Source organism: Paramacrobiotus metropolitanus, unplaced genomic scaffold, assembly GCF_019649055.1.
Source record: "Paramacrobiotus metropolitanus isolate TYO unplaced genomic scaffold, Prichtersi_v1.0 Parri_scaffold0000182, whole genome shotgun sequence".
NCBI classification, from domain to species: domain Eukaryota; kingdom Metazoa; phylum Tardigrada; class Eutardigrada; order Parachela; family Macrobiotidae; genus Paramacrobiotus; species Paramacrobiotus metropolitanus.
In genome coordinates, this window is record NW_026570402.1 from 129232 (window position 1) to 180365 (window position 51134).

At 46.2% G+C, this 51134-nt stretch overlaps 6 protein-coding genes across 6 annotated transcripts; 1 reads left to right on the top strand and 5 right to left on the bottom strand.

Annotated features, from left to right (window-relative positions):
• Positions 1-228: 228 nt before the first annotated feature.
• On the bottom strand, positions 229-1278 carry LOC129600543 (BTB/POZ domain-containing protein 2-like). The gene is made up of 4 exons (XM_055499099.1): positions 1258-1278; positions 989-1115; positions 670-805; positions 229-429 (listed from the first exon to the last, which is right to left on the bottom strand). Exons 2-4 carry the CDS (start codon positions 1087-1089, stop codon positions 229-231), a joined length of 438 nt encoding a protein of 145 aa, XP_055355074.1. The 5' UTR covers positions 1090-1115; positions 1258-1278.
• An 8887-nt stretch (positions 1279-10165) lies between these two features.
• Positions 10166-12617, bottom strand: LOC129600544 (BTB/POZ domain-containing protein 2-like). Its single transcript, XM_055499100.1, has 7 exons — positions 12445-12617; positions 12234-12356; positions 12004-12072; positions 11901-11926; positions 11632-11758; positions 11312-11447; positions 10166-11071 (listed from the first exon to the last, which is right to left on the bottom strand). The coding sequence occupies exons 1-7, from the start codon at positions 12615-12617 to the stop codon at positions 10532-10534; spliced, it is 1194 nt and encodes a 397-aa protein (XP_055355075.1). The 3' UTR covers positions 10166-10531.
• A 1826-nt stretch (positions 12618-14443) lies between these two features.
• LOC129600546 (BTB/POZ domain-containing protein 6-like) lies at positions 14444-16436 on the bottom strand. The gene is made up of 6 exons (XM_055499101.1): positions 16209-16436; positions 15781-16063; positions 15511-15695; positions 15127-15262; positions 14740-14907; positions 14444-14680 (listed from the first exon to the last, which is right to left on the bottom strand). The coding sequence occupies exons 1-6, from the start codon at positions 16391-16393 to the stop codon at positions 14444-14446; spliced, it is 1194 nt and encodes a 397-aa protein (XP_055355076.1). The 5' UTR covers positions 16394-16436.
• Positions 16437-30648: 14212 nt separating this feature from the next.
• Positions 30649-36240, bottom strand: LOC129600531 (BTB/POZ domain-containing protein 1-like). Its single transcript, XM_055499088.1, has 11 exons — positions 35784-36240; positions 35459-35685; positions 35126-35310; positions 34482-34608; positions 33661-33997; positions 33228-33515; positions 32714-33039; positions 32327-32609; positions 32080-32264; positions 31764-31899; positions 30649-31301 (listed from the first exon to the last, which is right to left on the bottom strand). The coding sequence occupies exons 7-11, from the start codon at positions 32893-32895 to the stop codon at positions 30825-30827; spliced, it is 1263 nt and encodes a 420-aa protein (XP_055355063.1). The 5' UTR covers positions 32896-33039; positions 33228-33515; positions 33661-33997; positions 34482-34608; positions 35126-35310; positions 35459-35685; positions 35784-36240; the 3' UTR covers positions 30649-30824.
• Positions 33412-35965, bottom strand: LOC129600547 (uncharacterized). The gene is made up of 6 exons (XM_055499102.1): positions 35784-35965; positions 35376-35685; positions 35126-35310; positions 34482-34608; positions 33632-33997; positions 33412-33543 (listed from the first exon to the last, which is right to left on the bottom strand). Exons 1-6 carry the CDS (start codon positions 35963-35965, stop codon positions 33412-33414), a joined length of 1302 nt encoding a protein of 433 aa, XP_055355077.1.
• Positions 36241-45726: 9486 nt separating the features above from the next.
• On the top strand, positions 45727-47487 carry LOC129600548 (BTB/POZ domain-containing protein 6-like; the record flags this gene model as incomplete). Its single annotated transcript, XM_055499103.1, has 6 exons — positions 45727-45893; positions 45978-46100; positions 46236-46398; positions 46459-46643; positions 46838-46973; positions 47082-47487. Coding segments are annotated over exons 1-6 (1180 nt in total), but the record flags the coding sequence as incomplete, so codon positions are not given.
• Between the last annotated feature and the right edge of the window lie 3647 nt (positions 47488-51134).

Genomic DNA, 51134 nt, shown 5'->3' on the forward strand with positions numbered 1-51134 from the left:
CACGTTTCTACTCGCTCATGTTCCACGAAAACCTGACGGAACTTAACTTTCTGTTCTTTGCGGCCCACTTTGACGATGTGGTAGCCCCCTTCCAGCCTGACATATCGCGCCTCCTTGTAACGATCCTTACTACCGGGAATCGAGAGTCGAACGTGCTGATTGGCAGTCAAGATATCCGACGCTCTAATTAGATTCCTTGTCGGCATGAGGTAGACCTGACTGCTGTTTTTAGAGCGGATAAAGACTGAGGATCCACGTTTTCCGATCACAGCAGCCGGACGCCAGTTTGGCTGCCGTTTGAAAAGATCTCTTCCTTGTGCCGGAAGTCCTGCTGCCGATGCGAATCACCGGGAGCCGGCGGGGACGTGTGGGGAAGCGATGTTTATGGTGCCGCATCTCCACTAACGCCGATGCCTCCAACAATCCATTCTACAAACAAGCCACTATTACTTAAACATTTGCTTGTGGTACACAACCGAAACGCAGTAATTTTATACACTTTATCGACACTCGCCAGTGTCGACACACAACTACAGATACACACGATTTAGTTATTTTACGCATAAGTCAGCTTCCCACCGGTTCGGCAAATTTCTTAATTCTCGAGCCTGGCCTGGATTGCCGGTAAATATATGCAATCTAACATCTGTAAAACATATGCAACCTTACATCTGCAGGTAAGTCGGCCACTTGCATGACAGTCATGACTGGAAATCGGATCAGGTAGAACATTTCTCCCAGGACCTCACGCCGGTTAGCGGGTGTGGGCTCCAAATTGCCCCGAGTACAAGCAGCTACCGCCCATCTGCGAAAATAAAACGATAACTGCACGGATCCCGGTTATTAATTACATCCAGGCCCGCTTTGAAGGGGGGCGATGGGGGCGGCCACCCCTCTCGTTTTCAATTTTTGGCCCCCTACCAAAAACCCCCAGCGCGGGCCTGAACGCATCTGCAATCTATCTTTAGCTAGACCTTAGTCACCTTACCGATCCACAGCCACACAAATGAGGTTTTCGTTGGCAAACAACGTATCGCGTTCCAGAATAGTGCGCAGCGTGCTGGGCTGTAGTTCACTGAATTCTTCCATTTTGAAGAGTTCCTTGCAGTGCACGTCTACGTAATGCAGACAGTTTTCTACCACACTATCAAATCCAACGGCCCAGGTCAGTGCCTGCAGAAAAATCGAATAAATGTCAAGCAGCGAGACTACTGTCAATTGCGGCGCATGCACAAGGGCAGTCTTAAGCAGACATACATGTTCCAGATGCAGTAGGTATCGGGCTGTGTTGCCGTGGTCCGCGATGAGATTCTGCATGATGTAATTAAGGCAGAAGTCAGTCAGTAGTGGCAAATCGTACTTGTCGGCGCACTGCATTGTCGCATAGACATCATCCAATGTCACCTGCTTCGCTGGTGTAGATGTACCTGTCGCAGTACATATCTTCGACTTTTACCCACAAAAACGTAGTTTCAGACGAACCAGCTTTCAGACGAACCAGCGAACCAGTGGCGCTGGTTCGCTGACACTTTAATTCTGGACTGGTTCTAATAATTTAAACTCCGGCAGATTGCGAAGTCATACTTACTTCAGCATATTTTGGAATGCTTGAGGAGGGATATCCGGAATATCTATGGGACCGTTGCGGTTCTCGGGCAGACTCCCGTTAAACATAATGTAAAACACATCGCTGGCGCTGCTGAGCACGAACCTGTTCAAAAGTACGGATCAGCAAAGGACTGCATTCATACGGTTCGCAGTAATACGCGGATTAAGTGGGTAATGACTATTGAGCTCACTTGTGTGCGTTCAGGATTTTCACTGGTCCGACATCCCGTCCTATGGAGAACTGGACGTCGCTCAGATCTCCGCTCTCCAACATGCGTTCCAACCGCTTGATGACCCCGTCAATCTGGCCCCGTCGTGGGGTGCTGGCTTTTGCTTTTGTCGAGCGTGGCGCCGTTTTCGACATGCCTGCAGTGAAACGGAGCGAAGTCCTTCTGCTCTCTATAACGTATAACACAGGCAGCTATCGATATCGGATACAGATGCCTTCGTGCAAGCTCGTAATAGATTCAAAATTTAACAACGTTTTGCCAATCACTGCAAGATCACCAGGCAAGAGAATCCCACAAACAACTCAACGCCGAAATCACCAAAGAAGTGAAGAAGATCAAAGTCCATAGCCAAGAACTGCTGACGAAGATCTGCTGCAGGATTGCACTGACGGAATTCTTGATGTGCACAGTGCACGCCGAAAACAGATCATTGGATCATTCGTCAAACTGCTGACCGCACGAGGTCAGCATTTATCAGAAAGTGCACCGAGGCGGCCGTCCGTGACTGCGGCTCCGTTAAAATTCCATAGACCAATGTCCATTCACGATTAGACTGCCAGCCAGGCGGGTGCGTCTGAATCCAGTTGATGAAAATCATGAAATCATGAAGGTGAAATATTCGGTATCACCTACCGTAGAGTACGTGTTTGGAAACGAATCACCGATCACGAAGAAAATGCATTGGTGTTTGTCATTCCCTTTTCTACTGTAGACACTGAAGATTGTGTAGTCAATTGCAACGTATTCACATAACATATTTACAACACAGGGAGATATTGTTACAAATTACAATACTATTATTGATTATTACTACGTACGACTCGGTACTGGTCCGACACTCCCGACCCGGAAATGGAGCGTGAAGTGTTACACGATTTGAATCTTGTCTTGAAGATACATGTATCGAATATCCTATTTCAGTTAAGACTAAAAATAAAATGTTTAATGCAATTCAGCCGGTAATGATCCCCAGCTTGTACATGGGCCGTTCCCTGCATTAATCTGGTTATCCGGCGGCATTATGTAAGGCCAGTGAGTGGCGGCTACTGTCTGTGACTTTTATCATGTGCATATATTGTGTAAAGCCGCAATTTGAATTAGCCTTTAATTCGCGATGTGGTTCCGGAGTTCGATGGTGTGAGAGGCGACTTCCGCGTGCGGTTTTGGAGTTTGAAGTGTGCCGGCATGGCCGGAGGTGCGCAATTGCAGCTGAGGATCTTACCTGTGGGAACAGGTCGCTCACTCCTGCACCTCCGCCGGTACCCGGCTTCTTCGCCCCACAAACAAGCTACTCGGATGTACCGCTCCACGCAGTTGCTCTTCCACCTCCCGGCGCGCTGGACTTCCTCCTTTGGGAGTTGTTGCTCCGCGGCTTCCGTAGCGGCTCCGATGCTGGAAGCTGTGCGTGCTCAGTCGCGCGCAATCCGGGTGATCTTTCAGCAGTAATTTCAAAAACCGGTCTACGGCTCCGCGGGTGAGATAATCCCCATTCCGGTACCGGAAGAATGGGGGGAGTATTCGGCTTTTTTTAATGCTCGAGAATTCTATTCGCTTAACAGCAGTAGTTATCTTAAATGCAGGGTGCACAGCGTTGCCGTTACTTTAACCGATACGGCATAATATGACCGTTTCTGTCATTTCGCGGCTGTTTCCAAACGCTAATTAATTTTACCATACGAGACGAAGACAATCAACACTTCGAACAGAAATTCCTTTATGAAGAATAAAGTGAACCAGGTACAACAAAAACAACGATTCCAAGCAAGAAACAAAAATGAATAAAACCGCTCTGGTCTTCCGCTTCTTGTCAACCGAGCCGGTAAAGAATAACGCGTTATGCTGCAATCCATGAGACGAATCTCACTATCAGTTACGAAATAATCATACAAAGCAATACAGTACGAATACTAAAAACACTATACATTTCGCTCGACGCTGGTGTCGGCGGGGAGTCATCACAGTTGCGCGATTTCCTTAACTTTCCAGTGTAGCCAGACTTTCCACGGCACCGTCAGATCCTCAAAATCAACCGCTACTTCCTGGCTGTCGATCTCCACCACGTGCTTTCCTCCGCGCCGCATACAGTACGTAGCCCCGCCCCGCAAGCAGTGCACCCGCTGGCCGCGCTGAAGAATATCGGTCGCACGGACGATCGTCCTCATCGATTTGAACGCATGCCCTTTTCCGCACCACTGGATAATAATATTTTGACAATCGAGTTCCATAATAAACTCGGCCGGATACCAGTCACCATCGTCGCGTGTTGCGCGAACACAGCTTCGCGGTTCTTATACGCATCCAGGTCGAAGTTGTGCTGGATGTAGCGGCGCGGCTCCGTCGAGAACGGGAGGGCCGGCTTTTCCGGAGCGTGCTTATAGAGGAACAGGTCACGCAGCTCCGTCGAAAGCAGTAAAGCACTCTACAAGCAAGTGCTTGTAATGTATGCTTAGCAACATTATAACTGTTGACTAGAAATATTATCAGACCTGCAACAGTTCATTCAGTAATAAGTCTGCCAGCCAGAAAGCTAAATAAAGCCAATAATATACAATACAGGTCTGTACTCCAGGTCAATTGCTTTAACACTACATCGTGATCGAAGGAACGGGACTATCATTATCAGCCACGGCTGAATTACCTGAACAGGGCCAACAGCGAGTTCAATGTCGTTGGAGTAAAGGGAAGCGGACAAGGAAGAGCGCGGCTCCCAACATTTCGCGACGGTTGGCGGTGGACTGTTCCAGGCTGCGCTTCTCACAAGCCTCCATCGACCAACTACGAGACAAGGTGGATATGGTATTCAGAATTTCAGCGCAAACTGTACAGCATAGTTATTGATATAAGTTCAGATTTAACAGTTTAACACCGCACACAATCTGGGGTTCGACCCCGTTCAAGGCTGCATACACATCATAAGGAAAAAGTCAAGTTTCAATAACTATGATTTAAAAAATTTAATTTTTATTAAACGGTATAATAATTTGTCAATTTAAAAGATTAAATAATTCATTACAAATTCGCTTACTTTTCTACAGCCACGTAAACGACATTCTCATCAACAGACAAAGAGTTACGCTGGAGAATCATCAGCAGGCTGTCATGACCAATGCTGTTGAACTGCTCCGAGCGCAATATAGCGTCGGCAAATTCATCGACAATGTCCATACACTTGTCCACAATGTTGTCCAAGTCCGGGCACCAACGGTTGACCTGCAGCGAAAAGCATGTGTCGAACTTTATTCATTGTACAGTCACTACAGTGTACTGTGTTGCACATCATCCGTGGAGAACCAACATTTTCCAGCATAGTTAGGCAGTTTTCCTTAGTAACGCAGCCGATGATGCACTCGCAGCAGGCATCCACCAATAAAGGCAAACCGAACTTGTCAGCACAGTGCAGCGTTGGAAAGATGTTTGTCTCGTTGATGCCTTCCACCGAATCAGTGTAAACATAACTGAGCAGGTTGGCGAACGCGTCGGAAGGAATGTCAGGAAAGTGAATAACCAACGGACACGATTCAGCCACGCTGTTACAAATCATGCTGTAGAACACCTTGCTGCTGTTACACAAAATACTCCTGCAAAAACTGCGGTTATTTCACGTCGAAGTTCGAACCTATCGTAATTTAATTTAAAACTGATACCAATTTCGTAATTTAAAACTGATACAAATTCCTGCATCGTATTAAAATTAGGTCTCTCAGGTGATAATAAACCGGTTACTTGTGTGCAGAGAACACTTTATCTTGGCCAAATTGGCGTCCCACGACGAACTGCACATCAGTGAACTCTCCGCTGGCCAACATGTGTTTCATGCGATCTGCGAGCTCTCCAACACCGCCACGGTGTTTCGTGCTGCCAGTGATGGTTTTGATGCCGCTGGTATCCGATGTCGGATTAAGACACATGATGGAATCTGTTGCCACAGAAATTTTACCAGTTTAAACTGCGATTTCAGACGCACTTCTGGATTTCTAAGCGAACGAAATTTTCAGAATATCAGCAAAATTTTATCGAAGTGGCTATTTTACCCACAGTGTTTAGTAAAATAGCTTTTGGCTATTTTGTCTTTAGTATGTGGGGCAAAATAGCCTTTTACTATTTTGCCCCACACTGCGCTTAAATAGCCATAAGCTATTTTGCCCCAGTATAGTCCGCAGCAGACCTGGGCAGTTATGGAAAATCGACCCACAGTCAGAGTTAAGAGTTACAGGGAGCGTGCGAGTTGCGCTAAGAGTTAAGTTATTTATGCAGGGAAACCGAATTTCGAGTTACACCGCGAGTTACGCTTAGGGTTGTTAACGGTGCGGTTTTTTACCAGTGCACCGGTGCAATTTGGAAAAATTGCGGTGCAGTTTTGAGAAAAAAATTGGTGCAGGCGGTGCGGTTTTTGAGAAAAACCACACCGGCGCACACCGGTGCGTTTGGGTAACCGCGTTGACGTACACCGGTTAACCACCGGTTAACCGAAGATATCGTAAAATTGTAATTTTAAGAAAAAATTTTATGAGACGACGGTGCACACCGGATTCGCGCCTAATAAGCGCACGGGCCATGACGGGCGTAAGTCTGTAACGTACAAAAATAGACCAGATGCGCATAGGCGCTTCGGGGACTTACTTACAACGTTTTTCACCCTTTACATACAGACATCGAACGCAAAACCGCGCCCGTTTACGCGTCTTGCATGTATGTATGTACGGGCTAAACTCGACCGCATGCGCACAACAGTCAGCACATACAGACTGACAGTTAATATGCGTGCTGTGCTGACATTATGCTTCTAACGATAAACTGTAGCACTACATTTCTAAAAGTTAAACAATGACATATAACCTGTTTAAAAGTACCAAAACAAGGCGCGCTAAGGTACTGCTATGCAGTATTATTTTAAGCTAAAATAAACAAAAAATACAACAAGATATACTAAAAATACTTCGGGTAGCTAGATCACAGCGGAACCCGCCACACGGTCAAGAAAAACATACAATTCTCTGTCAAAATATACGGACGAAAAACCAAAAATGGGGTTGTCCAGGAGTATAAATCGTAGTCGGTTTTCCACATCCGATCAGGAATTCAAGCACAGAATGCACTGCAATCAACACCCACAGCTGGTAGCCAGCGCGCAGGGTTCCTGCGATACGACGGCAGTAATACATGACAAGTATACCACAAATCGTTAGAGACAGCCACAAGGATTCATGGACCTTTGGCAAGTCGGAATCAATTTGTAATACGCTAGTCAGCTGCGGTGGGATTCAAATTATTTTGAATTGAACGATAATCAGGTAGCAAGCGATCAGTATAAACAGGAGTGCATCTGGCCAAACACTATACTGCACTGTCTTATCTGGATTCCCAGAACACAGGCTTCCTGCACTATAGATGCATATCAGTTTTATATTTCTGATTTCAACAACTAACTAGAAGACAAGAACTTAAAAAGAGACGGAAAACCCTGTCGTTTTACTGTTTAACCGTCGCTGTCAGCCCAAAGTATGGAGAAACGATCACGTGGTTTTGAATTTTGCTATTGGCGGTGGGCAGCCTCGATCTAACTCAGAATGCTGACCCACCAATAAAAATCGCGGAAACACGAAGTTTGTAAGTACCTGGGCGTCGCTTAGACCCGTTACAAGGTACGCCCCTGTTCGTAACGGTTTTCGTCGACGCCTACCGACAGACATCGAGCAAAAAGCGACTTACATCGAAGCCCAGCCAATTGGGACTTGGTACGCCTGTTTCTCGTTTCGATGTAAGTCGCAGATGCTCTATGTAAGTCCGCGTTTTGACTCTGCGCATCTTCTGGAATATTCACTCACAAGTTATACAGTACTGTACTTGAAGCTGGCTTGAATAATTATCGGCTTGATACTGTAGCTGCTGCAACAACCGGGCTACCATAAGAAAGAAAATGTGAAGCACTGTAGCGCAAGCGTTTGACAGTTTCCACGCTCTACAATTTTTTTCGTCATTGAAATTTTTTGGAAATCCCTTTTGGATGTTTTACGTCTTTGTAACAGTTTCGCTACGACTGGATACATCCTGCTGGGGATGCTTAGGAAGTTTAACTTAAGCCCAAAAATTCCGGTGGGATAAAGAGGAAAGCGCAGAGCGCGTAACATTTCGCTGTTGCAGTACTGATGCGCGCTACACCGGTGTACACCGGTGCGGTGCGGTGTAAAAAATTGCGGTGCGATTTTCGATTTTCACGACACCGTCCGGTGCGGTTTTTCGCTTTACACCGATTAAGTAGGTGCGATTTCTGTAAAAAACCGCACCGAAGCCACACCGGTGTACACCGCACCGCACCGTTAACAACCCTAGTACAGATAGATGTCCCCTAGATCTGATGGCGCCAGCAAACCACACAGAAAAAGGGCACTATAGAAGCGATCTCAACCATATTTACTGGAGGGAGAGTTGTATTTACTCAATATTCGCCTTACGTCAGCGGGACCGTCAGCCAGTTGGATGTCAGTCATTAACGGGAATCTGATCAGGAAGAAACATTCTCCCAGGACTTGGCGCCGGTTAGCGGGCGACGGCACCAGATTGCTCCGAGTGCAGGCAGCCGTAGCCCATCTGAACAGTTGGCATAATCGACATTAGCGTACTTTCGAGGCGACTGTCTGTACTTCCACTCGTAAACCAAAGATTCTGTCGCGACTGAAAACATACCATAATATGATAATAGCTAACCGGGTGAGAAATATAAGCATGCATCTTAAATTATAAGCATGCACACATAAAGCGACGCATTCACGGATGTTTCAGCAATCTGTCAGTTTCAACAGGCACGTCTTTACTCTTCCCAAAGCTGTAAATAATTACTTATGTAGTTTCCTTTATAACTTTCTGTTTTGCTGATTTACAGAAAGAGTAAAAAACCGTGCCGCTGAGTAAATCTACTGGCAAGGTGTCACGACGTCACGCACTTTCTAACTGACCATAGTGACCAAAACAACCAAGAGCTTCGAATAATACGGCTGGTGTTGCTACGCCACAAAAGAAAAGGTGTAGAGCGAAGGCAATTTTTTGCTACCGTTCCTCAACGCTTTTGGATCCATAGGATATCGGGGTCGGGACAAATCCATTATTTCGTATTGGGAAGTACGCGCCCGGCACACAAAACTACTGAATACCGCTTGGCCGACTTACCGATCCCCCGCCAAGTAAATGCTGTTCAGACAGCCCGCAGCCGAGAGGCTATCCCGCTGTAGCAGCATGTGCAGTGTGGTGGGATGCAGTTTATTGAACCGTTCCGACTCGAGAACCTCCTCACAGTGAACGTCCACATAGTGCCAGCAGTTCTCCACCACACTTGGGTTATCCACAGCCCATTTTAGAGCCTATAAAAAAGTACTGTTCGCACAACAGCTAAAGAACCCTAGACAACACTGCTACGGAAAATGGCATGGAGATCGGTAAGGATGCGTGTACAACAGTGTTTTGCCAGCAGCGGCAAGTCGTACTTCGGCGCACTTGAGCGTCGGAAAGACATTCTCCGCTGTCGTCACCGTTTCATGGGTATAAATATGTATATCTCTATCAAGCACAAGCCGACGAATATACATATTACTACCAATCAATGGCGATGAAAAACTGATGGTCGACCTTAAAAAACTGTAGGATCAGTTTACAAGTTGAAGCGCACCCACATTACAAACTCTGTACCTACTTTAGCATATTTTCGAAAGTTTTGGGAAGAATACCGGGAATTTCGATGGTATCGTTGCATTTGCCAGGAGAACTTCCGCAGAATGTGGTAAAGACGTCGCTGTGTTTTTTCTTAATCTGTACGTATACGCGTTTTTAGTACAGGCCACCGGCATCATAATCGCATAAAGGCTCCAGTTCCCACGTCATTTTTGATAACAACCATCATTATACGCACCGATCGCTATCGAAGCATATGATTGTATAATACTCGTATATCTGCATCTGTACATTATTAATATGCCGGCAATCTTAAGCGGCAAACTATTGTGAAACAATCAGTACTTTACTACTTCTATATAAATGAAAGTGTTTTCGGCTTAAACGGATTTTGAATGGTCGACCTATTGGGCTTTTAGCCCGGTCGTGGGGGTCACCGAATTGAACTTAATTATCCCCTGGTTAGCAGGAAAACGTGTTTTACTAAGAAAAACCTTTAATAATACTAATACAACAGCTACATAAAATATTCAAGAACGTTTGTAGTGAAACAGGCTCTCCAAGTTTCGATTCAAGCGGAGGCGCGGAAATCGGCAAAACACTTCCTGGCCAGTTGTTATGATGCCGTAATAGTGTATGACTTACGTTTAACAAATTTTGGTGGATGAAATCATGAGATAGAGTGAGTAAAATTTCGTTTTCTTTGGAAGATGTCAGGAAACTCCGTTAAAGCATAGCAAAAAAGTAAAACAGTGCATTATAGGAAGCGCTCTGAACTGAAGAATACCCAACTTGAAAAACGGTTAATTGAAATACGCAGATAATTTTCGAATAGGAACTTTTGAAGACATCTGTTACAATCGAGCGACGAGTCAGCAGTCCGGCCCGACGTTCTGGTGGCGCGAATTTCCTGTAACTAGCCGCATGGCCACTGGCAGTTACATAGGCGACCTTTTCGTTTGCAGATAAGACATTGGTTTGGTTTTGGTGTTCCGGGGAATTAGGAGAAAATAAAGTAGATATTCCGGCATTTATGGGCTGTCTCGTGATAACGCGTGGCTGTCAGCGGCATCCCGTTTTCGCTTCTTCGTTAACGGGGTATCTTTCTTCCGGTTACTGCTCTGATCACTGGCTTTCTTCCACGTTTCTACTCGCTCATGTTCCACGAAAACCTGACGGAACTTAACTTTCTGTTCTTTGCGGCCCACTTTGACGATGTGGTAGCCCCCTTCCAGCCTGACATATCGCGCCTCCTTGTAACGATCCTTACTACCGGGAATCGAGAGTCGAACGTGCTGATTGGCAGTCAAGATATCCGACGCTCTAATTAGATTCCTTGTCGGCATGAGGTAGACCTGACTGCTGTTTTTAGAGCGGATAAAGACTGAGGATCCACGTTTTCCGATCACAGCAGCCGGACGCCAGTTTGGCTGCCGTTTGAAAAAGATCTCTTCCTTGTGCCGGAAGTCCTTGCCGCCGATGCGAATCACCGGGAGCCGGCGGGGACGTGTGGGGAAGCGATGTTTATGGTGCCGCATCTCCACTAACGCCGATGCCTCCAACAATCCATTCTACAAACAAGCCACTATTACTTAAACATTTGCTTGTGGTACACAACCGAAACGCAGTAATTTTATACACTTTATCGACACTCGCCAGTGTCGACACACAACTACAGATACACACGATTTAGTTATTTTACGCATAAGTCAGCTTCCCACCGGTTCGGCAAATTTCTTAATTCTCGAGCCTGGCCTGGATTGCCGGTAAATATATGCAATCTAACATCTGTAAAACATATGCAACCTTACATCTGCAGGTAAGTCGGCCACTTGCATGACAGTCATGACTGGAAATCGGATCAGGTAGAACATTTCTCCCAGGACCTCACGCCGGTTAGCGGGTGTGGGCTCCAAATTGCCCCGAGTACAAGCAGCTACCGCCCATCTGCGAAAATAAAACGATAACTGCACGGATCCCGGTTATTAATTACATCCAGGCCCGCTTTGAAGGGGGGCGATGGGGGCGGCCACCCCTCTCGTTTTCAATTTTTGGCCCCCTACCAAAAACCCCCCAGCGCGGGCCTGAACGCATCTGCAATCTATCTTTAGCTAGACCTTAGTCACCTTACCGATCCACAGCCACACAAATGAGGTTTTCGTTGGCAAACAACGTATCGCGTTCCAGAATAGTGCGCAGCGTGCTGGGCTGTAGTTCACTGAATTCTTCCATTTTGAAGAGTTCCTTGCAGTGCACGTCTACGTAATGCAGACAGTTTTCTACCACACTATCAAATCCAACGGCCCAGGTCAGTGCCTGCAGAAAAATCGAATAAATGTCAAGCAGCGAGACTACTGTCAATTGCGGCGCATGCACAAGGGCAGTCTTAAGCAGACATACATGTTCCAGATGCAGTAGGTATCGGGCTGTGTTGCCGTGGTCCGCGATGAGATTCTGCATGATGTAATTAAGGCAGAAGTCAGTCAGTAGTGGCAAATCGTACTTGTCGGCGCACTGCATTGTCGCATAGACATCATCCAATGTCACCTGCTTCTCGCTGGTGTAGATGTACCTGTCGCAGTACATATCTTCGACTTTTACCCACAAAAACGTAGTTTCAGACGAACCAGCTTTCAGACGAACCAGCGAACCAGTGGCGCTGGTTCGCTGACACTTTAATTCTGGACTGGTTCTAATAATTTAAACTCCGGCAGATTGCGAAGTCATACTTACTTCAGCATATTTTGGAATGCTTGAGGAGGGATATCCGGAATATCTATGGGACCGTTGCGGTTCTCGGGCAGACTCCCGTTAAACATAATGTAAAACACATCGCTGGCGCTGCTGAGCACGAACCTGTTCAAAAGTACGGATCAGCAAAGGACTGCATTCATACGGTTCGCAGTAATACGCGGATTAAGTGGGTAATGACTATTGAGCTCACTTGTGTGCGTTCAGGATTTTCACTGGTCCGACATCCCGTCCTATGGAGAACTGGACGTCGCTCAGATCTCCGCTCTCCAACATGCGTTCCAACCGCTTGATGACCCCGTCAATCTGGCCCCGTCGTGGGGTGCTGGCTTTTGCTTTTGTCGAGCGTGGCGCCGTTTTCGACATGCCTGCAGTGAAACGGAGCGAAGTCCTTCTGCTCTCTATAACGTATAACACAGGCAGCTATCGATATCGGATACAGATGCCTTCGTGCAAGCTCGTAATAGATTCAAAATTTAACAACGTTTTGCCAATCACTGCAAGATCACCAGGCAAGAGAATCCCACAAACAACTCAACGCCGAAATCACCAAAGAAGTGAAGAAGATCAAAGTCCATAGCCAAGAACTGCTGACGAAGATCTGCTGCAGGATTGCACTGACGGAATTCTTGATGTGCACAGTGCACGCCGAAAACAGATCATTGGATCATTCGTCAAACTGCTGACCGCACGAGGTCAGCATTTATCAGAAAGTGCACCGAGGCGGCCGTCCGTGACTGCGGCTCCGTTAAAATTCCATAGACCAATGTCCATTCACGATTAGACTGCCAGCCAGGCGGGTGCGTCTGAATCCAGTTGATGAAAATCATGAAATCATGAAGGTGAAATATTCGGTATCACCTACCGTAGAGTACGTGTTTGGAAACGAATCACCGATCACGAAGAAAATGCATTGGTGTTTGTCATTCCCTTTTCTACTGTAGACACTGAAGATTGTGTAGTCAATTGCAACGTATTCACATAACATATTTACAACACAGGGAGATATTGTTACAAATTACAATACTATTATTGATTATTACTACGTACGACTCGGTACTGGTCCGACACTCCCGACCCGGAAATGGAGCGTGAAGTGTTACACGATTTGAATCTTGTCTTGAAGATACATGTATCGAATATCCTATTTCAGTTAAGACTAAAAATAAAATGTTTAATGCAATTCAGCCGGTAATGATCCCCAGCTTGTACATGGGCCGTTCCCTGCATTAATCTGGTTATCCGGCGGCATTATGTAAGGCCAGTGAGTGGCGGCTACTGTCTGTGACTTTTATCATGTGCATATATTGTGTAAAGCCGCAATTTGAATTAGCCTTTAATTCGCGATGTGGTTCCGGAGTTCGATGGTGTGAGAGGCGACTTCCGCGTGCGGTTTTGGAGTTTGAAGTGTGCCGGCATGGCCGGAGGTGCGCAATTGCAGCTGAGGATCTTACCTGTGGGAACAGGTCGCTCACTCCCTGCACCCTCCGCCGGTACCCGGCTTCTTCGCCCCACAAACAAGCTACTCGGATGTACCGCTCCACGCAGTTGCTCTTCCACCTCCCGGCGCGCTGGACTTCCTCCTTTGGGAGTTGTTGCTCCGCGGCTTCCGTAGCGGCTCCGATGCTGGAAGCTGTGCGTGCTCAGTCGCGCGCAATCCGGGTGATCTTTCAGCAGTAATTTCAAAAACCGGTCTACGGCTCCGCGGGTGAGATAATCCCCATTCCGGTACCGGAAGAATGGGGGGAGTATTCGGCTTTTTTTAATGCTCGAGAATTCTATTCGCTTAACAGCAGTAGTTATCTTAAATGCAGGGTGCACAGCGTTGCCGTTACTTTAACCGATACGGCATAATATGACCGTTTCTGTCATTTCGCGGCTGTTTCCAAACGCTAATTAATTTTACCATACGAGACGAAGACAATCAACACTTCGAACAGAAATTCCTTTATGAAGAATAAAGTGAACCAGGTACAACAAAAACAACGATTCCAAGCAAGAAACAAAAATGAATAAAACCGCTCTGGTCTTCCGCTTCTTGTCAACCGAGCCGGTAAAGAATAACGCGTTATGCTGCAATCCATGAGACGAATCTCACTATCAGTTACGAAATAATCATACAAAGCAATACAGTACGAATACTAAAAACACTAAGTACATTTCGCTCGACGCTGGTGTCGGCGGGGGAGTCATCACAGTTGCGCGATTTCCTTAACTTTCCAGTGTAGCCAGACTTTCCACGGCACCGTCAGATCCTCAAAATCAACCGCTACTTCCTGGCTGTCGATCTCCACCACGTGCTTTCCTCCGCGCCGCATACAGTACGTAGCCCCGCCCCGCAAGCAGTGCACCCGCTGGCCGCGCTGAAGAATATCGGTCGCACGGACGATCGTCCTCATCGATTTGAACGCATGCCCTTTTCCGCACCACTGGATAATAATATTTTGACAATCGAGTTCCATAATAAACTCGGCCGGATACCAGTCACCATCGTCGCGTGTTGCGCGAACACAGCTTCGCGGTTCTTATACGCATCCAGGTCGAAGTTGTGCTGGATGTAGCGGCGCGGCTCCGTCGAGAACGGGAGGGCCGGCTTTTCCGGAGCGTGCTTATAGAGGAACAGGTCACGCAGCTCCGTCGAAAGCAGTAAAGCACTCTACAAGCAAGTGCTTGTAATGTATGCTTAGCAACATTATAACTGTTGACTAGAAATATTATCAGACCTGCAACAGTTCATTCAGTAATAAGTCTGCCAGCCAGAAAGCTAAATAAAGCCAATAATATACAATACAGGTCTGTACTCCAGGTCAATTGCTTTAACACTACATCGTGATCGAAGGAACGGGACTATCATTATCAGCCACGGCTGAATTACCTGAACAGGGCCAACAGCGAGTTCAATGTCGTTGAGTAAAGGGAAGCGGACAAGGAAGAGCGCGGCTCCCAACATTTCGCGACGGTTGGCGGTGGACTGTTCCAGGCTGCGCTTCTCACAAGCCTCCATCGACCAACTACGAGACAAGGTGGATATGGTATTCAGAATTTCAGCGCAAACTGTACAGCATAGTTATTGATATAAGTTCAGATTTAACAGTTTAACACCGCACACAATCTGGGGTTCGACCCCGTTCAAGGCTGCATACACATCATAAGGAAAAGTCAAGTTTCAATAACTATGATTTAAAAATTTAATTTTTATTAAACGGTATAATAATTTGTCAATTTAAAAGATTAAATAATTCATTACAAATTCGCTTACTTTTCTACAGCCACGTAAACGACATTCTCATCAACAGACAAAGAGTTACGCTGGAGAATCATCAGCAGGCTGTCATGACCAATGCTGTTGAACTGCTCCGAGCGCAATATAGCGTCGGCAAATTCATCGACAATGTCCATACACTTGTCCACAATGTTGTCCAAGTCCGGGCACCAACGGTTGACCTGCAGCGAAAAGCATGTGTCGAACTTTATTCATTGTACAGTCACTACAGTGTACTGTGTTGCACATCATCCGTGGAGAACCAACATTTTCCAGCATAGTTAGGCAGTTTTCCTTAGTAACGCAGCCGATGATGCACTCGCAGCAGGCATCCACCAATAAAGGCAAACCGAACTTGTCAGCACAGTGCAGCGTTGGAAAGATGTTTGTCTCGTTGATGCCTTCCACCGAATCAGTGTAAACATAACTGAGCAGGTTGGCGAACGCGTCGGAAGGAATGTCAGGAAAGTGAATAACCAACGGACACGATTCAGCCACGCTGTTACAAATCATGCTGTAGAACACCTTGCTGCTGTTACACAAAATACTCCTGCAAAAACTGCGGTTATTTCACGTCGAAGTTCGAACCTATCGTAATTTAATTTAAAACTGATACCAATTTCGTAATTTAAAACTGATACAAATTCCTGCATCGTATTAAAATTAGGTCTCTCAGGTGATAATAAACCGGTTACTTGTGTGCAGAGAACACTTTATCTTGGCCAAATTGGCGTCCCACGACGAACTGCACATCAGTGAACTCTCCGCTGGCCAACATGTGTTTCATGCGATCTGCGAGCTCTCCAACACCGCCACGGTGTTTCGTGCTGCCAGTGATGGTTTTGATGCCGCTGGTATCCGATGTCGGATTAAGACACATGATGGAATCTGTTGCCACAGAAATTTTACCAGTTTAAACTGCGATTTCAGACGCACTTCTGGATTTCTAAGCGAACGAAATTTTCAGAATATCAGCAAAATTTTATCGAAGTGGCTATTTTACCCCAGTGTTTGTGGCAAAATAGCTTTTGGCTATTTTGCCCCAGTATGTGGGGCAAAATAGCCTTTTACTATTTTGCCCCACACTGCGCTTAAATAGCCATAAGCTATTTTGCCCCAGTATAGTCCGCAGCAGACCTGGGCAGTTATGGAAAATCGACCCACAGTCAGAGTTAAGAGTTACAGGGAGCGTGCGAGTTGCGCTAAGAGTTAAGTTATTTATGCAGGGAAACCGAATTTCGAGTTACACCGCGAGTTACGCTTAGGGTTGTTAACGGTGCGGTTTTTTACCAGTGCACCGGTGCAATTTGGAAAAATTGCGGTGCAGTTTTGAGAAAAAAATTGGTGCAGGCGGTGCGGTTTTTGAGAAAAACCACACCGGCGCACACCGGTGCGTTTGGGTAACCGCGTTGACGTACACCGGTTAACCACCGGTTAACCGAAGATATCGTAAAATTGTAATTTTAAGAAAAATTTTATGAGACGACGGTGCACACCGGATTCGCGCCTAATAAGCGCACGGGCCATGACGGGCGTAAGTCTGTAACGTACAAAATAGACCAGATGCGCATAGGCGCTTCGGGGACTTACTTACAACGTTTGTCACCCTTTACATACAGACATCGAACGCAAAACCGCGCCCGTTTACGCGTCTTGCATGTATGTATGTACGGGCTAAACTCGACCGCATGCGCACAACAGTCAGCACATACAGACTGACAGTTAATATGCGTGCTGTGCTGACATTATGCTTCTAACGATAAACTGTAGCACTACATTTCTAAAAGTTAAACAATGACATATAACCTGTTTAAAAGTACCAAAACAAGGCGCGCTAAGGTACTGCTATGCAGTATTATTTTAAGCTAAAATAAACAAAAAAATACAACAAGATATACTAAAAATACTTCTGGGTAGCCAGATCACAGCGGGAACCCGCCACACGGTCAAGAAAAACATACAATTCTCTGTCAAAATATACGGACGAAAAACCAAAAATGGGGTTGTCCAGGAGTATAAATCGTAGTCGGTTTTCCACATCCGATCAGGAATTCAAGCACAGAATGCACTGCAATCAACACCCACAGCTGGGTAGCCAGCGCGCAGGGTTCCCTGCGATACGACGGCAGTAATACATGACAAGTATACCACAAATCGTTAGAGACAGCCACAAGGATTCATGGACCTTTGGCAAGTCGGAATCAATTTGTAATACGCTAGTCAGCTGCGGTGGGATTCAAATTATTTTGAATTGAACGATAATCAGGTAGCAAGCGATCAGTATAAACAGGAGTGCATCTGGCCAAACACTATACTGCACTGTCTTATCTGGATTCCCAGAACACAGGCTTCCTGCACTATAGATGCATATCAGTTTCATATTTCTGATTTCAACAACAAACTAGAAGGCAAGAACTTAAAAACTTAAAAAAGACGGAAAACCCTGTCGTTTTACTGTTTAACCGTCGCTGTCAGCCCAAAGTATGGAGAAACGATCACGTGGTTTTGAATTTTGCTATTGGCGGTGGGCAGCCTCGATCTAACTCAGAATGCTGACCCACCAATAAAAAATCGCGGAAACACGAAGTTTGTAGTACCTGGGCGTCGCTTAGACCGTTACAAGGTACGCCCCTGTTCGTAACGGTTTTCGTCGACGCCTACCGACAGACATCGAGCAAAAAGCGACTTACATCGAAGCCCAGCCAATTGGGACTTGGTACGCCTGTTTCTCGTTTCGATGTAAGTCGCAGATGCTCTATGTAAGTCCGCGTTTTGACTCTGCGCATCTTCTGGAATATTCACTCACAAGTTATACAGTACTGTACTTGAAGCTGGCTTGAATAATTATCGGCTTGATACTGTAGCTGCTGCAACAACCGGGCTACCATAAGAAAGAAAATGTGAAGCACTGTAGCGCAAGCGTTTGACAGTTTCCACGCTCTACAATTTTTTTCGTCATTGAAATTTTTTGGAAATCCCTTTTGGATGTTTTACGTCTTTGTAACAGTTTCGCTACGACTGGATACATCCTGCTGGGGATGCTTTTAGGAAGTTTAACTTAAGCCCAAAAATTCCGGTGGGATAAAGAGGAAAGCGCAGAGCGCGTAACATTTCGCTGTTGCAGTACTGATGCGCGCTACACCGGTGTACACCGGTGCGGTGCGGTGTAAAAAATTGCGGTGCGATTTTCGATTTTCACGACACCGTCCGGTGCGGTTTTTCGCTTTACACCGATTAAGTAGGTGCGATTTCTGTAAAAAACCGCACCGAAGCCACACCGGTGTACACCGCACCGCACCGTTAACAACCCTAGTTACGCTACCATAGACAATATATACTATTTTTATGAGAGTTACGTTAGAGTTAAGTTTTCTTCTGAGCGAGTTACGCTAAAGAGTTAAGTTATAACTCAATAACTCGAAAATAACTCGCGTTAAGTTAAATAGTTAAAATTAACTGCCCAGGTCTGGTCCGCAGAATAGCCGTAAGCTAATTTGTCAAACGCTCTGTTCGAATAAATTGTGGACCCCGACTAGAAAATGTTAGGCCACTCAATTTTTCCGATGATTCCAGTGAGAAAAGCGGGAACGCAGTGAAGAAGCGCGATGTGTATTGTGGGTACAATCCCTTGCCTCCCTAATGCGACAACCCCTCCATAACGGGAAAACTGTTGAGGCGCCCAAAAGGTGTCCATTACGGTATAGGCTTATAGCAGACTAACTCTGCGTGATCAGTGCTGGAGGTGACGTTACAACAGAATCTGAATGAAGAAACCAAAAATTACTGCCAGTGCCGTTTAATGTGGTTTTCTGGAACAATGATCGGTTTGGGCGAAATTTGTTTGTGAAAGCGAAAGCTAGGAACAAATCTTTAGAATACTGATGTCGTTTATAGCGGGAGCGTACGGCGAAAGACAGAAGAACGGACGACCTTTCCTGCTGTTACACGCGGTAAAGAAGGTTCTGCGACAATTGCATTTTCATACCGCTACCGACCACGAAAACATCGTTAGAGCGACTCTTTTCTGAAATTGTTACGAAGAAGTACTCGAAATGGAATACTATATCCGGGAAGCTCTGGAATCCTTATCTGGAACCTTACCCTAAAGAATCCGACGCCATTATCCAGTCGACGTAGAAGAGACGGATCCAAAACCCGTAGCGTGTCTCCAGCTGGTTGCAGAGGAACAAATATAACGCCAGCGCCAGATGAAAGCAGAGGCAAATAAGCAAGATTGTTGTGCGACCTTTGCTCAAGCAAGGAGTGACCTTTGATGACAAATTAATGAGAATCGTACTGGTACTGGAAGTCTCCTGCATCCACGGTAGTCAACAATGGTTCTGTATCGGTAGTGGTGCCATGTCGTGGTACTGTAAACAGTAAGAACCGTAATTTTGAAGCCGGTAATAGTGCCGCAGAAAATCGTTTGATTGTCGCCTAAGAGATAGTTTTGGGTCGGCCCTGGCCGGCCTGAGTAAGAGGTGCGGCCGTCGTTTACATCGAGGCCGCGGCCAGGGCCGTCTAGCAGCACAGATATATTTCATTCCAGTTGTCATTGTACAAGCGGCTACAAAGGGTATGTTAAAGAATACACGGATATCTGCCCACAAAACGTTTATTTGTGCGAAAACAAAGAAAAACTCCTCGAAGAACAATGAATTTCAGTAAATCCCAAAAATAGTTTTTTGTTGTTCTACTTCATTTTCCACATTAAACGCCTACAGCGGGCCGCGGCCTGGACCCTGGCCTTCTCTGGGCCGAGCTCGACCTGGGCCACGGCCTCGGCCGGGCGGCCCTACAGTGTTAAGGGATAGTGTTAAAACATGTTGAAGTCATGGTATTGTTTTCGGCAAGAAAATGCATCGGAACGATGTTTCACTTTACTAAGATTCACCTAGGTAACTTTCCGTACCTTGGTGCCGTAGTTAGGGGTCCGGTTTACCGCTGTTCGTAGCGGCCGAATCCGTAGAACTTCCGGTTATTTGTTTAAATTGGGCGGTTAAAAACGGTTTCCTGCTTTCATCCGCCATTATGGGTTAAGTTAATGAATTCTGTCCACTTTACCATGTACGATTCACGTTGGATGGAATGAGGCCGGATGTGTCGCTATCGGTGAACCGGCTCCGAAGTGCGTTCCTTCTAACTCCATCTTCCAACCGCAAGTGGAGGCCTGCTTGAACTCGTTCGATCTGCTCTTGCGAGTACATTCTCGTACCTGAGGGGTTTTCGTGGCGCCAGAGCTCGTATGAGCCCGACCTGTTCCCTGGCCAAGTGTCAAATTCGACCTCTTTTTGTGGTTGAAAGAATATTTTTGCTGGGGACCAAATCTTTCCGCGCCTTCGTACCTGTTCAGTTTCATGATTTCGCTTAGCGAGTCGATGATTGATTCGTTTGTTGGCCGTCCCCGCGCCTTAAACGGCCCTTAGGCCGAATGCCCTTGCATCCGCTTGCCAAGCAAATTAAAATTTTTGGTGGTAGGAGCCGGGGTGTCGCTGCCGGTGGATTCGTCCCATAGTCCGACCGGTCTAACTTCTGACCGTCAGAGGTGGTCCGTTCGCGCTTCGTTCACTTTTCAAAGCATTATAGTCGACTTAATATTGCCGTCGATTACGGTTACGTTGATAACTCGTATGCCTGCGGTTCCCAGCCCGTAACAGTCCAAGATAGCCTCGCATCTGGCGAGCGGGAGTCCTTCGGGATGGGCCGAGGTATTCTTGTGGTTTGTTTCCATCTGACCACTCGTAGAGACCTAATTTGGTCCGAGAAGCCTCCGTGTTGAAGTATTTAGTCTCGATTTCGACGGACGCTTTCTTTGTTTTGCTCGGAGATACCATATTTGAATCTCAAATTGGACGTCTTTAAAATGGGGCACCTGTTGAAGTTCTTCGTGCGAGTCATCATCAGTGCGCCTTTGCAACGGCAATCAAAACGGAGCATCCCCCTTAGGGTTGTTAACGGTGCGGTTTTTTACCAGTGCACCGGTGCAATTTGGAAAAATTGCGGTGCAGTTTTGAGAAAAAAATTGGTGCAGGCGGTGCGGTTTTTGAGAAAAACCACACCGGCGCACACCGGTGCGTTTGGGTAACCGCGTTGACGTACACCGGTTAACCACCGGTTAACCGAAGATATCGTAAAATTGTAATTTTAAGAAAAAATTTTATGAGACGACGGTGCACCGGATTCGCGCCTAATAAGCGCACGGCCATGACGGGCGTAAGTCTGTAACGTACAAAATAGACCAGATGCGCATAGGCGCTTCGGGGACTTACCAACGTTTTTCACCCTTTACATACAGACATCGAACGCAAAAACCGCGCCCGTTTACGCGTCTTGCATGTATGTATGTACGGGCTAAACTCGACCGCATGCGCACAACAGTCAGCACATACAGACTGACAGTTAATATGCGTGCTGTGCTGACATTATGCTTCTAACGATAAACTGTAGCACTACATTTCTAAAAGTTAAACAATGACATATAACCTGTTTAAAAGTACCAAAACAAGGCGCGCTAAGGTACTGCTATGCAGTATTATTTTAGCTAAAATAAACAAAAAAATACAACAAGATATACTAAAAATACTTCTGGGTAGCCAGATCACAGCGGAACCCGCCACACGGTCAAGAAAAACATACAATTCTCTGTCAAAATATACGGACGAAAAACCAAAAATGGGGTTGTCCAGGAGTATAAATCGTAGTCGGTTTTCCACATCCGATCAGGAATTCAAGCACAGAATGCACTGCAATCAACACCCACAGCTGGGTAGCCAGCGCGCAGGGTTCCCTGCGATACGACGGCAGTAATACATGACAAGTATACCACAAATCGTTAGAGACAGCCACAAGGATTCATGGACCTTTTGGCAAGTCGGAATCAATTTGTAATACGCTAGTCAGCTGCGGTGGGATTCAAATTATTTTGAATTGAACGATAATCAGGTAGCAAGCGATCAGTATAAACAGGAGTGCATCTGGCCAAACACTATACTGCACTGTCTTATCTGGATTCCCAGAACACAGGCTTCCCTGCACTATAGATGCATATCAGTTTCATATTTCTGATTTCAACAACAAACTAGAAGGCAAGAACTTAAAAAACTTAAAAAAAGACGGAAAACCCTGTCGTTTTACTGTTTAACCGTCGCTGTCAGCCCAAAGTATGGAGAAACGATCACGTGGTTTTGAATTTTGCTATTGGCGGTGGGCAGCCTCGATCTAACTCAGAATGCTGACCCACCAATAAAAATCGCGGAAACACGAAGTTTGTAAGTACCTGGGCGTCGCTTAGACCCGTTACAAGGTACGCCCCTGTTCGTAACGGTTTTCGTCGACGCCTACCGACAGACATCGAGCAAAAAGCGACTTACATCGAAGCCCAGCCAATTGGGACTTGGTACGCCTGTTTCTCGTTTCGATGTAAGTCGCAGATGCTCTATGTAAGTCCGCGTTTTGACTCTGCGCATCTTCTGGAATACTCACAAGTTATACAGTACTGTACTTGAAGCTGGCTTGAATAATTATCGGCGATACTGTAGCTGCTGCAACAACCGGGCTACCATAAGAAAGAAAATGTGAAGCACTGTAGCGCAAGCGTTTGACAGTTTCCACGCTCTACAATTTTTTTCGTCATTGAAATTTTTGGAAATCCTTTTGGATGTTTTACGTCTTTGTAACAGTTTCGCTACGACTGGATACATCCTGCTGGGGATGCTTTTAGGAAGTTTAACCAAGCCCAAAAATTCCGGTGGGATAAAGAGGAAAGCGCAGAGCGCGTAACATTTCGCTGTTGCAGTACTGATGCGCGCTACACCGGTGTACACCGGTGCGGTGCGGTGTAAAAAATTGCGGTGCGATTTTCGATTTTCACGACACCGTCCGGTGCGGTTTTCGCTTTACACCGATTAAGTAGGTGCGATTTCTGTAAAACCGCACCGAAGCCACACCGGTGTACACCGCACCGCACCGTTAACAACCTAGTTACGCTACCATAGACAATATATACTATTTTTATGAGAGTTACGTTAGAGTTAAGTTTTCTTCTGAGCGAGTTACGCTAAAGAGTTAAGTTATAACTCAATAACTCGAAAATAACTCGCGTTAAGTTAAATAGTTAAAATTAACTGCCCAGGTCTGGTCCGCAGAATAGCCGTAAGCTAATTTGTCAAACGCTCTGTTCGAATAAATTGTGGACCCCGACTAGAAAATGTTAGGCCACTCAATTTTTCCGATGATTCCAGTGAGAAAAGCGGGAACGCAGTGAAGAAGCGCGATGTGTATTGTGGGTACAATCCCTTGCCTCCCTAATGCGACAACCCCTCCATAACGGGAAAACTGTTGAGGCGCCCAAAAGGTGTCCATTACGGTATAGGCTTATAGCAGACTAACTCTGCGTGATCAGTGCTGGAGGTGACGTTACAACAGAATCTGAATGAAGAAACCAAAATTACTGCCAGTGCCGTTTAATGTGGTTTTCTGGAACAATGATCGGTTTGGGCGAAATTTGTTTGTGAAAGCGAAAGCTAGGAACAAATCTTTAGAATACTGATGTCGTTTATAGCGGGAGCGTACGGCGAAAGACAGAAGAACGGACGACCTTTCCTGCTGTTACACGCGGTAAAGAAGGTTCTGCGACAATTGCATTTTCATACCGCTACCGACCACGAAAACATCGTTAGAGCGACTCTTTTCTGAAATTGTTACGAAGAAGTACTCGAAATGGAATACTATATCCGGGAAGCTCTGGAATCCTTATCTGGAACCTTACCTAAAGAATCCGACGCCATTATCCAGTCGACGTAGAAGAGACGGATCCAAAACCCGTAGCGTGTCTCCAGCTGGTTGCAGAGGAACAAATATAACGCCAGCGCCAGATGAAAGCAGAGGCAAATAAGCAAGATTGTTGTGCGACCTTTGCTCAAGCAAGGAGTGACCTTTGATGACAAATTAATGAGAATCGTACTGGTACTGGAAGTCTCCTGCATCCACGGTAGTCAACAATGGTTCTGTATCGGTAGTGGTGCCATGTCGTGGTACTGTAAACAGTAAGAACCGTAATTTTGAAGCCGGTAATAGTGCCGCAGAAAATCGTTTGATTGTCGCCTAAGAGATAGTTTTGGGTCGGCCCTGGCCGGCCCGAGCAAGAGGGTGCGGCCGTCGTTTACACATCCGAGGCCGCGGCCAGGGCCGTCTAGCAGCACAGATATATTTCATTCCCAGTTGTCATTGTACAAGCGGCTACAAAGGGTATGTTAAAGAATACACGGATATCTGCCCACAAAACGTTTATTTGTGCGAAAACAAAGAAAAACTCCTCGAAGAACAATGAATTTCAGTAAATCCCAAAAATAGTTTTTTGTTGTTCTACTTCATTTTCCACATTAAACGCCTACAGCGGGCCGCGGCCCGGACCCTGGCCCTTCTCTCTGGGCCGAGCTCGACCCGGGCCACGGCCCTCGGCCGGGCGGCCCTACAGTGTTAAGGGATAGTGTTAAAACATGTTGAAGTCATGGTATTGTTTTCGGCAAGAAAATGCATCGGAACGATGTTTCACTTTACTAAGATTCACCTAGGTAACTTTCCGTACCTTGGTGCCGTAGTTAGGGGTCCGGTTTACCGCTGTTCGTAGCGGCCGAATCCGTAGAACTTCCGGTTATTTGTTTAAATTGGGCGGTTAAAAACGGTTTCCTGCTTTCATCCGCCATTATGGGTTAAGTTAATGAATTCTGTCCACTTTACCATGTACGATTCACGTTGGATGGAATGAGGCCGGATGTGTCGCTATCGGTGAACCGGCTCCGAAGTGCGTTCCTTCTAACTCCATCTTCCAACCGCAAGTGGAGGCCTGCTTGAACTCGTTCGATCTGCTCTTGCGAGTACATTCTCGTACCTGAGGGGTTTTCGTGGCGCCAGAGCTCGTATGAGCCCGACCTGTTCCCTGGCCAAGTGTCAAATTCGACCTCTTTTGTGGTTGAAAGAATATTTTTGCTGGGGACCAAATCTTTCCGCGCCTTCGTACCTGTTCAGTTTCATGATTTCGCTTAGCGAGTCGATGATTGATTCGTTTGTTGGCCGTCCCCGCGCCTTAAACGGCCCTTAGGCCGAATGCCCTTGCATCCGCTTGCCAAGCAAATTAAAATTTTTGGTGGTAGGAGCCGGGGTGTCGCTGCCGGTGGATTCGTCCCATAGTCCGACCGGTCTAACTTCTGACCGTCAGAGGTGGTCCGTTCGCGCTTCGTTCACTTTTCAAAGCATTATAGTCGACTTAATATTGCCGTCGATTACGGTTACGTTGATAACTCGTATGCCTGCGGTTCCCAGCCCGTAACAGTCCAAGATAGCCTCGCATCTGGCGAGCGGGAGTCCTTCGGGATGGGCCGAGGTATTCTTGTGGTTTGTTTCCATCTGACCACTCGTAGAGACCTAATTTGGTCCGAGAAGCCTCCGTGTTGAAGTATTTAGTCTCGATTTCGACGGACGCTTTCTTTGTTTTGCTCGGAGATACCATATTTGAATCTCAAATTGGACGTCTTTAAAATGGGGCACCTGTTGAAGTTCTTCGTGCGAGTCATCATCAGTGCGCCTTTGCAACGGCAATCAAAACGGAGCATCCCCCTTATAGCAGGAAACACTTGGTCTGTACTCGATTGTGATCTCTCCCTTGCAGCGCTGATGCCACCAAGTTACAGCCGGTGGTTGATGCCGGTTCTGGTGGACTCACAGCGCATAAAGTTCTCCAGGGCTCCGTGATCCGTCCTTACGGAGACGGGTTCCGTAGTTAACGAAGCGTTTCAATTTTTGGTCTATCTAGACTGCGCCTAGACATTACCATTTGTTGCCTGCGTATTTTTGTCAGCTACCTGGACACTCGGCTGGCATATGCCGGGTGTTTTTCTCTTGAGACAACACCGCGCCTAGTCCGACTGCACTTGCATCAAATTAAATTACGGTTTCTTGATCGGGTCGAAGTTTTCCAACCGGAGCCTAGGTCTGGGCCTTCTTGGTCTCACTGAATTTTTCGGTGCGCTCATCGCTCCAGTTAGTTCGGATGGAACTAGTTTTCCGTAGGAGCTTGTACATCTTTAATGTATTCTGGACGTAGTTTGGAATGAATTTCCTATGTCGGTTACTCAACCCGAGCAACGACCGCAATTAACGTTTGGTTCACTGGGCTGATGTTGCGCAATAGAAGCTACTTCGTTATCGTCTGTCTGAACTCGAGCCTTACTGCGAACGTGTCCGAGGAAATTTAGCATGTCTTTCTCGACCTTACATATACTTCAAGGGTTTTATAGAGTACCGAACGAACTGCTAGATCAGTGTGCCGGGTTGGGATATTACGAAAAAGGATGTGTCTCCGGCCGGTGATACGCAGATGGCGTTGGGGTTATTTAGAGTCGCTTCCAATAGGATTGTTTTCAGTCTCTCTGGAATCTTTACTCGTACGAGATCATTCGTATCTTACTGGAGTACATCCGGGATACGTGTCAGGAGTAAATCCGCAACGTGTCAGGAGTAAATCCGTTCCCGGCACGGCACATCCGGGAACGGCACAGCCGCTACCAACGGCACAGCCGCTACCAACGGCACAGCCGCTACCAACGGCACAGCCGCTACCAACGGCACAGCCGCTACCAACGGCACAGCCGCTACCAACGGCACAGCCGCTACCAACTGGCGCTAGTTTAAGCTTCACAGGGTCACCCCGGCCACCCGGCGCTAAGAATCGGGGGCGCTTCGCGTCCCGCCTACACAAATTGGTCCGGCCTCGGCGCAATGCCAGAAATACGGCGCCGTAGTAATTGACGGAAGAACAGTCGCGCTATTGAAGCGACCGAACGACCGAACGGGCAGCAAACCCCAGGAAAATCCGGGAGATGCCGCGCCGAGTTGATATCGAAAGTTCATCCTGTTAGATGTGCCGCAATCATTCACCACGTCGATCAGGTTCCCCGTGTTAGCCTGTTCCTTCCGTCTTCTAGACCCATCGCTCAGGATGGGTTTGTACGGCTACGACGTTCGACCCTCAAGCCTCCTATCTGTTCCAGTCTCTTTCGACTGCCCGCCCGGCTTCGGTAGGCTCCTTCGGTGGGTTTCTCTGCCTTGCCGCAACGGTAGTCCGGGGTGCCGTGTCGTTCAACCCCACCGACCCAAGGGGCCGCGCAGTAACACTCCGCAGCGCAGGGCAGGAAACGAGTCTCCAAGCCGGCCACTCGTTTCTCAAGATGTTTCGTCCGGTGTATCGTTGTTACTCGTTCCTGTTCTAGGTTGACGTATTTCAAAAATACATCTGACTGCTCCTTAGAAGCTTTGACCTCGGTCGACTCCACCAGAGAAATTTGTTGAGCTTTTTGTTATACGCGTCCGTTTCTTTGTTGCCATCCTCGAAGTTGTCGCTGTAGCATCTCTATCGCTTCGGTTCTTTTGCTGCACTCATGCATAAGGTAGACGCTCTCGGTCGCGAAACTGTCCACCCGTTTTTGGAGTCGGTCGGTGGCTTCTGCCGTGATCGCATTCTCCCTCTTCAGGATGGTAACAGTCGCAAGGTTGCCTTCTTCCGGTCGATCTTGTTCCGGGTGGCTGCTAACTGGACTACCAGATGGGCCGATTGTCTGTTTATCGTGCCAACGGTGATCCCGTCCGGCGGCCCGCTAAGGTTCTGGAACTCCTATCCTTCCGGCGTCTGCAATACCGGTTCGTTCGGGTCGGGTCGAGCCGGGTCGAGTTCTGTCCGCGTTTGGTGTCGATTCCGGGCTGCCGTCTACTAGAGACACTGAAACAATTCCGGCTCGAACACTGTCAACCGGCGACGGCATGGTTGACTCGCCCGTCAAGCGGTCGACTGAGCCCTTGGTCGAACTCTGCCGAGTGACCATTGGTCTCAGCTGGTCCGCTCCATCCGGGCAGGGTGATCTGGCTGCCGTGCCGGGTTACGGTCCACCCTCTGCGGTTTCCGCTACCCGTTCACCGGAGTGTGCGTTCACTGGCTCGGTTTGGTCCGCAGTGTCCACCGGGACGCCGGGTTGCCGAGCGGGCGTGTGTGATGCTCGCTTCTTCAGCGGGCTGCTTCTTCAGCGGGCTGTCCATGCGTGTCCGGAGGGTGTTCCCTCCGTTTTGTTAGGTGCGGTCCGACTAAAGTGTCAGCTGGCTACAGACGTGCGTAGCCGTCCAAAACGACCGGCGGTCGTCTGCGACGACCGGTCTTTTTGCACGGTTACAGACGCACACTATGCAAATGTCACAATGAATGACTAATATCTGTCTTGTGTTAGTTCGCTATGGCGGACAAAATTATTTTTTTTATAAAATCTCGGATATATAACAAACATTTCTTACCTTTGCCTAAATTTCAAACAACATGGACATTACTTTCCAGTCTAAAAGAATCGACATTTAATCGTAGTTGCACCTGAGGCAAAGGCGACAATGGCTCTTGTCTCGTCTATGCTCGAAACTTGCGGTATAACCCAAAATACTTTCTACTTGCATGAATATCGAAACACGTAGCGTAACTCGCACGCTGGTTACACTATCTTTTAGAGATAGCGAATCCAACAAAATTGCCCGCACTAGTTGTTAGCCTCTGATGTCGAGGGAACCGATAACTAGTGCGGGCAGTTTAAGGGGATGTTTTGGCAGAGCTGCCTCTTATTACCGAGTGTCCCTTAATTTAACTACAGGATGGCTGCGTGCACGGGTAAACACCGGAGTTGGCTACGTGCCCGGGTGACCTTTTTGGGTCCGCACGGGTGTTGACCGTTGCACGGAGTCTGGGAACGGGCGCTGGCTGCGGGCACGGGTGATTTCTTTTGTTTCAGAATTATTATATTTTAAATTCGATTAAGACTATAAACTGGATGAAAGGCATAAAATCGAAGTGAGAGATGCCAAAAGCAGCGAAAGTGGAATGCGATAGCCATGGCTACCGCGTTCGTTTTCGGGATGGATCCTGGAACGGCCATTTTTGAGTTGGATCTATTGCGAACTCACCGTGCACGCAGCCAACACCCGTTCCCGAACTCCGTGCACACAGCCAACGCCCGTGCAGTTATCCGTGCACGCAGCCAATACCCGTGTTTGCCCGTGCACGCAGCATCGACCTTATGATTATCATTTTCCCGTCCATAGTGCGGCAAAATAGCTAACGAGCTGTTTAACGCAGTGTGCGGTAAAATAGCCAACAAGCTATTTCGCGCACCATAGTGCGGCAAAATAGCCAACTGGCTATTCCGGCGCAGTGTGCGGCAAAATAGCCTGAGGGCTATTCAGACCCCTACTGTTATACTGCGGCAAAATAGCCGTAGCCATACCAAAACGCTTTGCAACGCATAGTGGGGCAAAATAGTAGAAGGCTATTTAGCCCCACATACCGTGGCAAAATAGCAGAAGGCTATTTAGCCCCACATACTGGGGCAAAATAGCTAAAGGCTATTTGAACTCAGTGTGGGGTAAAATAGCAAAAGGCTATGTTGCCACACTGCAGAATACTGGGGTAAAATAGCCATAGCCAAATTTTATCTGCCTGTAAAAATAACTCAACGATGCAGCCAAAACTGCTGTGGTGCAAAATCAGCGAATGACATCTGGCAGGCGGATGCAGGTGGTTGCAGCCGGCAGAAAGTTGTTGGTACCACGGAATACCGCCATTGGTTCATGCGGCTTCTTTGATCATAATCTATTAACCTTTCTACCGCCTACAGGCGGTCACCATGCTATGCATTGTCTGAGATGGCGGGTTCAGTTCCGTGATGGGAGCTGCGAGGAATACTAATCGCTTTCACAAAAATTTTAAGTGTTATTAATCAAATAAACCAGCCCAGCGACCGGTCAGTAATCAAACCGTATTGCGCTTATTTCTGTTCTAATTCTTTCGCAATGATTTGGTGGCCAAAGAGCAGACGGGAGTTTGCTTCATCTTGCCCAGATGACTAATAAATTATTCCGGTTCCCGCTTAGCTAAAGCTGCAGTTAATTATCTCATGCAAAGATTTGACGATAGCGTTTCCACAATGATTTTTTACTGTAGTCAAATGAGCAACCATTTATTGGCCAGGGCAATGAATATAAGTTATTTAACTGATTTAAGTACAAAAAGCAAATACCGAAAACCATCGAAGCAACAATTTTTTTGGGAAACATAGCAGTTAAACCGATATTTACACTCCTATACCAGATACAAGCAGTTTCATCTGCGCCAGGCTGTCGGCGCGCCCATCTAATGTTCGTAATGCGTACGTGAAGAAACGCCAACAAAAGTGCGTTTAATAAAAACACAACTTGACTTGTGGCGGTGACTATCTCGGTATCTCAGATTAGATGATGTACTCAAGGAACCTCCAGTTGGCCGCATACCACTCCAGGAACACCTTCTCGGGAATCATCAGATCGGCAAACTCAAGCGCCACCTCCCGGCCCTCGACCTCCACCACGTGTTTACCACCGCGCCGTATACAGTATGTAGCCGCGCCCCGCAAGCACTGCACCCGCTGGCCACGCTGAAGGATGTCCGCAGCACACACAATTTGCCGATGCTTTTTGGTGACCCGCGTGTCTCCCTGTCGGCACAACTGGGTAACAACTTCGCCGCCCACGGTCTGCAGCACTTCCCCAGGAATCCAGTCACCGGTGCAGGTTTGAGCGAACACGGCTTCCCGGTGTTTGTACACGTACTGACCGATGCGGTGCTGGATGAAACTTCGCGGCTCCGTCGGGAATGGGAGTGCGGCCGGTTGGGGTCCGTGTTTGTGCAGAAAGATGTCACGCAGTTCCGTTGGCAACAGCAGCCCACTCTAAAAACAAACCGACAAGATGCAGATGTTTTTCGCATTCTAGACACTAACTAGCACAAATTAAATGCACAATATACCTTCGCATTAGACATAATTAATCAGTAAATGTCTCCGTATTTGCACAGCACGAAAGAGATTAGAAAAACTGATAAAGTGATAAAACTGTACGTAATTATCGTTCAAAACGGACTGTCGGACACAATTTGTCACAATACACAAGATTCACGAAATTCTCAAGTCTTTTCGATGTGCAAGCAGTTAGGAGAATTTCGTTTTAATGAAGCCCAGAATTCAGAGAAATATCGTGGAAGTACTGTCGAAGTACTGTTTACAAATTTAAGCAAGAAAATTCAGGACAAAAAACTGCTTCCGGTCACCGGAAATCCACCAATGGGGAGCTTTGTTCTGCTATTAATCACAGCGCTAAAGCGCGGACAGCATAAAGATGTAAGTTAAATTTACCTGGATCGGCCCAAAAGCGAGCTGGACATCAGTTAATACCGGAAAACGGATGAGGAAAAGCGCAGCACCGAGCACTTCACGTCGATTGGCGGCGGACGGTTCTAAGTTGCGTTCCAGACACTTCTTCTCTGCCCAACTGTTTTAACAGACAAGAAATATAAGCCAGCTCGCCCAACATTCATCCAAATAATTCTTATTAATTATATTATGTATTAATTATCATCATATACTATGCACCTAAATTCCAAATAATTTATCACGATTCCAAATGATTTATTATTAATTGTTATTATTTTCTGAACTTTTGAATTCTTACTTGTCAACTGCAATGTACACAGTATTCTCGTCGGCGGACAGAGTGGAGCGCTGCAGAATCATCTGCAGGCAGTCGTGTCCAATACAACCGAATTGCTCCGAACCCATAATAACAGCGCTCGATGCGTCGACGATATCCAGGCATTTCTCCACGATCCTGTCGAGATCAGGGCTCCAACGGCTGGCCTGAAAACGTACATAGCATCAGTTGCTGGTAAATCTTATATTTTGTTTGATACGGAACAAACATTTTCCAGCGTGGTCAGGCAGTTCTCGGTGTTCAAATGCTGGATGATATAGTCGCAGCAGGTATCCGCCAGTAAAGGCAAACCAAATTTGTCAGCGCAGTGCAGAATGGGGAAGACGTTGTCTGCGTTGACGCCTTCCACCGAATCAGTGTAAATATAACTGAGCAAATTCGCGAAGGCTTCGGAAGGAATATCTGGGAACTGAATAATCAGAGGACAAGTTTCAGCCACGCTCTTGCAGATCATCGAGTAAAACACATCACTGCTGTTGCACAAAATACTCCTGCAAACACACATCGCTCAAGCCTTAAGAGGATGGCAGATTGGTAGCCATAATGCACAATCCAACGCTAGTTTCTCCCATGTCAATTTTTGATAATTACGTACTTGTGAGCGGGGAATATTTTCACGGGACCAAATTCGCGTCCAACTGCAAACTGCACATCGCTCAGTTCTCCGCTGGCCAACATGCGCTTCATGCGATCCAGCACTCCAACTGCGCCACGGCGTTCAGCGCTGACAGTAATGGCAGGAGCTTCACTGGTCTCCGGTGGCGGGTTCAGGCACATGGTAGAATCACTTATCAAGAAAGATCAACTCAATTTCGTACTGACTGAAAGTCAGTGAAAGAAGAGTTGATTGTCAGCTGCAAGGAGGCAGGATGTCCTCTGCTGAAGACAGAACTTGTCGAAGATAATGAGATGAGATGCAATCTGAAATCCCTCTTGCGTCAGACACTCACATCCAAGAAATACAACAACGGAATCGTAGACAACAAAGCATCCAATGAGATAAACTTTTTCCAGAGATGGGATACATTGAACTGATTGAAGGGCAAAATTAACTTAAATTGTGAGCAAAATAAAATTTTCAAAAATAATTGGCATCAAATCCCACTCACTCAACCAGAGAATAAGTGCTGCGGAGTGCGGAGTCGCAGGGTCCCAGGGATGTGCTGATGCTTGCACCGGAAGCAGACCATTCAAGCAAACCGCTGTCACATATGGTGACTCCCATTTCGCAGGATTGCGACCTGGGCACCCACCTGTGACTGCAGTTCCGTACGTGTTTAGACCAACGTCCATTCACTGGCTGGCTGTCAGCCCGTCCGATGCGGCCCGCATTATGATGGAAAGCGAGCCGTACCGCCCGCGTGTAGCGGTGCGGTGTACAGATACGCCGGAAGTTTCTGAACCATGGTTCATGTGCGAGCAAAACTGAGATGGGAATTACGGCAAAATCAGTTCCGAGTTTTTTTAGAAACTGATTTAAAAAATATGCTCCCTTATGGGAAACTACACTAACCGGAAACGGAACAAAAAGACCAATCTCACCACGGCCGTCCATGCCCTCCACCCAATGCTTGCCACTGCGTCGCATACAATAGCGGTACGGGTCCATGTCCCCCCAGCAATGCACCCGCTGACCCCGCTGCAGAATATCCGCCGCCCGCGCAACGTGCCCCTGTTCTGTACTGGACATGTGTCCGTATCGGCACCACTCGATGACAACTCCCCTTTCCAGCGTGTCCACCACTTCCCCGGGACTCCAGTATCCGCTGCAGCTGGGTGCGAAGACCGCTTCGCGATGCCGGTACACGTCGGGGCCGATGCGGTGCTGGAGATCACGGCGCGGGTTTGGTGGTAACTTGATGGGCCGCACAGGTTCACCCTGTCGGCAGACAAATCGTCAATACGATGCACGCATTTTTAACAGACCAACGAAAACTAACTAGTCCCGCCTTTACGTTCCCGTTAGTTATCGTTTGATTGGAAAATTCTGACAGCATCTTAGAGAAAATAATATTAATTTTGTCCACGAAAGCAAGCTGCCGTAATGATACGTCTACAGGAAAATATACACGGGTTACGCCGAACTCCATAATGCGGCGCGCCACGCTAAACTATTTACGCTCTACATGCATGTGGCATGGCTGATGCATGCCAAATATTAATACAAATTTTATAAAATATTAGCTGTTTTCCTTTATAATTACGGTACCTTAAATATTGAAGGGAGTGAATTTGTCGTTTTGGAGTGTCAATCGTTCATGTGAACATTCGACCTGAATACGTGCTATCTGTACTTTTATGATAGAAATTACGGGACAAAAAGATTGTGCAGGACTTCATGTACAATACAAGTTCAAAATCACCTCAATCGGGTCAGCTGGTGATTCAGCGTCAGGTAAGTGGACCAGGAGCAGCAGCGGTCCCAGCACTTCGTGTCGGTTGGCGGCGGACGGTTCCAAGTTGCGTTTTTCACAAGTCTTCAGCGCCCACCTATAGTAACAGCGGAAACGTGCTTACACAACGGACGTGATGTGATGCGAACGCCAGTGCGAATGGTGATTTGGCACACACGCTATTACTAGTTATGGTCGTTTTAAACTCATGGCTGGCTGATAATGCTATTAACGCACACACGTCATTAGCACTTTCTTTCGTTTGGCATGCATTCCTGGGGAAATCACGTTCCTTTAAGTTTATCAGTTTCACGAAAATCTATATATCACATTCAAATAAAAAGTCAGCGCCTTCCGGCGAAAGCAGCGACAACCATACCGGTGTGGCAAAGCAATGCTGCACTTATCTTGCAAAATTTTCTTAAAATAATATCCTGCCCTTTGTAACTTTTACTCCCAGAAAGTGGATTTTTCTAAAGTATTTCCACTACGCCCAAACGCAACTGCAGGAACACTGTTATATTTTAAAGTTAAGTAGACGAATGCAAAAAAACCCGTTCGAAAAACTGACAACCCCTAAACTCCTAACAAACTGTTTAAGCGCTCCTTCTTACGTGTTCACGGCCGCGTACACGGCGTTATCGTCTGCGGACAGCGCTACACGCTCGAGAATCATCAGAAGGCTCTTGTGTCCGATGCTGCTAAACTGCTCCGATGGCAGAAGGAGCTCGCTGGATGCCGCAACGACATCCAAGCACTTCTCCACAATCGCATCGAAATCCGGGCACCAACGGTTGGCCTGCGAAAAAAACATGCTGATTCAAACGATTACTTTCTTATCGGTGGATGGATCAAGAAACCAACATCTTCCAGTGTGGCCAAGCAGTTATCAGCATTCAGCTGCTTGATAATGAAGTCACAACAGAAATCAAGCAATAAGAGCAAACCGAATTTGTCAGCACAGTGCAGTGTAGGGAAGACGTTGTCTGCGTTGATGCCTTCCACCAAATCAGTGTACACATAACAGAGCAGATTAGCGAAGGCCTCGGGAGGAGTGTCTGGGACGGGAATAACCAGCGGACAAGTTTCGGGCACACCGTTACGAATCATGGTGTAAGCCACACTTTTACGAATCATGGTGTAGAACACTTCGGATCTTCTGCTCAGAATGTTCCTGCAAAAGCAGCTCACCTTGCAGTTGCAACCAAAGTTACCAAACGCAGCGCAATGCTGTGGATGCTATTGCTCAATAATTAGTTCGTAGTTCAGTACTTGTGCGCGCGGAACTTTTTTACTGGGCCAAACAGGCGTCCGACTTCAAACTGCACATCGCTGAACTCTCCCTCGGCCAACATGCGCTTCATGCCATCGAGCACTCCAACAGCACCACGACGTTGTGCGCTGCCAGTGATAGTCGGGGTGCTGCTGGTATCTGATTCAGGATTCAAGGACATGGTGGATCACTTGCCAAAGAGATAGTATTTAAACTTCGTGTTCTAGGCAAAATCGGTTCGATCACTTCGCAAACAAAATTTGCACAAAAAAATCAAGATTATGTATGGTCTGTCACTTTGCTGGTCTGACGGTGGAAGGGTTTTGATGTGAAGCCAGCGCCTGCAGGCGGCCACCTTACTTTCCACAAGTGCCTAGTTTCAAAAATCACTGAAATTTTTTTAAGGAATTCTCACGAAAGAGGCTGAGTTTATTTTAAATAAATATTTTGAGCAATTTTCTCATGCGCAAGTTGGGAGTAAATCAGGTATGTTTAGTCAAAATTTAGCAAGAGCTCCCTGCACATAGATACTTATCAGTGCCTACTGTTTGGCGGAAGATAAGTTGAACGTCCTTTTCGGCTTTTCTGGTGTTTTGACCTGTGACTTGTATTAATTCATTAAGTGCAAGCACAAAGTTCAGAGTAGAACAAACACAGTATTTTGAAAGAAACAATTTTTATTAACAAAATGACAGATAACAAAAACCGATAATATTTACCATTCCCGATTACGATACAATTCCAACAAACTGATACTGGCTTCAGCCGCTTTTAGACAGTCTGCGTGAATTCGATAACAAATGGAATTATCATTGCCATCGTAATTATACTGTCGATCTAGCTAATACATGTACAAGGCGATTATAAAATGCTGAAAGCCGAAACAAAATAAGCAGAAATATTCGACAGAAGCAGGACTATTATCCCATGGTTATACACCAATACCACCAACTTTTGGCGGTCGTAGTATAAGTGCGCCGCAGATCGTGCGGCACAATCTATTCCGTATCTCGGACTAAGGAGCGAAAGGGCACTTATTCGGCAGCTTGCTGTTAGCTGCGTTTCACTTTAGGGAAGGCTTTCTCGAGCAGCATCCGATTGGCAAGGTTAACGACGTTTTCCCGGCCATAATCTGCCTGCCACTTCGTAGCCTTTAAGAAATCCGTCTCCCACCGCATCGCTGCATTTAGATAGTCCACTTTTCATCGCAGCGAACAGTCTACTCGCTGAAGAATTCTGTCGCTACACTTCGATGAGGGTGTGTCCGTGTCGGCGCTGCCAGACGACAGTGTCTCGTCCTTGCAGTTAAAGATGTATTTCCCCGAACACCTGCCACCGTAGTCGTCTTCTGCAAACGATACTTTGCGGGGTCTGGACTTCCCCGAATAACCGTCAGAGAAGCAATCTTCAGCTGACTCCTCTTCGTGAAGTTTGGACTTCCCGTGGCCGATATGCTGCTTCACTGGTCTGCGCGGTTCCGACGAAAATGGAAGTGCTTGATTTTCCGGGGCGTGTTTGTGCAGGAATAGGTCGTGCAGTTCAGTGGGCAGCAGCAGACCACTCTAGGACCAAACACGCGACAACGTGATTTTATTACGCGAGTAGTATTCAAGAATTTGCGCAGTATTGGGATGTTTCTCCATATCAAGTATCAACAGTAATCTCTAAGTTACAGAGTGCTATACCGCTTCAGCGGAAATAATGTGTCCGGATCTGTTCCCAGCTTAAACCACAAAACTGGCAGTTCAATTTACCTTAATCGGGCCAACTGCCAGTTCAGCATCAGTCAAGAGCGGAAAACGGATCAGGGAGAGCGCTGCCCCCAGCACATCGCGTCGGTTGGCGGTGGACGGCTCCAAGTTGCGTTTCTCGCAAGTCTTTCCAGCCCAACTGCAGAAAACGTAGGGAAACTTAAGTTCTATCGCACCATGGTGACAAAATCACTTTTATTAGCACTATCTGGCGCATAAAGCTGCTGAATACCTTAAAACTTCGTTTACATTTCACGAAAAAAAATCTGAATGAAAAATTTTAAGGAAGACATTAGTGACTTCCGGCGTCCGAACGCTGAAGCAATTAATATAACCGCCAGGTGTGGAAGCGTACCGCTATTTTATCTTCGCAGTTTTCAATCATATATTTTCTGGTACTACTCGTATTTTCCAGTATGGTCAGGCAATTCTCTGCGTTCAGATGTTGGACGATGTAAGCGCAACAGGTGTCCGCCAATAACGGGAAAACAAATTTGCCCGCGCAGTGCAGAGTTGGGAAGGCGTTGTCTGCGTGGATGTCTTCCACCGAATCAGTGTACACATAAACATACATGAGCAGGTTGGCGAACGCGTCGGAAGGAATGTCAGGGAAGTGAACAATCAGCGGGCAAGATTCAACCACGCTGCTGCAGATCATCGAGCAGAATACCTCGCTGCTGTTGCACAAAATACTCCTACAAAAACTCACCCGTCACAAATACCTTCCAGAACAACACTGCTTCAGGTACCCTTAGCTTCAATGGATCATATATGATATGCTGCTGATTACTTGTGCGCGAAGAATATTTTCTCAGTGCCACATTGTCGTCCCACCGCGAACTGCACATCGCTGAAGTCACCGTTGGCCAACAAGTCCTTCATGCGATAGCGAGCATTCAAACAACGCTATGCGATCTGCAGTTCTGATGAACGTAGCACTGCCAGTCGTGTTGCTGGTATCCGCGTGTGAATTTAGGCACATGGTGGAAGCACTTGTCACAAAAATACGGAAATCAAAATCAAACAGGTAAATTCAATCCGACTTCTGAGACAAAACAAATTTTTTTAACATTGCACAGTTAATTAAACTGTCAAAGTGGAAACTGGAAAGCCACTCCAGTCACTGGAGTCCAGTGCCTCTACATCTGCTACCTAGCTAGCGCCTGCAGGCCGCCATGCTCAGCAAACGGCTGCGATTGGCAAACCAGCTTCCGCCTAGCGTAAGACAGACTGAAGGTTTAATTTCAAAACAAACTGAAAAGATAACATCCAGTCAACAGATAGAAACAAATACTAGTACTCAATAAGAAGATCAGAAAAAAACGCCGGCACATTGCAATTGGTTACGGCGTGACCGCCGTGACGGCTTCCGGTTACCGGCGACTGAACTTCTGACACTGCGGAACAGCCCTGACACTCACTACACTATCTGCTATAATTACGTACATGTACAGATAGTACATGCTTACCATTAGTTTCGTTATTTTTACAGCACCACTCGATGAGGTGAGGATTAATATTGCAACTAATAGATATTGGTAAGAGAATTATTAATAACTTTAATCATGAAAAATATGCCGTACTGTATAAGTGGCTCGCACATCTTGAACCACAGAGTTATAGTGTACGGGAAAATGTGCATCAGATAAATAAATGTATCCAGAGAGCACGCAAGTGCTACACAGTACACACTAAAGTCGCATAAGTGATAATATGTACAATAATCTACAGAGGCTACATCAGCGCCAGGAAACTCGTCATATAATTATGACAAGATTACCAATCTGCCAGCAATCTGGAAGGGCATCTGCATGTAGTTCAACAGCGTTACAGTAAAACCATGGATGATAAATATAACAATTATAATCAGTCAGTTCAAGCCAGACCCGCGGCGCCCAAGGAGCGTTTCTTTGTCGGGGCGATGGGAGACACCCCGAAGAGGCTCCCATCGGCTGTTTTCAAGCGGCTCGTACACCAGTGCTCAATGAAGATCTCACCGACTTCCACTCTGTGCTCTTGGCCCATCACATTCCAGATTAGCGGGTATATGATGGCTACCATCCGATCTGATATGCGAGGCAGGTTTTAACTGCCTGCATTTCCGTAAATGACGAACTGATGTTCGGTTATATAATTAAGAAGCGGCTGCGCGAATGATTTGATCCGGCCGTCGCATCGTCAGCTCTTCCCCACCAGCTCCCAGACAGACGGCTTTCGACCCCCGCGCTCCGGTACTACCAATGCACCGGAACAACGGTACTGCCATTCCGCGTTACGACACTTCCTTATTGTGCTTGGACTCCACATTCCCAATACGGATGACCGCCGGCCGTCGGGGTTGGGCCTGGAAACGGGGCCGGCGTTTCTTCGTGGCGTATATACACCACGAAGGGCCCCGTTTCCATATATACATGTTTCCATATATAAGCCTATTCCATATATATGTTTCCATATATATGTTTATATATATTCTACGTATATATTTCCATATATACACCCATTCCATATATATGTTTCCATATATATGCCTATATATGTTATTAGGCACAGGTCCTTTACTTCGGATGGCTCCAACAGACCACTCTACACAAAAAAAAGCGTGTCAGTTGAACTCTAATCCATTTGAAATAGACTGCATTCTGCTACCGGATTGCAAATGAACAATGCTGACTTACGCCAGAGGGACCGTCTGCCAGTTGGACGTCAGTTATTAACGAGATTCAAATCAGGAACAAAAAAAAATCACTCAGAACTTGGCGCCTGTTGACGGGTGTTGCTAAAAGGTTGCTCCGAGCACATGGGAAGCCGCCGCTCACCTGCACACAATTAATTACAGTGACAACATCGTCGCACGCCGAGTGTCCACTGTACACTGTACAGTATCTGGCGTTCCCAAATTATCAAATAAGTGATGCCCATTTTACGGCGAATTGTCTGCCCAGAACGTATTTTGGTTATTGAAAATTTTGCGTCCGTACCCCATTCGTAATGCCGTACACTGTCCGTTCCAAATACCTTTTTGGCAAAAAAACACTGTTTCTTTATTGCGAATGGCCAATGACAGATTGTTTGATCATTGAAGAATATCATAATAGGAAACGAAGATAAACATTTGAAAATATTCGCCGACAAAACCTGTTCATATTATGATTTCAAAGGGTCATTGCTCTCGTGGATTCCATAAGGTCGCGATGCAAAGAACAACACAGTCTGCTGACCAGTGGATACCAGTCTTTTTTCCCGGAAGACCGGCTTTCCGAAAGACCAAAACGATGGTTCCTACACAGCAGTTGTAGCATGCAATATGCATCACATTTACCATACTGAATGACTTGATTTTTCAAGTAAATAAGCTAGCCTCGGGAAATGGGGTTATGTTTACTTTGCGGGATAACAGTACATTCGCATGTAACAAAGAGGCTGTCTCCTTGTTGTATCGCACTAAAAGCACTACGAGTAGATTGCACTAGAAGCATAGCACGAATGAAGGTCTGTTTATTAGTGCTATGCTAGTGCTAGAAGATACAAATCACACCAGCCTGTCACTGCTTTTACTAACTGGACGTTGGCCTACTCTCATTAGCCACAGGCGTTTGAGCAGGTGCGCGTGGATACGCTGGCCTCGTGCGGGTAACGATTGGCCCAAAATAATAATCTGTCTGGTATGCCAAATACTTTATGCACAGTGGCCCAGTCCCACAAAAGCGCTGTCAAGATTCTGCGGACTAAAAACTCTGATATCAAGTTTAGTACCGTTGTTTGTGATCGAGGGGGTTTCATGCTGTTGTGGTTATAGAACACAGTATATATAGTGGACCGATGCCGATGCGGCGTTTAGAACCGTTAGATTAGCAACTTTCAATACGGATTTTAAGGAATATCTAATAAAAGTTGTAAAGCTGGGTAAAATATCTTGGGTTCGAGATGTCCCAATCTGCATCAACAGCGTCATCATCGCCAAAAAGCTGCACCCAACGGCGGGGCACGCTTTTACGGTGTTCACATGCGTCTCATGCGGATGTTAACAAGTGGAGATTCGGCCGATGTGCAGTTTTCTGTTGGGCAACATTTCGGACCAGCCAAGATCTTTCGAGCACATAAGTCAGCGAATTTTCTCAAACCGCTTTTCAATCCCATTTTTATTGCCCGTGTAATAGAAGCGATCATTTTTTATCATTATTAGGTGCGTTTTAAGCAGCGCTAGCGATGTCTTTCATACCATGTTTAACGGAAATGAGCCTGAAAAATGCGATGGTCCGATAGACATTCCCGAAATTCATCCCAAAGCCTTCAATAACATGCTAAAGTAAGGCAAACGCTCCACCACCATCGTAGACTTCTCGATTGTGGATACAAAGTGTTATCATTGTCATAGGTACATTTATGTCGACGTGGAAAGTGTAACACCTAAGAATGCTTACCCCACGTTAAAGTGCGCTGATAAATATGACTGGACACTGCTATTCGACAGCTGCTTTGAATGTATCCTCGGCGACCTCACTGCTGAGAATCGTGATGCTAACCAATACCTACAGCATCTGGAAAGCGTATGTGAATATGTGATACCCATAATATATACCATATGCATCAATATCATCATCAAAGTGAAAGCCAGCAGTGCATCGTCAAAGTTTTTTGGATAGGCATTGACTTGGGCTGCTGGCATCGAAAGTGTCGTGGAAAACTGTCTGCACTACGTGGATGTGCACTGTGAGGAGATTTTCAAGTCGGAGCGCTTTACGGAACTACAACCGAAAACACTGCAGATGATTTTGAAGCGCGACACTCTGTTTGCCGAAGAGAACATTATCTACTTGGCCGTCAAAAGGTACGTAGAGAATGCCGAATTATGGAATTGTTCTAAAAACAGCGGCAGCGAATTAAGAGTTTGTCGTACGGGTTTATTGTGCGCTGATTTATGTGAGAATAAGCAGCAAAGAGTAAAAGGTCATCGATCCCGATTCCTGTAGGTTTAATACTCAGTGAGGAATCCTGTATTGCTAACGTGTGCAGGTTCAGGGTTTATGAAATAATAAAATTAATTATATTTTTTGGTGCATAAGGTTTTTTTATATTTTGTATCCAAACAGGTGCCCGGATCGTGCAACAAAATAAACTTTTTTTGTAGATGGGTTTTGGCATTATGCACCCGGAAAAATTTGGAACCTACCCCACAAAACCGGCGCCAGGTTTTAGGAGACATGTTCTTTCTTATCAGATTCCCGTTGATGACTGATACTCAGCTTGCTGATGGTCCTTTGAACGTAAGCTAAGCGCTTTGGCTTGGTTGGTTGCCTTTGACGAACGCTTGCAATACTGGAACGCGAAACTGTGTTCGTTTATGGCTAGTTGGCTACTTTTCATTGTTTGAGCTTTCCCCACTCTCTGGTTGATTAGTCATTTTACTGTAGCAACGAATAGTGTATCGATTGGTTTTATTCGCACCAGTACAAGGACCAGAAGTAAGGAAGCGAGTAACAGACGAGAATATGGATAGCAAAGATTGAACAAAATCGCAGAGGTTATGCGCTGCCAGCAACTGTGCTGCCTGTGCATTAGATTAAGACTAGTATATCCTTATAAGGAATAGCTTTGCAAAAATATTTGCAATAGCTTTGCAAATGTATAAGGCTGCACAATTGCGCAACAAAACGTTTCGGAAAGCTCAATGTAGCGGTTGTAGTGCTCGTATGTTGTAGTGCTCGTATGCTCGTAGTTTTCATTACAGCTTAGGACAAAATGGTAGCATACCCAACATCTCCACATTCAGTAGGAATGCAGCGCAGTGCACTGTATGACTGAGTTCAAAATATCCGGTTCGTACAAGTGCACTGCACCGCTTGCGTACAGAATGCTGGGTACGGGGCTATGCGACCATTTAGTCCTACATTGTACCTATCATATTACTGTCCATGTAAATCTAGTAGAATGGTGTTATATACGTAGGATTTGTTGTTGTCGCCGCAAGACTTGGCGGAAATCTACTGTTACAAGCACGCCACGACGAAACTCCAGTTAAGGTTTCTCACGCAGCCCCGAGGATCACCGGTCATCCGTGCCGGAGATTCGCAGTTCAATCACGAGGAGGAGGTATTTTGTGAAGGCTTGTGCTTATCAACCTTGGATCCGGCCCTGGTGATTGGGGCGCACGGATCGAAGATCGTGTGTGTGTCGATAAACACTGATAAGAAAGACTTCTTCATGGAACAGAAGCCGGCGGAAGTAATTCGCGCATCAGATTTTTTGATCACCAATCAAGACATTTGCTACCGCAGTGGGGGCATTGCAAAGTATAACAGGTTAGAAGAGGGCTCCCACATCATCACCATCAACGGGAAAGAACAAAAGGCTGAATTCCGCAACATGTTCTTGGAGCAATCTCAGGTGGATGCGTGGAAAGAAGCTAAAATTAGCCCCACAAGAAAACGCCCACTGGATGCCGCTGACCTGGCTTGAATCTGTCAATTCGCTGCTGCTGCGCCTAACGAGTTTCCTTTATCATTTAATGCGAAGAAGGAAATTAGGCATGCGTAGTTGTGTTTAGTGTTCACCTAACAAAATTTTAGCTTTTTAGAAAATCGTTACATTGCATTCCTAATCCGTTTAGAAGCGGTGCTGGAAAATCATAGTGTTATACCGTTACTGTGCACTGCATGCCAAGGACTGAAGCTGTGCATACAAACAAAATGCAGTTGAATGCATAAAGCTCACGTTATTAATTTTTATCGTTACGTAACCTGTTATGTTTTATAATATTTTCACTAACCTTGCCAATGTCTGTTAAGCGAAAATTTTTGATTTTTTGTGCCTAAATGTTACGGCACAACGCATAGTGTGTCCTTGCCAAGAAAGATCTAGGGGAATAAAGTTGTCTTGTTTTTGATGCATTATAGTACTTTAGTTGCAACAGGGTGATGTACACTGTACAGTTGCCAGACTGTCATGGTGATCGTTTGGTTAGTTATTAACACACCATTTGCGCATACGAAATCTGAGTAGGAAAAAATCAATTAAATTTCATTTCTTTTGAAGTCAAAGGGCGCTTATTCGTTAAATTCTGGCGACTGCTTATTTGTATAAATACCGAACACATATTCGCGTTAGTATGCGCTGCTAGATATGGGACATCATGGCATGTGTCTGGAGTCGGGTCCGACTTTAGACAAACCTATCTGTATGTTCCAACAAACTGTTTCAGCTGATCCTGGTGTTCCAAATGGATCTTCGCAATCGCAACTATGTCTTATAGCGTTTCGACGACTGCAACCTTTTAACTGATATCGACGGCGGAAGGTGTTAGAACATTTGAATCCAATCTTTTTATTAAGTTAGTTATTTCAACAAGGTACCAGTAGCAACAGTATCATCGCTTATACGCAGTAGTAAGCTGTTGCTTAATGTATGCAGCAACTGCCTCAATCGTTGTACCGGAAGTACAGCCGTGCGGTAGCGGATAAGCGTCATATTATATCTATAGGATACTGTTGTAAACTATGTAAGTGACCTTTAATAAGTATCGTAATACAAGCACAAACTTTAGTACCAAAACAAATCGGCATTTATAATGGAAAAACTGACATTTTGGAGGCCATAATCGCTCGAGCAAGCTAGAAGGGCAGACGCAGTCGCATTACGGAATTCAGTATTAATAAGATTTATAAAAGCACAGTAAAGTTCAACTTAAAGTGACGTTTAGACCTCTATCGAAGCACCTCTTCGGCAAAACTTTGAAGTTGCCAATAGAAACCTGAGAGGCCTGATTTTCAGAAACCTGAGCGGCTGATCGACACTGAAAAGTTGCGTAAATTATGCCATGCCGCCGCCTGGAGGCAGCAGTCACAGACGGCTGTTTTGGCGCAACAATATCGTACATGCAGCCCCGCAGAGACGGCGGTACGCCCAGATGTTTCGCTTCCGCTGCTTCAGTCAGTGATCCGTTCAAAGGCTGCGTCTGTTATTTTGTATTGTAGATTTTTACTTTGTATTTTGGAACATAAGAACTTGGATCGTTGGAACTTCCAATATTGTTGCAACGTTAACGCTTTTGATTGTGCTTCGAAGATGTGGGTAGCAACGATACCGATGCTCGTTCAAGTTTCACGCGTCTAATCTTCTAAAACTATTCTGTTAGCAGAAAATCCATATCCATCAGTACGAGTAGCGGAGTAGGCAAAAGGAGTTTACGACCAAGATGTCTTCCACTGCGACACCATCGGAGAAACCTAGCCCCCAACGGCGAGGCACCATGTACGGGGTGGATAATCGGATGGGGCAGCTGTTGGAAACCGGGGATCTGAGCGATGTACAGTTCTCGGTCGGACGACATGTCGGGAAAGAAAAGATCTTCCGAGCCCATAAGTGAGTAACTGGTAATTGCTTACTGGCACAGAATCTCTGTTCTTCAACCGGCAGTCTAAAAGTAATGGTTTGAAATCCCGATAGGTGCGTTTTAGTCAGCAGCAGCGATGTGTTCTACACCATGTTTTGCGGAAGTTCTCCTGGAATGTCCAACGATACCATCGACGTGCCTGATATATCTCCTCAAGCTTTTGAAAGGATGCTGAAGTAGGTCCAGAATCACATAGACGTTAACAGATCCTGAGAGGTCGCTTAGATACGCATCCAGTATTTGTGAGATTAAAAAATGCACGTGACTTTGGCATTCAGATTATCGATACCTCTGCCTAACATTTCGGACAGGTACATCTACACTGATGAGACGGACGTGACAGTGGAAGATGCCTTTCCGACGATGAAGTGTGCCGAGAAGTTCGAACTGCAGTGGCTGGCCGACCACTGCTTCGACTTTGTCCTCTCTGATCTCCACCAAACCTCCGGCAATTGTTTACGGCATCTGGAGAACGTAAGTTCTTTGGGATCTTCTGATGACAGTGTTGTTATTTATAGCTCGGTGCTGGTGTAGGCGCTAATGTGGGCAGCGGACAACGAAAGTGTGATGGAGAACTGCTGGCACTTTGTGGACATCTACTGTGAGGAGATTTTGAAGTCCGAACGGTTCACTGAACTGCCGTCCACAACGCTGCGCATGATCCTCCAGCGGGATACCCTCTTGGCCGAAGAGAACATCATATACATGGCAGTGGATCGGTAAGTCGTTAGGGCCACTTACGGTTAGTGATTTTACTGCTCATCAGAAACTGAAAGGCAGTTATACGTGGAGCATCCATGCATTTTCAAATTACTTTAGTTTACTTTGCCATTTCCGTGATGGGGAAACAGTTGTGCAGTCATTGCGGCACTGTGCGGGTGACCTTTTTTATGTGCGAATTGGTCTCGTCTAGGTGGGCTACGGCATTATGCGCCCGAAGCAATTTAGAGCCTACACCGCAAAACCGGCGCCATGTTTTAGGAGACATCTTCTTCCTTATCAGATTTCCATTGATGACTGATACCCAACTCGCTGACGGTCCCTTGAATGTAAGACTGTGGGCTTTGCTACTTTTGACGACCACTTATTATAAAACTACAGTACTTGTGTAGTAGTGCTGTTCGTTGAATTCATTGTTTGATGCTTTACATGTGTAGGATCTGTTCCTTCTACCAACAGAGTTGACAGATATCTACCTTCGCAAACATGCCACGGCGAAACGCCCGTTACGGTTCTTCACGCAACCCCGACGGCTCCCGGTCATTCGGGTTGGAGATTTGGAGTTCAAGCACAAGGAGGAAGTATTTGCTAGTGATGGGGGATTCAGCTGGAGTCCCGCCCTAATGATCGGAACGCAAGGGACTAAAGTCCGGTGTGAGTCTTTGCGAGATGACCTAAGAGGTCGCCTCATGTGGCGGGAACCGGCGGACATAATTCGCGCATCAGATATCTTCGTCGCCGGTTCGGACATTCTTTACGGCGATCCAATCTACTTTAGCCAAAATGCAAAGTACAGCAGACTGGAAAATGGCTCCCATACGATCTTGATGGGCGGCAAAAAATGTAAGGCTGAATTCAGCCAAATCTCATTAACGCAGTCTCAAGTGGATGCGTGGAAAAACAGCTGTCAGCGAAAGCATTAGCGGAAAGGATACGAGTGTCTTCACGAGGAAGCGTCTACTGAATGCAGTTGACCTGGCTTGAACGGCGATAATAGCTACCGGACATAACGAACGCCATGGTTCAACGAGTGTCTTTTCTAAATTGCACTAAAAGAAAACATATGTATGCTTTCGCGCGCGGCAGTACTGTTACGTTTACTTTACGAAATAATTATTACTATATTTTGTTCTTAACCGACTTCTTTATAATACGAAATGGTGATTGGTGCCGCGATTTTTTGCCATATTTGAATATAATTATATATATAATTTCACTCGGTTCGTATAGAAATACATACGTGCAGCTGTCATGAAGATTCGTTGCTGGAGAAATCTTTGTTAGTTGAAGCCAAAGCAAGTTTTCTTGCTGTAAATGAGTTTGGAAATCATTAAGCATTCTGCTGGCTCTTGAGTTCATGCAAATAAAGCATACTGACACTGTTTACTATACGAAAGTCGCACCACAAAAACCTACTGGATGACTAACCCACTCAGTCGGTAGAGTGGGAATCTGTGCTCTGAACGTTGATCTACTACGCACACGACCAATATCCGGATGCTCTTATTATCCAAAGGACCAGGTACTTATGTGGCTTCCTTCCTGCAGGTACACATTAATCCTTTCGCCACAAGAGGATCAGGTATTATTGTTCATGCGTACTCCCGGAAACTTTGAATAATGCTCCGGAAACAGCTCCAGAAATTTCCCTAGCGCTGCCGTTGCAGTAAAGCTTTGCTTTAAGTTAAATCCTGAAGGAAGAAGTGGGCAGTTGTAGCTGGCTCCTAGAGAAGTGACTGGGAGAACGCACGGAATTATTGCACATAAGTTGGCATTCAACTGTAAAAAGTTCGCGATGCTGATAGACCCGGCAACAGCATCGCCAATTCGCCATCGCTTTTGTAACAGTAGATGCCAGTCAGCAATGCATTTTGCAATGAAATTAGTTACTCGATGCACGAAATACTAGTATTTTTTTCCGAGACCGAAGCTTCTACTTTTACCAGGTCGTTCAGAAAGTCGTTCTGTCCAAATGTGACACCACAAATGTAGAAGGTCCAGGAGTGAACGGACATAGGTCTGCCTTAGCATACGAACCCCACATCCGTGTTCAGGTGTCGGCGCAGTTGATAACGGAACTGCTATCTTCCATATATAGGCGGCAGTTTGCATGCTTGCTGTGTTTCCGCTGTTCGTTTCATATTTCAGTTTATTGCAGTGCCAATTTATGTTTAGGGTACAAATCGTACAATGGCCATGAATGAATGGTCATGAGTCATTGAGAGATCACGGGATGCCGCCACTGGCCCGGCAGAAAGGTTAACCCGGCTTTTCTGCCGCCAACAGGCGGTCACCATACTCTGCATCGTCTGAGATGGCGGGTTCAGTCCCGTGATGGGAGATGCGAGAAACACTCATCGCTTTGACAAAAACTTTATTCCAGAGTCATAATAAAAGGAACCAGCTCAGCGACCGGTCAGCAGTCCGACCGTAATGTGTTTATTTCTGGTGTTATTCTAACGCGATCGTTTGGTGGCCAGAAAGAAGACGATAGGTTTGTTTACCTTGCCTAAATGCCTAATGAATTATTTCCGCGCGGGATCCCGCTTAGCTAAAGCTGCAAATTATCTAATACAAAATTTTGGCGAGAGCGTTTCCCCACTGTTTTAATTCTTACTGTAGTCAGACGAGTAACCATTTATTGGCCAGGATAAGGAATATAGCTAACTTAAGTAAAATAATATCTAAGCCGTTGAAACAACTATTTTTCGTTTTTTTAGAAAATCAGCACACAAAATAGACTAAGTTTCTTGTAAGACCAACGGTTGCCCAGCTTGGGTTCTCCACTGTCCATATAAAAAATTTGTATTACAACAGGTATATCTATACCGACAAGACGGAAGTGACAGTGGAGGATGTCTATCCTACGATGGAGTGCGCGCACAATTAAGTACGACTTCCCGCTGCTGGTCGACCTTTCCTTCGATTTCACCATGCAGGATCTTATTGCGGACGACCGCGCTGCGGCCGATGCTGAGGGCGAGAGGGTTTATGAAGCACTAGCCTTTGTGCCGAATTCCGGGAGGAAGGTTCAAGTGGCTTCTTAACTGATCATAATTTAAGCCGTTGACCCGCCAACTGTCACGTCTTGTCACAGATGTTTATTATGCCACTCTAGCCGGATAGTTACTGAATATTGGATAATGATCATAATGAAATACTCGTTGTACCACATAAAATGCGTCCTCTACAGGTCAACACAGCCATGCGGGTTGCTACGCGCTAATATGGCGCGTAGCCACTACACTACACCAACCTTTCTCCCGGCTACAGACCATGCTTTGCAGTTTCCGAGATGGGAAGTTTAGTCATATGATGGGGATTGCAAGAATAACTGTACTGTACTATATTCAAATTCCGGACAACAACAACTTATTTCTGCGCCAAGCCGCTAAACAAAATTTTCGCCGAAGTGTTCAGTCAGTCTTTTGGCGCCTGGCTGTGCTGAATGTCGCGTTGATAGTCCTCATTAGGATGCCTGGTTGTCGTTGGCAACAGCTCTATGCTTTAAAGTTGATCGAAAACTTCATTCCAAAGTGCTGATAATCAAGGAAGCTGGAACCAGCCCCGCGACCGGTCAGCAGTCCGACGCGTCGCGGATATTACGCGTACTTCCGCCTATGTTCAGCATGTTGTGCTTATTTCGGTTGTTATTGGAACAGTCATTTGATAGCCAGGAAGCAGACGGCGGTTTGCTCTACTTTGCCTAATGAATTATGCTATGCGAAGTCTTAATGACAACGTTTGCACTATCATGGTTTTTTACTTTAATCAAATGAGCAATTGTTTATTTGCCAGGATAACGAATATAACTGATATAAGTATAAAAGCATATACAGATACAAAGCAAACAGAAATACAAGTATAAAAAGCAGATACCTAAACCGTAGAAACAGCAACTGTTTTGGCCAACGTAGCAGTAAGACCGATATTTCCAATAATGATAACAATTTAATAACAGTTTACGGCTAATACGAGTATGCTCAGTTGAGTTCTATCAGCTGTCGCCTGTCGATATATTCGAGGAACCTCCAGTTAGCTACATACCAATCCAGAAACACCTTCTCGGGAATCATCAGCTCGGCAAACTCAAGCGCCACCTCCCGACCGTCGACCTCCACCACGTGCTTACCACCGCGCCGCATACAGTACGTAGCCTCGCCCTGCACGCAGTGTACCCGCTGTCCACGCTGGAGAATGTCCGCAGCACGCACAATCTGTCGATGCTTTCTGATGACACGCGTGTCTCCCAGTCGGTACAACTGTGTAACAACCTCCTACGGTCTGTAGAACTTCCCCCGGAATCCAGTCACCAATGCAGTTTTGACCGAACACGCCTTCCCGGTGTTTGTACACGTACTGGCCGATGCGGTGTTGGATGTAGCTGCGCGGCTCCGTCGGGAAAGCGAGTGCGGCCGGCTGCTGTCCGTGTTTGTGCAGAAAGATGTCGCGCAGTTCTGTGGACAGTAGTAATCCACTCTAAGTAGCAA

What these genes read in the sequence shown, in the direction of transcription:
- LOC129600531 (XM_055499088.1), bottom strand. Translation starts at nt 32,895, where the DNA reads ATGTGCCTGAACCCGCCACCGGAGACCAGTGAAGCTCCTGCCATTACT. An exon ending in AAAATATTCCCCGCTCACAA is followed by an intron (nt 32,610 to 32,713) that starts GTACGTAATTAT and finishes GTGTGTTTGCAG; the next exon opens with GAGTATTTTGTGCAACAGCA. An exon ending in GTGTACATTGCAGTTGACAA is followed by an intron (nt 31,900 to 32,079) that starts GTAAGAATTCAA and finishes CTGTTAAAACAG; the next exon opens with TTGGGCAGAGAAGAAGTGTC.
- LOC129600544 (XM_055499100.1), bottom strand. Translation starts at nt 12,617, where the DNA reads ATGTCGAAAACGGCGCCACGCTCGACAAAAGCAAAAGCCAGCACCCCA. An exon ending in ACAATGCAGTGCGCCGACAA is followed by an intron (nt 11,927 to 12,003) that starts GTACGATTTGCC and finishes ACGGCAACACAG; the next exon opens with CCCGATACCTACTGCATCTG. An exon ending in TGGCCGACTTACCTGCAGAT is followed by an intron (nt 11,072 to 11,311) that starts GTAAGGTTGCAT and finishes GCTTGTTTGTAG; the next exon opens with AATGGATTGTTGGAGGCATC.
- LOC129600546 (XM_055499101.1), bottom strand. Translation starts at nt 16,393, where the DNA reads ATGTGTCTTAATCCGACATCGGATACCAGCGGCATCAAAACCATCACT. An exon ending in GTTTACGTGGCTGTAGAAAA is followed by an intron (nt 15,263 to 15,510) that starts GTAAGCGAATTT and finishes CTTGTCTCGTAG; the next exon opens with TTGGTCGATGGAGGCTTGTG. An exon ending in TCGCTGTTGGCCCTGTTCAG is followed by an intron (nt 14,908 to 15,126) that starts GTAATTCAGCCG and finishes ACTTGCTTGTAG; the next exon opens with AGTGCTTTACTGCTTTCGAC.
- LOC129600547 (XM_055499102.1), bottom strand. Translation starts at nt 35,965, where the DNA reads ATGTCCTTGAATCCTGAATCAGATACCAGCAGCACCCCGACTATCACT. An exon ending in GTGTACGCGGCCGTGAACAC is followed by an intron (nt 34,609 to 35,125) that starts GTAAGAAGGAGC and finishes CTGTTACTATAG; the next exon opens with GTGGGCGCTGAAGACTTGTG. An exon ending in GTCTTTTTGTTCCGTTTCCG is followed by an intron (nt 33,544 to 33,631) that starts GTTAGTGTAGTT and finishes TTCCCATCTCAG; the next exon opens with TTTTGCTCGCACATGAACCA.
- LOC129600543 (XM_055499099.1), bottom strand. Translation starts at nt 1,089, where the DNA reads ATGGAAGAATTCAGTGAACTACAGCCCAGCACGCTGCGCACTATTCTG. An exon ending in ATTTGTGTGGCTGTGGATCG is followed by an intron (nt 806 to 988) that starts GTAAGGTGACTA and finishes TTATTTTCGCAG; the next exon opens with ATGGGCGGTAGCTGCTTGTA. An exon ending in TGGCCGACTTACCTGCAGAT is followed by an intron (nt 430 to 669) that starts GTAAGGTTGCAT and finishes GCTTGTTTGTAG; the next exon opens with AATGGATTGTTGGAGGCATC.